The following is a 72,089-nucleotide window of genomic DNA, read 5'->3' on the forward strand; positions in this document are numbered from 1 at the left end:
AAATGATCATGTAACATATCATGTATGTGAATGTTAGTTATATACGTGTTGAATGATCGAATGTTGTTTAATGGTAAGAAATTGCTCCGACAATGGTTATAACATCTCGTAGCTCAGACTCGATGACTGGGTCGAGTATGGAGTGTTTCAGAAGGTCACTTTGTAACATTCCCTTCGACTTGACACATATATGTTTTGCCACCGAGTTACCTACGTCAAATGCCATGGTTGTTTGAATCAGTGGTCTAATCAATTCAATCTGTACCAAAAAATTGAAGAAGTACTGAATCGACACAAAATCAATTAAACCGAATAAAAAACCAGTTAAAAACATTTGAATCAAATTTAAATTAGTTTAAATATTTAATTTGATTTTTATAATTTATAAAATGAATGTTTATTTTCTATTATTATTCATTTTTATATTTTAATTTTCCTTATTTTCATGATTATTTTCTCAATTATTTTTATTATTTTTAGATTTTCTAATTTTGTAATAGTTGATCCGGAAATCAATGGTCCAACCAATTCAACCACCAGTTTGATTTTTAAAACATTACCGAATGCCACTAAGTAGAGGTGCTCATGGATCGGGCCGAATCGGGCCCATGCAAGGTGTATATAGACCAATTTTCTAAGCTCGAGCCCGATCCGAAAAATGGGCTTACTTTTTTACCCAAGCTTGACCCAATTTAAGGAAGGTAAACCCGAGCACGACCCGACCCTCTCATATTTGATTTTTTTAGATTAGTTTTTATTTAAAAGTAAAATTTTTAAAAAATATAATATACTAAATGCACTAAAATGTGCTAAAATAAAAATTTTCTAACACATTAAAAGTATTTATATTAAAAAAAACACTACCATAAAGATAATAAATGTTTTATTATATTAAAAACACAAATAAATATAATAAATATTTTATTATATTAAATATAAATTTTAAAATTTATATTTTGGGTTGGTTATTTAGTTGGGTAAGTTTTCTTTTAAGTTTTGATTAATGAGTTTAATTGTTATTAGGTTAGCGATTTAATATAAATATATATAATTATTATTTAACATATATAATTAATATAACATTTTTATAATATAATATATTCGGTCAGGATGAAAACATCTTGCTCAATGCCCGGCACATATAGAAAATGGATCTTAAATTTTTATTCAAGTCCATTTTTCGAATATTATATTTTGTCCAAATTCTCTCCATTTTAAATAGACCTTTACATCTGGACAGATAGTTTGACCTATGAACAGGCCTACCGTTAAGCCACCCACGCTAAAACACCACAACCATCTTACTTCGCCTAATATACCTCCTCCACCATTGGAACTATTTCACTAGATCATAGGAAATGAGCAAGCTATCTACTTCTGATTGTCAACAGATTATTTCGATAAAACATACATCAATTGTCGCTCACATATCTTATAGTCTAATCAACTCATGTTAAATTGTTAATCCAACAAGAAACAGTAGAAAGAACCACCCAACCTGTCAAGAAACGACGCATGGCAAGAGAAGACTAAAGCCCCTATAAATACTCCTCTTAACCCGAAGGAACTCTCGAACTCTTATAATACCTTCTTCCTCCAGTCCGTCCTCCCTCTCAGCCCCTCAGCTCCATTAAAAACTGTACGGTGCCTAAGTAGGATGAGCCGACACTAGTCTCCTCCTCGCTACCTTTGCTGTTTGTAACTTTGCAAAAGCAGAAGCCAATTTTCAACTTGAATTCATGATGACCGACTGATAAAAATACAGTTACAGTGCTCCTTTGTTGATCAATTCTTCCTCACCTTCATGTTGGGTTTTCAATTCTACTTCAAATATTCTAAACAAAACTCACACAAAACAGTTCTTAAAACAATGTATGATGTTCAAGCATGTTTTATTTCACCATAAGCTATAGTAAGTTACATTTCTTTTCATTGGTAATTAACATTTAATGATGTTTTACAAACAAAACACGTTTGCACACATATATATGAAACACCATTTGTTCATATAAAAAGTAAAACCTGCAACTACAGATCAATTACAATGTTCTTCTCTTTGACTTTCTATCCATCGTCACAAACTCAAAGCTATGCTAATGATGGCGACGCAACAGCAAATATTATAACCGAGCAATGACATGATTGAATGCAAAACCAGGACATTATCCTTAAAAAAACATGCTCACAACATATTAGGCATTGAATTCAGCGTCATCTTCCATTTCTCGAACAGCTTGAAGAGGACCACTACCAAACATGAAGCCTCGATCGGAGAGATTGTTCAAAGGACCATCTCCATATAAACATACCTGTGGTTCAATCCGATTCAAGCGGTTCCACTCATCATCTGACAGAGACCAGTTAAATATGTCAATGTTTTGCTTTATCCTGTCGGGTTTTAGGCTACATGGTAGAACACTGGTTCCTCTTTGAAACCCCCACCGTAGAATTACCTGCAAACAAGCAAAGTGGACAGACATGTCCAGAACATATTCAGACATGGATACGGAGATACAACCCTCCAAAAATCTTTCAAATACATGGAAAAACTGAGAAAAATTAACATACCCACATCGGACTTAGAGTCCAAGTAACATAGTTCTAATAAAAATGGCTGTTATGATCAACATTTGCTCTACCATAAATGATTGTGATCCTAAATGCTCCGAAAATGACAGACATGCTAAATAACCCACAAATGTGGATTCTTGTAGTTGCAAGTTATTTGATAAGAAAATCATGCACTATACACATGAAGCTTTAAATACATAAGATATCCTCTGCCAACCATCATGCTGATGTTAAAAGAAAAATCCTTGGGCTAATCCTGCTGCTCATCTCATCGCATTTCCAAACACATCTATTACAGCCCAGTCATGATAATACAAACATATATACTCATAAAAGCATAAGACTGTTCCTTGCACAGATAACTTTAATCAGTTGTAGGCTTCCCTTATTATATGGTGTTATTCTGTTGGGACGGAGTTCAATGCAACTCTTTTTCTCCAATGTTCAAGCTTTGTGTTAGTTCTGTGAGTCTTTTGTCCACTTTGCTCAATGCAAAGTTATAGCATCTGAAAGATCTAAATTCGGGTACTAGAAAGCAGTTGGGCATACAAGACTGACCTAGAGATTCAACAAATTTAACCATAAGCATACAGGGAAGAGTTGGGTAAGGAAGCCCCTCCCTCTTTACTTTTGATCTGAAATGGCAACTAGTCTTAAATTGTTTCATAAAGTCCGACACATTGATGCATATAAGTGAATCCTACAATATGGATTTTTGTGTTCTCCCACAAAAGATACTGATATTCCCAACTCTTCTCAGTTTTGTTTCTGCTAAAAGTATAGACTTTAGTTTTGATAGATGATAAACACAAGCTCTAACCGAGCTCTTGTGTCAGGTCAGCGAATAGCTCTATGTTCAAGTAGACCCTAAGCTGGATGCATCTAAATTTTGTATCCGTAAGCATTCATTATATACTCATGCACTTCAGACACCGGTAATAATCTAAAATAGTTCAATTGTGTTTATTATTGTACCTTCCACCTTATATCATTTTGACATTCAGAAATGATCCCATAAATCCAACAACAAAGTAAGGGATAAAATAATTTGTCAGTTACCAGGATCAATAGGTTGATATTTTACATCAATGAATGAGGTCAACATACTGTCAACAAATTTGAAGTCGTTCATTAGCCTACTTTAGGTCCGAAGAAACACAGAAAATGGAAGGTAGAATGATAAATAAAGTAAAACTAGAGATGATATTGTTAATAAAAGGTATACCTGCTCAGGTGTCTTTTTGTGCCTATCTGCTATCTCTCCAACAACTGATAATTTCAGCATCGGTCCATGTACTGATCTAGACCTCCGAAATGAAATCCGAGGAGTTCCGGGTTCATCTTCCCCACCCGATCCACTATCGGACACTCCAGGACTTGAAGTAGGTACTCCCAAAGGTGTATGAGCCGATACATGGATACCCTTCATTTGGCAGAACTTCACCAGCTCATCTTGCCTCCAAAAAGGATGCAACTCCACCTATAAAAAAAAATGAATTAGTTGTATAACTCGATGAATTTTGCCAGATATGGGATTCAGAAAACAGAAAGCAATCAACGACGAACAAATAAAGGTCAATATCTGGAAAAGTATTACGAGATCGAAGAGACAAACAAAACGATGTGCATCAACTACAACATAAACAAATATTCTAAGTCCATCAACTAGTAAAGTTTGCCTCAAATGTTGCGGACTCGCATTCGAACATTGTAGAAAGGACTGGAGCTCACCAACTCCGTGTTCTTAGCCAGGCTAATAGATTTGGATCAAAAAGAGAACTTAGAAATCATCTCAAATTAAATGAATGCAAGCAAAAGTTCATAGATTCATGCTAGCAAATCTCACGTTTGAGTCACCAACAATTATTCCAATAACTACACATCAATCAACGTATGGACAAATATGTAAGCATTCCTTTAATTTCACGGTAAAGTTCCCAACAAATCTACAAAAAGATAGAAGACTGTAACAAATGCAAAGTTAAAAAATGCGTGAAAATCTATCATACCTGATTAACAGCAGGTACGATTTTTGCAAATTTAAGCAATTCTTTGATCTGATGAACACCGAAATTGCTAACACCGATAGCTCGAACTAAACCGGAATCGACTAGGCCTTCCATGGCCTTCCATACCTTCTTGAGGCGATTCAGAAACTGCCTATGCTCACTCCCAGACTTCAAAGGCGGATCAGTTGCATCACCAAAACCAGAGCTCTCAGGCCAATGCATCAAATAAAGATCCAAATAGGAGACTCCAAGATTCTTAAGAGACACCCTAACATAATTCTCAATCTTATTCAAAGAGTTCATGGTACAATAAAGCTTAGAGGTTAAAAAAATATCCTCTCTTTTTAAAGAACCTTTGAAAGCTTCATTCAATGCTTCCCCAACTTCGATTTCATTACCATAAAGATGTGCACAATCTATGTGTCGGTAACCGACCGAAAATGCTGTTTTAACAGCATCAACACAAAGGTCTCCTCCACTCTGCCATGTTCCAAGCCCAATGGCGGGGATTTTAGCTCCAGTGTTCAATACATAGAAATTCCCTGGAATCCCAGATTTTCCTTTCATTTTCCTTGATTTTCTCACCCACCAAACAAGAAAAAGGGGCAAGTTTTTCAACTATATATTCACTTCTGTTTTGGTATTTGAATTACCGGAAACACTCTCCCAAACCCAAAAATCTCAGTATTGCACTAAAATATGCAAATTAAACCAAAAACCCAGTAATGGAATCTCAAAAACAAAACAACCCAAATCAGCAAAAAAAAAAAATCAGCAGTAAAAGAAACTAAAGAAACTGCCTTTTATCCACAAAAAAAAAAAAAAACAAAACAAAACAAAACTTAACTTCAAATGAGAAAGAACCCAGCTTGTTTTTATCCATTAATCTGAAAGAACACAACAATGGATCGTCCATCAAAAACACCACCCTACACAAACCTTAGAGACAAAGCAATCGAATAAACAAACCTTAAAAATTCAGACCACAACAACCAAAAAACTAAGGACTTGTTTTTTTTTTTTCTTTTCTTTCCTATATATCATACATATAATATTACAGCTAAACTTCAAAAGAGAGGGTCACGGTCAACAAAGGCAACACAACAAAAGGAAGAAAAATAAACTTGCAAACTAAAACTCTCCATCAAGAGATAAAACAAACCTCTTACCTGTAGGTTGGAGTATATGAATAGTTTTTATATATACCGTATCAAATTACCAATCTTTATATCTATTCTTTTATATATAAAGAAAAAGACAAAAGGTCAGAGATATAATAATTGTATTCATATTATTTTGTTGGGATTTTGAACACTATTGTGTATGTTTGTGGAATATTAAAAAGAAAAGGGCAAATTTAAGGGCTACCTGCCAAGCTATTATTATCAACTTCACATCCACGCTCACTGTACATTGTTCTTTAAGATACCTTAAATTCGAAAAAGAAATAGTAAATATTGAGATTCCAACAAAAAATTTTAACTTAACGAAGTAAAGTTTAATTGTTTATTATTATTTGAAGATATATTTGGTGGTGATTAAGCCGTACTTATAGATTTCAACGTGAGAATATTCTATGCTATGACTTGGTAACTTCCTACAAACAAACAAGGAAACTTGGGGATATTGTTGTAGAAACCTAAGTAAAGTTTCATCATACAAATCAAAGGCACCCCCAGTTTTGCTTGTGCCAATTTTATTTTATTTTTTATGTAAAATTGTTTCTTGGTTTTTGTTTATGAAAATTTTCTGTAGATGGTGAACGAAACTAGTTAAAATTCAATATACCCTATTTAATACTTGGTTCTTTTGATGAATTGAATAGTTTTTAGGTCTTTTTCAAGTTTATAATTATATACAAAGAAAAGAACATATATAAAATAAATAAATACTATAAATAAAGATGAGAACTTTTTTGCACGTTTCTATTCTGAGAAAGTGTCAGCAATGATGCAAGAGAAGACCAGAGGTCCAGACGTGGTGATCGAACTATTATTACAAAACCCATAAATAATTATAATGATAAGTGCTTAAACTTTTATTTAGTATTCATATTCTGAAGTATTGGATCGTCTAGATAACAAAAAGAATTGACTTGTTCAATTTTTTTAAAAAAAAAAAAGCAATCTTTTAGGTTATTTTATTAGGATCTAGACGAGTATGAGATACAGACTTATTCATTTTTTTCTAAAATATATAATTCTAATATATTAATATGTGTCTAACATAATATTAAACATAAATACTTTTCTTTTGATAAAGAGAAAAATTCCTATTATTTAGGAAGGAACAAAGGACGAGCTTCCTTTGTATGGATAAACTTAATCATCTCTGGTATATTATATAGTCATGAGTATTATAGAAAGTAAATATGGATTTACGCATATAATGGAAGTCTTAGAAGCTAAAGCAGAGTTGTTTTCTTTTTACTAAAAATAGAGCAACCCTTTTATTCCTAACTTCCAACTCTCTCAAACAATTTCCCTTTTTCGACTAAAACACACAAAGAGAAAATAAATATTAAACTCAAAAGAAGGCATTAGACATTCATGTATACATGCCCTTTATGCTCTCTTATGTGCTAAAGTCCCGTTGCTTCAGCTCCCACATCGCCAATTTAGCTTGGCTGGGAAGTACTGCAAATAATTGTTTAACCAATAAATTAACTATGGTACTCCGATTCTTCACTTTTTTTTGAACATATGCTCGAGTCAAAGTAACATTGTTATGTAGTTAATGTTAATTAAAGATTTTGAAATGGGTATTTTACCTTGTTGATGAAAGATAAATAGTAGGGCTTGACTTTCTCAACATGTATGTGAACTTTGCTTTTGCTGTAAAGATCATATTTACTGAAAATCCAAACAGAAAAAAAAGGGGGGGCCATAATGTTTGGATGAAAATGATCTTCCTGTTACATATAGAGTAAAATAAATAAGAGAAGGGGTTAAATTATTTACTTGAATATCTTCAGCCATTTCAGATTCTCAATATCTTCTTCATTCATTAAGTGCATATATGCACCACACCTATGTAAAGCTGCAAATGAATTGGTTCCAATAAGATATGTCAACTTTATCTTTATTATATTCATGTTATTTTAAGCTGATTAAAGTAAAAAAAAAATTTTTTTTTTTTAATATTTACCATAGAAAGAGTGATATCTTATGATAAAAAGTCCAAGTGAAGAAAAAGTACTTTTATCCTCGTTAACAACCTAAAATGTAATTAAATTTAACTCTTGTAAAAAAAATTAAATTCAGCTCAATCATTGTCAATCAAGATAAAGAGCGACCTGAATTTGAGAATACTAATATTTGACTTGTGAGCTTAATAAGGCTTTCCTTGTTTTTAATTAGGATTGAATTTTTTTTAATTTGGATTCAAATTCAAACATAAATGATCAAAATTGAAGTTAAGTGTAGGAATCAAGTTCTTTTTTTAATAGGTAAATGAACTTTAATTGAGGGGCCTAATTAACTAATTAGATTTTATCTCGAATTGAGCTTCACCTAAGCTTCAAGCCTTGAACTTCTTGTAGAGTGAGATTGGTTCAACTTGATTACAACCCAAACCATATGGTGTTGAATAAAATTCAATTTAAAACAAAAGAAAAAGGAGAAATGGGGTTGGAAGTGTAACAAGTACATGTAATCATCATGCCCCCATGACATCAAGACATTGTGTAAGCCAAAACCTTCAGAGTAAATCCCATATTTAGTGTTATAAGCAGGATTTTTGTTGTCAAGATTTTCCTGGAAATACTGTAAAATATGTCCAACAGAGTATAGCAACTAGAAGATTTAAGTAAGCTGATGAAAAGAATAATAAAATTGAGGAACAAGTATAGAAATGAGTAATGACCTTATGGTCAACGATTGATTCATCAAAGGCACATCCAACAGGAAACGTGTCTCCTGGAATGACAGCAATCATCATTAATTAATTAGTAGCTGCAATAATGGAATCTCTGTATATCTTAGAGTCTAAATACTATGTGTGAGTGCCCACTATATACATATATATATTTAATATGGAGGATCTTTGAAATTGAAAGATAATAATCCCATGCCATACCCAAAAATGTATTAAACATGCATTTCAAAAAAAGAATACTCAAAAGAAATTCAGAGCAATATAGATTTATATAGCAAAACAACAGAAAGAAGAAGGAAGTAGGAGGCACTCACCCACCATAGCCCATTGAGGAAGCTCACCAAAAGCAGGATGAAGAAGCACTTTTCCAAGATCTGCAACACATTGTGAAATAACAATAAGTCTAAAATAGCAGCATATCTAAATCAAATAAGCTAATTAAAAAGCTCTGTATGGTATTCAATCAATCAGGTTATGATATATAAAATGTACCATGGATAAGGGCAGTCAAGTGGAGCCAGTCCTCATCTGGATAGTCTTTTCTAATAGCTTCAGCAGTTTGCAGCAAGTGCTGAATTTGAGGTTCATCCAAGTCAGGATCACTCTCATCAACATATTCATTCAGAAGCTCACAGCATTCCCATAGGCTCATTTCCACCCTCTCCATTTTTCCACATTCCTCTCTCATTCTCCTCACCTGATCATTTTCATACATACATACATACATACATACATACATACATACATACATACATGCATGCATGCATGCAGACATAGTTTTTAGAATCATTTATTATTTAAGAATATGAAACAATTTGGTAAGAGAAATATCACTTACAAAGTCAACAGTCTGGTTAATATGATTTGTCCTGTAGAATTCCTCTAACTCCCTTTTGCCTTTCGCTTTCCACATGATAATCTCTGTTATGCATTTTCAGGAATAGGTTACCTCCTCATCAAATCAAATAATTTCAAGATGGCCTATGTTTTCAAGTGGGATCAAACCCTTTCCTTCAGCAGTTTTGGATCAAACTAGTAAAAAAAAACAGAAATTTTATATGAATTTTAATAACAAATGTAAAGAGAGCAAGACCTGAAATTGTGGCCAAAAGAGTTGATATGTGGAGCCACAAATCCCCCATCGGAAGTTTTTAATTCATTCTCATCAACAGCAACCTTATGCCTCTCCTCAATCCCAGCTTCTATATCATCAAAGAAAAAAAAAAGAATCATAATATAAACAACAAAAAGTGTCAAAAAAATGAACACCCAACACAAGGTCATTAATGGAAGAAACAAAAAGGAACTCACCAAAATCAGGCTGGTCAATGAGAATAGTCATCCTGAACCAATACTGAAGCTGAAAAAAAGGAAGAAGAAAGTAGCTATGGCTGCTTGTAATGTGTTAGGTTGAAAAGACGGGGAGAATCTATAAGAATGAGGGAAGTCCTTCCCTGAGAATTTTCTGAGTATCAAAGTCCTTCCAATATTTGCATGGCAAGGACAACCCATAAGTCCTTGCATGAAAAACTACGTACACTGACACGTCATAGGGACATAGAAGAAACGAGAATTTTAGAAACTAAAAAGAAAAATCATGTGGACTCTTTAATCATGCCTTCCTTATGTTTTATTTATATTTGGATTTTAGTGTTATATATTTTTAGCATGCCTGACATTTATGTATCACCATCCTTATCAAAACTATGTCTGTAACGTAATGAATACGTGTGGTAGGTTAATGGCAGGAAATAAAACCGAGAAACTTGAAAGGCTAAAACTAAAACTAAAAGCAGCGAAAAGAGCAGAGGCGGCGATGGTTTTGGGTCTAGGGTAGTCATCAAATTGTGGTTTTAGAGATAAATTTGGTGTCCTCTTCCAACAGTTAAAGAGAGTGATGACTCAGTTTGTAGTGTTTTAAAAGCTTTGATTGAGACCTACAAAACTTGCCATCTACTCAACTCTTCAAAACACGAATTCCTACTTCCTTCGTTTTGCTTTTCCAATTTAAATAGTTGTGTTATTTTGATATGCAATTACCACTTCAATGGACAATAGTATACAAATGCATGCAATAAACAAATTTCTTTTTACGTAAATGAAGTTGCCCTGATGCAAATACTGGAATTCAGGGTTTAAATGCATGGGATATTATTGTTTTAATTTATAAAGAGAACTACATGAATTAATTGGGTTCAAATTAAAGATGTAAACGAAACATTTATACTAATTAGTAACTTGAATTCAGCTCCAAAATTTTAATTGACAAAAATTAAATGAGTATTTTTACATTTGACTAAGTCTTAACTTTTTTTATTTTAATTTTCAAATTCAACTTTGAGCACAATAATTAAGTTCACAAAAATTAATCTCCTTTTTCTATTAGGTAATCAAGTTTAATGGAATGTATTCTAGTTAATTTAGAAAGTTTAATTTTTCTCTTGATTTATAATATCCCATAAACTCAAGTCATGAATTTTGAATCTAGCTAGAACTTCGATTGCGCCCTACTTCAGACGACTTTCTTCTCTTTTCTCATAATATATTTCAGCTACCATTCAAAAAAGAAAAGAACAGTAACTGAAGGCAAGTTGACACTCAGGTTTAGAATGGTAGGTTTTTCATGGATCTACAAGTCAACCTTCAGATAGGCTTTATATATTTGCCGCCTAATTGCTGATTCTGCTGTTCGCAATTGAAAATTGCCCATCTAATCTTCTCTCTCTCGTCCACATATTTTTGATTCAGCTATTAAGTAAGAAATGTATATCTTTTTGCCAAGGTACGTCTCAGATTTCTGTATGTTTTCATCTCTTCCTCAATATCAAATCTTTATTTCATAAACGCTGTTAGAAGTTATTTCATAAACACTGTTAGAATAGCATTCCATAAAATCAGAAAACCATCCTTGGTTTTGCTTACATGACTGTTTGGTGTACCAAAATAGTCGATATTCTCCACAATTTCTACTCCAAAAAAAAACCCTACAACACCTTCATTTGAACACAATGATATGTTTAGAATCCAAGAGATCAGCTTGTGCGTACAAAACAAACCACAAAACTATCAGTTTTAGCCTTCACTATTGCTAATTTTCTGTCTTTTTTTTTTTTTTGGCAGGGTACACAACAAGAGCCATGTTGTAAAATCATTACAAAAGCATCCGACATCGTTCAGCGTATGGGATGATACTGTGTAATACCTCGTTTTGGTGGCAACTTCCTCAAAATGAAAAGGACCAGAGATGAAGGTAATATCTCCACCAACTGCTCAGCAAAAGAAACCGAGTCACTTAAAATATAGTTCATTCTCTTATTTGTAATCAACACTAAGAAACAAATACACCTTTTAATTTCGAACACAACACGAAAATAACTAAAAGATCACACAAATCACAAGACAACCACCAAAAAAATTTTTAAATATAGCAATTCCTATCAATTTTGGTAGCAAAAAGTAGATAATCGCTAGGTAGCTCATACATGAATATAGTGGTGCACATGGATACTTCACTAAAAAAAGTAAAACCAGTTCTTCATTCAATTTCCCCTCTATTAAAGCCCCTTAGTCTAGCATTCTCAGGTTCCTCTTTTTTACCCGATTTACCATCATTGCTATCCACATATCTGATACCCAGCAAACAATTATTATTCACATGCCTAAAATTTAAAATTTTTATATAATGGGTCTTAGTAGTGTATAAAATAATGGTAGGGAGATTTTTGCACTCTAATTGTTTCATTCAGTTTTCTTGTAAACTTGAAACTGCTCATTGCTCGGTAGGTAGACACTGACTTAGCCTGTGATTATTGTCTATATTGAAGTAATAGATAAATAAAGCATTTGACTAATAGATAAATAGTATGACAAATTCCACTCAGAGCCAAATCACACGTAGTGCAAGACATATGTGTTGGTTATATTAAAAAATAAGTACACATTCAACAATAAAATCAGAATGATGGTTGCGATAATAAATCTATTTTATTAATTAAACAAAATGAAAAGAACAAATTTCTCAAATAATAAGAATACAGTTGTTCAATTTCATTAGTTAAAATTGAAAAACCTAAGATGTCTAGCAGACGCAAGTCTCAAATATCAGTGAAACTATGCAAGTAAAATTATTAAACCTAAACTGCAAGGGCTAGTTTGCAATGAGGATAAAAGTTGGGTGATGGAACTCTAGCCGACTTAATCGTTATGTGGTGTTAAAACAACCTCCTGCTCTTCAAAAAGTCATAAAAGTTTTATTAAAGCAGACCACAAAACATTCTTTGACATAACAATCTGATGTCAAAGACTTGTAAATTGGTTACTGAACTCTCAGTTTCCTGAAATATACATTCCTATTTAACTAAAAAAAAAGTATGAAGCAAAAAAATGAGGCAATTGCAGCAAAATTTTCAGTTTTCATATGGCAATAACATGAGTTGGCAACCTTCACACTGTTTCAGTAGGAATCTCTTAAACAGTATCAATAAGCAACATGACAGAACTATTTATCTAACTTACCAGGTAATATATGAGGTTTAGAACTGGATGGTTCAAAACATCAAGGTCAGCAGCTTTGTCAAATGCATTAAAGCACATCTAGACAAAAAATAACATTAGAGATCAAATTTTATAAACTTTGGACAAATAACCAATGATTGATCAATTAGATAGTGATCTAAATCTAAACCATATAGCAGCTAAAGGTTCAACTAGAATACATTCATTTTGTAGCAAAAGTCCTTATAACACTATATGTATCTAAAAGTTTCCAAGGTCTAAGAAAACATGCTTAAAGCATGTCAGTTTGAAACATGTAGATAGTAAAGCCAGAAAGTAAGGAAGAGATCTACCATAATGCATCTGACTAGGAAACATAAGAAGCAAATGGTGGTCACATAACCAACCTGCCCAAGCCAAAAAGAAATAACAATTAAATATTGTCAATAAAAGGAAAATTTACTGGAAAAAAAACCACAACTACAGAGTAAATATGTACTTCTTGCAGCTTCTTACGCCGCCCTTTGGACTCTACAGGAAAGCGCTGCAACATTAAGAAAAGCCTGCAAGGAAATATATGATTATATAGCTTTTCCATGCAATATGCATACAAATCATATGAAATGCATCACATTAATTGCAAAAAGCATACAGGTGAGTGGAATTCAATATTTTAAAAGAATAAAAAAATTCAAATACCAAGAAAGCATTTCATAATTTTAAAAAGATAATAAATGTATCGAAAATAAGGAAATGCTATTTCTGTTATCACAAGATCCCAAACCCCTTAAGCCACTTTAATATGCAGTATCTACATTATATATATTGAATTAGCTTGAGGACCAAGATGTCCTGGACATTATGCTAAACCTGTAGATCAGAAGAAAGACCTTTTAACAAAGAAGATGAAGAGCTACAAATAGAAGGCACAATTTCGAATTACATAGGAAAGACAATGATATGCCAGTTTCAGCATGCAGCCTAAAAGTAAAACCAATTACTCACACAAAACTTGACCTTATGCCATTAAAACAATTAGAAACAGAACAACAAATAGAACATAATTACCTTCCACCATATAGTAAAAACCCAAGGGCTGCAAACAATGATACACCTGCTCATACACATATGTCACGTTAAATAATTTCATTCATTACTGAAAATTTTTAACTACCATGAGATTAATGTCTACAAATCATCTAAAATTACTAAGGTTCCATTTGCTAAATGCTTCTCTTTTTTTCTTTTTCTTTTTCTTCTTTTTTTTTTCCAAAAAGTAAATGAATAGGAAAAGAAAAAATAGCAAAAAAAAAGTCTATTTGAAAGAATGTCTTGGAAAACGCTTGGAAACACTCTCAGCACAAATTACCATGTCTATTTCCATTGAGATTTTTAAGCAAGTCTTGACTGGTTGTTCTAATAGATTTGTGGTTCTTGAAACTGTAAATTTGGTGGAAGATCAAATTACAGATAGTCGAAACAGAGAGATCTGAACATATTGAGATTGGGAAAATTGCCCACGGGGAAGCTGAGTCTATAGATCTTGTTGATATGGGTGTTTCTCCTAAGAAACCTAGAGCTGCAATTGCTGGAGCAGCTGACTTAGTAAAAAGCTCGAAGAGTAAAAGAAATTTGCAAATTTCAAAGGGGAAATAAGATAATAGTAGCTGCCTATGGAAGTTTACCATCTAGCTCTAAAGCATGAATTGTTTTGTGTGGAATGTCAGAGGGCTTAATAAACCTCTGAAGCAACATGCAGTGTATAATAGAATTAAAGATAACAAGGCTAGGGTTGTTTGTTTGATTGAAACTAGAGTAAAGCATAATAAGAGGAGGGCCATTCTTGAAAAATGGTTCAATGGTTGGAAGTCTTTTCACAATTATGTCGAAGCTGATAATGGGAGGATCTGGGTTCTATGGAAAGACTATCTTCAATTGTCTTTGGTGTGTACTACTGATCAAAGCATCACAGCCAGCTTTAGTGCAGATAATTACCTTCTTTTCTTGACTGCCATTTATGGAAGGAATATGGGTAGTGAGAGGAAAAGGCTTTGGAAGCATTTGCAAGGATTGCATCAACTTGTGGCAGATCATTCATGGATCCTTGTTGGCGACTTTAATGTCATAGCAAGCTCTTTTGAAAGCTCTGATTTCAGGGTACCTCTAACCTGACTCTGGTTGTTTTGGTCCCAAAGAAGCAGAATGCTAGCAGCATTAAGGATTACAGACCAATTTCGTGTTGCATTGTTTTTTATAAATGCATCACTAAGGTATTGGGTATGAGGCTCACCAAATTTCTTCCTAGTAGCATTACTAGAAACCAAAGTGCTTTTGTTCTAGGGAGGAGCATTAGTGACAATATTCTACTGGCCCAACAGCTTGTTAGGGGTTATAATAGATGCACCTTGTCACCTAGATGTACTTTGAAAATTGATCTCCAAAAAGCCTTTTGACTCTCTTAATTGGCAGTTTATTCTTGCTGCTTTGGCTACTTTGGGATTCCCTAGTCAATTTGTTAGTTCAATAGAGAAGTGCATCACTAAGGCTCGATTTTCAATTTCAGTAAATGGGGGTTTGATTGGCAAAATTAGAGGTGCTAGGGGAGTAGGACAAAGGGATCCACTTTCCCCTTACCCTTTTGTGATTGCCATGCATGTTCTGTCAAAATTACTTGATGTTGCTGCATTTTCTGGGTTGTTTAGCTACCATTCAAAATGCCATAAGCTTAGGTTGACTCATTTAAGCTTTCCTGATGACTTATTAATTTTCTCTAAAGGAAATTTGGAGACAGTAGTGGGAATACAATGTGTTTTGCAGCAGTTTTATTTCTTCTCAGGCGTATAATTAAATCCTGCCAAGAGTGAGATTTTTTTCTTCAGGAATCTCAGAAGAGGATCTTCAACATATCTGCAGTCTTACTGGGTTTAAAAGAGGTCCTGGAAAATTGACAGTGGCCGATTGCTCTCCATTGATTGAGAAGATAAAGGATAGGATTAAAGGATGGACAACTAGACATCTTTCTTATGCTGCAAGAATTTCATTCAGTCTGTTTTATTCAACATGCAAAATTTTTGGTGTAGACATTTTATTTTCCCAAAAGGTGTTCTTCAAGCTATTAATCTTTGCCTCAAATTTTTCTGGAAAGGGCAAAATATGGATGCTAAAGGTGCAAGAGTGGGATGGTCTACAACTTGCAAACCTAAATCAGAGGGAGGGTTAGGTTTGAAGGAGCTTGATAGTCGGAATCAAGCTTGCATTATGCAAAACTTGTGGTCTATTTTGATTCAAGCAGGACCTCTTTGGGTTGCTTGGATCCAAGCTTATGTTCTTAGAGGTAGGGATTTGTTGCAGGTTTCTCCTTTTCAGACTAGTAGTTGGAGCTAGAGGAAACTTCTCAAATTGAGGTGTTGGATCGGGTTGATTAGAGATCCTCAAATGGGTGAACTCATTGTCCCAAGACAAAAATATTCTGTTAGTTAAGTATGGAATGGAAGTAGAGGTAAAGTAGCCAAGGTAAATAGGTGTAAGCTGCTGTGGTTCCCTTATCATATTCCAAAACATTCAATGATTGGTTGGATGGCAATGCTTAATCGACTACCTACGAAGGATAGGCTATTGGCTTGGGGATTGCAAGTTGATGGCTGTTGCTGTTTTTTTCATAGTGAGATGGAGACTAGAAACCATTTATTTTTTGAATGCAACTATTCTAAGACTGTTTGGAAAGAGGTGTTAAGTCTTTGCTCATTGCAAAGATCCCCTAGACAGTGGAATTTTGTGTTACAATGGCCAGTACTGAAATTAACAGGAAAAGCTTTGATTTCAATTGTATTGTGGTTGGCATGGGGAGCTTTCTTTTACTGGATCTGGAGAGAACGAAACTGCAGAATTTTTGGTAACACTCGTTTGTCTGAGAAAGTAATCTTGGAACAGATTAAAGATGCAGTTCTTATGAGTTTATCGGGTACTAGAATTAGATCTGATGAAATTGTAAATAATAGAATTTGTATAGCTTGGGGTATAGAGTGATTTTACTGTATAGCTTTTGTTTGCATTGGAATTTCCTATGTTGTTTTGTTGTAGCAGATTTTCTGCTTCTGGATAAATAATATTTACAGATTTATAAATAATAATAATAAGCAAAAATAAAATTTGAATAGAATACAAAAAGCAAAGCATTTTACAGAACAGAGCCTAAGTGATCATACATGATAAATCTAGAAAGCACCCAAAGTTAATCAACAGTTAACTATTATGAACCTATTAAGGATACAGCACATAATTACCTGCAAAGAACACCTTTGAGAGGACGACCAAAACTGGGATATATTTCCACCATAATATCAGCCACATTCCAATCTGAAATCAATTCCGCCAGGCTCGCATCAGAAAGAGGAACTTTACTAACACCTTCTAAAAGTAACAGTTCCAAAGTAAAACAAGTATGCAACAATACTTACAAGGTTCCTAGAATGTCTACCCTGCTTGGATGACATAATCGATACTGTGGTTTCGTATTTACTACTAAAATCTAGAACAAGTTCCATTAACATCCTTGTCACCGTTGTAGCCAAAGTAATATTGTACTCTAACCTATTCGCTTGATTTTATGATTACCCTTATCCAACCAACACTTATCTTATAAAAAACTGTAGCTTATAAGCATTGTTCCAGCAGAAGAAATCATGAAAAGCATGAAGGAAAAATAAGCTACTGCAAACAGTGTGCAGAAGTTCAGAGCACCATAGATAATAACATAGTTTTGATTTGAGCAGTGAAGTAGGAAAACATAAGGTATTTAGTACAATGTAAGAAGGAGAAGTTCCAAACTTCAAATCACTTCTTATCTATGTAGCCCTCTCGAAATTTATCTTCTCCCTAGAAGTTGACATGTGCCTTTTGCCTTGAATCCCAAAGCCCGAGCTTTATCTCATAGATGTAACAGAGTTCGTTGTTTTCAACTAATGACACCGCATATTGGACCTTTGATTATTTCCTAATTCAATCCTCATACAATTAGCACTATGTTTGGATTGCATTAAAACTAGGGAAAGTAAAGGAAATGAAAGGAAAGTAACATCCTTTCCTTTGTTTGGATAGTTTCGCCTATTTGAGCAAAGGAGTTGTTTATCCCTTGCTTTCCCTTGGTTTACTTAGTTTTTAATTACCCCAATTCAGGGGGGAAAGCTAGGGAAAGGAAAGTGAGGTTACTTTTAAGATGTGAAATTACATTTTATCCTATTAAATTTTACATGAGTTATTTTATAAAAGGACATAATTGAAAAAAAATCATTATAATCAATCATTTCCTTTACTTTCCATAGTTTAACCAAACAAAGATTGTAAATATAATTCTATCAATCCAAACAAAATAAACAGACATAATATCCTTTCTTTAACCCTCCTTTCTTTTCCTTTCCTTTATAATTATTTATCCAAACATAGGGTAAAAGAATTAAAACAGAAAACTAGCCTAACAAAAAACTTTTCATGTAGGACAGAAACTTCAGATACTCCCTCCAAGAAAAACAAAGATCATTTATGAACAATATGCTTATTGATGTCATTCCATTTACACTATTTACAAAGTCTAAAAGGGAATCAATCTCTGTCAAAATTCGGCACCCTTCTCCCAAGTAAACATTCATAATTTGCAAGAAATTGGCCAAATAAGTTAACTGGGGATACAATAAAATAGCAATGTGTTATAAAATATAACTAGCTTCCAAATAGAAAGAATCCAACTTCCAATTCTCTTTTTGGTCGCACTTATACCAAAATAATAAAACATAAATTTCACCTGGATAGTATAAACCACTGCATTAATAGTAAAGAAACTCGGCCTCAGTCCATCAGTCGAAACAGCACGTGCCTGTTTTAGGATAGGCTGAGTTAAGATGAAGTGAAGCAAAATAAGAAACACCAGGACAGGGAGACAAACTGGCAAAGCTCAAGTAACCTAACCTGGTAGTAGATCTCAGCCCAAAATAAGACCAAAAGAGCATATGTGGTGAAGAAAGCTAGACTTGGCATGTCAAGCAAGATGTGTTGAACAATCTAAGAAAAATGGAACACCGGGCAACAAACCATAAACAATTCATGTTCAACTATAAATCAAAAAGAAACGTCAAACATGTACAGTTTATTGCAAACCTCTGGATGTAAGTTCTGCACGTCCCGTCTGAAAACAAATACAAGCCCACGAACTGCAATATAATTGAAAGCAAAGTAAATACAGAAACCAAAACAAGGCCCACAAAAAATAGTTAAAAATAGAAATTCTCTTCTTTCAAAAAAAAAGAAGAAGAAGAAGAAATTCTCAGATACAAACCCCCATTCACCAGAAAATTCAGAAAATGGAAGACCTTCTGTGTGGTCCAACCATACTCAGGAACCCTCAATTGTATCCGAATCAATTGGACCTAAAAACATCAACAATTAAACGAGTTTATGAACAAAGCTAGTCATTAATAAGTATCATTCTTGACAACAACATCATATCAGGTTCTTAATTGCAGTTAGTTCTTTTAGTTTCTCTTATTGGAACCTTCCTTCTGACATTAAAAGGAAGAAGCATCAAATAAGGAAAACCTTTTTTGTTTCAAATTGAAAAAGCTAGTCATCAATTTTCCTAGACAAACAAGAAATCAAACGGAAAGCTAAACCCTAACCACTAACAAACAAATTAAAGAAAAACAGTAAAATCTAAAGTATTGATGAAAAAGGAAGGAGATGCATACGAGAGCAACGGCGGCGACGAGACCGTAAAGAGCGGCGAGGATGTGAAAAATCCGATCCTGCCAGAGTGTAGATTCGTTAATGTCATGCCACCAATTCGATGCATCTTTCAGCTTCAAAGCTATCACCGCCTCATCCACACCGTAACCCTCCATCTCTCTCTAATCTTCTTCGTCTGCTCTTTTCTCCTTCTTTTTTCAAATATTAATGTTATTAATTTGATTGATTTGATGTCTGTTCTTTTATGTGAAAAAAACAAGATTTGAGGATCAAAATCAAAATCCTAAAAGAAAAAAAAGAAAAAAAGAGTTTTAATCAACTTTGATTTTATGATTTCTGCAATTTTGTTTTTCTTTTTTCCTTAGAAATTATTATGGAGCAAAGCAAACAAGGCCGACCAAAGGGAGAGGCGTGGAAGAGGAACGAAGGGGATGATTTTTTATTAATTTCTTTTTTTGTGGAAGCTACCGGCAATTGCCGGTAATCAGTTCGAGAAATGACGGGATATGTATGGATGGGATGATCTTACGTGTCCTTAGGCAACCGTCAATGAATACTGTACTGCCAAATGCCGGAATGGTATTGGATAAGGCTTTAGGGTTACAGGTTTTAAGTAGACCCACTGTACGCGTGTCCTATTACTTGTTTTTACTGGTCACGTAAATATAATAATATAAAATCATTAAATATAAATATTATTAATTTTTACAATGATGATCCCATACCAAATTATTTTTGGAGATGTATTATTTTCCCGAGGAATTCTGTTATGTACTTATTTTAGTATTAGTATAGTGTGGGAAATTTTGGTATAACTATTGTAGTTCATGTACTTTGCAAAAGTTATTAATTTTGTCTTTGCATTTTAATTTAGTCATTTTTAGCTTATGTGCCTTATAAATATTAAAATTTCAGTCATTAACAGTTATTAAATTCATTAAGTTTAGTTATTTTTAAAATTTAATGTGACAAACATATTATCATATGTATAATATTATGGTATTTTTTTTACATATTACTTGCTAAAAATTCAGTTAATGAATTGGCAACGATCATTTAACGTCAAAATTGAAATTTGAAAACTTGAAAAGTATATGAACTTAAAATGAACCAACAGGAGAATATTGATTTAATCTACAAATGAAAATATAGTATAAGACTAATAATTGAATTTAATCAAGCAAATTTAACCATTACTTTTGGATTAGGATTAAATTTTAAAATTTTAAAAAGTATATGGATTAAAATTGACCAATTCAAAAATCATAAAGTATAAACATAAATAACAAAATTTAACCTACATTTCAACAATATCAGTTTGGGTTTAAGAAGATTAATCATTTATAATTGAATTTTGTTAACCATTATAATTGAATTTTGTTAACAAGTACCTATTTTTAGATAATTATACATGATAATATACTCATTTAAATGAGGTTAGATGGAGTAAGTTATAACTTTTTAGAAATGGAGTCTATTAGTCTAACTACATTCAATTACACATCATCTAAGAAACGGGCATTATGTTTTGGTTATTTTGGGATAAACAAGTAAATAAAGACATACTTTACAGATTTTGCCAATTCACGTCACGTGCATGCAAACTATATTACACGTCAGCTTTGTTTTCATTTGAAAAATTTTACATATGATTTTTATATGTATATTTTTTTTATTTTTTTTTAGGGTGGGATTAGATTTGAGCAATTGACCAAAAAAAACTCTTTTCTTAAAAAAATTATAGAAATGGGCTGATTTTTTTAAAAATAACAGGAATGATCCATTTTTATAAAAACACGCTAAGCTAGTGTCGTTTTTAGGAGAAAAGCAAAAAAATACGTCTAGCTTAGTGCTTTTTTCCCTAATTTAAGGTAAAACGTACTGATGTGAATGCGCTTTTCTAAAAAGTATCCACATCAAAACACTTTTGCCTGTGCTTCAACGGTCAATTCCAACAACTATTTGAACTAGTCGTTAGGCCCCTACCGGTCCAAAAAATAAAGAGTATAAAACCCTCAAACACATTTTTCACACACAATTCTCACAAATTCTCTCCTAATTTCTCAAGTTTCTCACAATTCTCAAAAAGCTCTCAAATTATTATCTTAAATTCTATTTTTATCTAAGTTATTTTTTTTTTTGTAATTCCAAGAAATAGTATTTTTTTATTAAAAATTTGTTCATGTTCAATCTAGCAATGGCTGGATCTTTAATTCGTCTTGATGACAAGCACATCTCCTTCAATCAATTGCAATTGGTAAGAATAAATTTTAATAAAATTTAAATTTTTTAAATTTTTTTATTTCATAGTTATAATTGAACTTAATATTTTTTATAACTTTTTATTTAAATAGGTGGAAGTGTGAATTTTGCAATGTCATATTTGTGATCTACCCGGTCTTCCATCACTATTGATCGAAACATAATTGAGGGAAGCTGGTTTTTTTCACATGGCTTATTCAGGCCAGGGGTGTAAGTTAGACCCGAAACTCATAAGTGCATTGGTGGAGAGGTGGAGATCAAAGACACATACATTTCATCTGTCATGCGGTAAGTGTACTATCACTCTAAAGGACGTGTAGTTACAGTCGGGGTTACCCATGGACGAATTGGTAGTCACCGGGTCTGTTCATTCTGCTAATTGGGGGACAGTCTGTTACGAACTCTTAGGTGTGGTCCGGAGATTATTACTGGAGGTCATATCGAAATGGCCTGGTTAAGAAATAATTTCGAGGAACTGGTGAAGGATTCTACTAAAGAGAGAAGAGTACGATATGCTCAGACATACATCCTTTAGATTATTGGAGGTATTCTGATGCCTGATAAGTCACAAAACCTTCTACATTTAAGGTGGCTGCTGAAACTCGTTGATTTTAGACATGCTGGCGAACTCAATTGGGGGTTCACAGTGTTGGCGACATTGTACCGGGAGATGTGTTGGGCGACGAAACCAGAAAAAATCAAAATTTGTGGTTACCTTTTACTACTACAATCATGGGCTCCGTACCGCCTTTCATTTTTACATCCTTTAATGGACTACCCATATACATTCTTACTCGTAACAAGGTAAAATTCAGTATTTATTACTATTATTAAATTGATTTAAAATAAAATTATTATGCTAATAAGTTATTTAATTAGGTGGAACCATACCCTGAGTCACATAGGATTACCTACTGAGTTTGAAGATATACGACTTCTATTGGACCAACGATCAGAAGCAGATATATGTATTTATTTAATTTTGAACTATATACAAATAACGTAGTCGATTCCGTATTTAATATTTAGTAGTATATATATAACTAATATTTTTATCACATTTATATATTTTGAATAGACATTGTAATGGCCTAAATTCAAGGTTATCGGAACTGTGGTTTCGTAACCACAAATCCGATTTAAAGAGAAATTTATTTTAATATTTTTGCATGAATATTGATATGATAGGAAAATCGTATAAAAATATCGATAGAAAAATTTTACCTATTTAGTGGTTAGTTAGAAAAAGACATTATAGAAGAAATTGGGTAAAAACAAGGTATCGAGACCTCGATCTCGTAAAACCGAGTTGGAAATATTTTTATAAATGTTTGGGCAGTCAATTAAATCAAAATGACTAAATTGGAAAATGTGTAAAAGTGGCTGGGATGATTAAATAGCTTAAGTGTCTAATGAGAAAGCACTTATAAGGGAATTAGACCCAAAATTTATTTGGACTGGACGGCAAGGGCATAAAATCAGCAAGAAAATGGATGATTTAAGGGCAAAATTGGAATATTGCATAATTAACTGAATAAAATTAAGACTAGTATGGAAATATCTAGATTTCTTGTGATTTCTCTTCATTCTCATCAGCCAAAACACCATATGAAGGGTTCTTTGAGCTGGTATTTCATAATTTTTGTACCAAGTGAGTTAATCCTTGCCTTTTTCTTTATAATTTTTGTGTTTTTAAGACTTTTACAACTACGTCCTACTATTAAATTCATTAGTTTTTCATTTCATGGATGAAATTGAAAGTCATCATGGTTGAGCGCTGTAAGTTTATGATGAAATAGCATGAAATTGAAGCTTTAATTTGTTTATGAGATGATTTTATTAGGTAATTTCAATAGAAATTGATTTTTAGGACTTAATTGTGAAAAAGTTTGGAATTAAAGTCTAGTGCTAAAATTCTTATTCCCAAACGTTATAAAGTAGTTTAAAGTGATAGAATAAAGTGTTAATTGATAAAAGAAACAGCTCAATTGAGATATTAATTGAGTAGGGACGAAATTATCATTTATTAAAAGCTTAGGGGAAAAATGGTAATAAACATCTTGCACTAAAACAGTTTTGGACAGCAATAGTAGGCTAACTTTGAAAAATCACCAAAAATTATGGAAATTGAATTAGAAGCTGAATAAAATATGAAATTAAATTTTATTGAGTCTAGTTTTTCATAGAAGAAACGGTGTAAGCAATGGAATTATAAATCATGAGATATAATAAATTTTGTGAGATAAGGTTAGAATGAATTTGGGTTCCCCTATTCTGACTTTGAAAAATCATCAAAAATTGAAGAAAAATAATTAAGGGCTTAAATTTATATTTTTAGAATCCTGAATGAGTCTATTTTCAAGAGAAACAAATTGAAACATCATTCGAATCTTGTATGAGGAGATAATTAATTTTTAGTAACAAAGGGTCGGAACTGTCAGACAGCATAATAGGGATGACTTTAAAGAATAAACTGTACTTATTGGTTAAACCAAAAATTCTAAAAATTTATGGTAAGAAGATACATGAGTCTAGTTTCAGGGAAAATTAGCAGATCTTAATTTGGAGTTCTGTAGCTTAAAATATAAATAACTTAGTGACTACGACTCAAGTAGACAGCTTTGAATGAACTATAAATAATAGTGGAATTGTAGAGAATGTTACATATAAAGATGAAATGTATTAAATTGATAATTAAATTTATTTATTTAGATCTAGAAAATTCAAATACAAAGCTAGATGTAATAGCCTAAATTTTCAGTGGTGTCGGAATAGTGATTCGAGATCACTAAATCCGACAAATGAGTAGAAAAATATTAATAATTTAGTGAATATAAGTTAAATGTAAAGTTAGGAAATTTTTTGAAACAGCGAATAGTGTACTAGAAATAAATATTTAAAAAAAATTAGAATAAAAAATGAGGTATCGAGAGTTTGAAAATTTTAAAACGAGCCATAAATATTTTTATAAATATTTATGGTGTGTTAATAAGTTAGTATTGAAGTTTCGTCAAGAAATTTTAAAGTTCCGATAGTTAATTGAATAAAAAGGACTAAATTGTAACAAATATAAAATTATGAGGAATGGTTAAATAGCTTAAGTGATAAAAGAAAGAGGGTTTAAAAGGCAAATAGACCCAAGGTCTATTTGGGCTGGACGGCAAGGGGCTTGAAATCAGCAGGAAAATTGATGAATTAAGGGCAAATTTGGAATATTGCAAAATTTACTTAATAAAGCTAGGACTAAAGTGGAATTATCTAGATTTCTCTTTATTTTTCTGCATTCTCATCAGCATAAACACCATAGAACGGTTTTCTTAAGCTGTTTTTTCATATTTTTACTGCAAGTAAGTTCAATTCTTGATTATTTCTTGAAATTTTTGTGTTTTTATGACTTTTACAACTAGGTCCACTTGTTGAATTCATTAGTTTTTGATTCTATGAAAGAATTTGGAAGTTTCTATGAATATGTGCTGGAAGTGTATGATGATTTAGCATGGAATTAGAGCTTTAAATTGTTTATATGCTGATTTTATTGAAAGAATTGAATGGAAAGTGAATGTTTGGGACCTAATGGTGAAAGAGTTGAAGTTAAGGTTTTATGTGGAAATTCTGAATTTTAATAGTTGTGAAATAACTTATAATGTCTAGGTAAAGTATTAATTGAGAAAAATCAGCTCAATTGAGAGGCTAATTGAGTAGGGATGAAATTGTTATTTATTAAAAGCTTAGGGGAAAAAATGGTAATAAATAGCTTGCACTAAAACAATTTTGGACAGCAGCAGTAGACTAACTTTGAAAAATCACCATAAATTGTAAAAATCGAATTAGAAGATGAAAAAAATATGAAATTAAAACTTATTGAGTCTAGTTTCTCATAGAAGAAACAGTATAGCAAAGGATTTGTAAATCATGAGATATAATGAATTTTATGAGATAAGGTCAGAATGAATTCGGGTTCCCCTATTCTAACTTTGAAAAATCATAAAAAATTTAATAAAAATAATTAGGGTCTTAAATTTATATGTTTAGAATTATGAATGAGTCTATTTTCAAGATAAATAAATGATAACATCATTCGAATTCCGTACAAGGAGATAATTAATTTTTAGTGAAGAAGGGTCAGAACTGTCAGACAGCAGAACAGGGGTGACTTTAAAGAATAAACTATACTTATTGGCTAAACCAAAAATTCTGAAAATTTTATGATAAGAATATATGTGAGTCTAATTTCAGGGAAAATTAGCGGATCCTAATTTAGAGTTCTGTAGCTTAAGATAAAAATAATTTAGTGACTATGACGCGGATTGACAGCATTGAATATACATAGGTAAATAGTGAAATTGCAGATAATGTTACTTATAAGCGGGTTATAAACATTAAGGATGTGAAATAGAATGAATGTGAAGTCAATACTGATAAATGAAAAATTTTATATTATAGATCAAGAGATCGAGGATAAACGAGGAAAAGAGAAAATTCCGGAATAGTTCCAGAAATCTCTACAACTACTGCAAATTGTTCCGGGTAACTTCGTACGGTTAAATTATTAAATTTCAATGTTATTTTATGAATGGTGATTAATATTTATGTATGTTAATTGTTGAAAATAATTAAATCATGTACAAAAGTTACGAAATTGAACTGAGTATTTCGGAGGGACAGAACGCAGGAAATGAGTACGATCGTTCGGTGAAAAAGATGAATTGACGGTAAATTACTCAAGTAAACCGAGATTTAGCATTTTTTGCGACCTCTCATGTTTGCTTTCTGTTTAGCTCTTACGAACTTCCGTTAACTCATATGAGTTTCAGTTAACCCTTTTGGGGTTTCAGTTCAGCTCTGGTGAGCTTTAGTTAGCCTTCGGGCTTCCGTTTAGCACTTATGTGCTTTAGTTAGATTTCGGGCTTCAGATCACGATATACTCAAATTTGTAACTCGTTCCTTAAATTGACAAGTTGGTAAGTCGTAATTGTAACGTGTGGAAAAAGAAATGTAAATAATGTTATCATTATTTTTTAGCACAATTAAGTAAATTATTTTTAAAATGAGATTATGACTTACAGAATGAAAGTAACTTACTTGAAATGTCCATATGGTTTGAATTTTGGAAACTAATATTGGTAAGGTTTATGGTTTAAGCCGATGAACTTACTAAGCTATAGTTAGCTTACTTGTAATGTTTATTGCTCTTTGTAGATTAACGGGAGGGTCAGAGGATCGGATCATCACGCTCAAGTCACACTATCTCGATTTTCCAGTAGATTTTGTTATAAATACTTTAAATGGTTTATATGGCATGTATAGGAGCTTATGTGACGATGTTTTGTATCAACTCATGAATATATTAGTTAAGTTAATATAAGTTGATATATGATATGAATGGAAATTAATTAAGATGTTTAAATACTACTTGAAAGTGTGAATGGATATAATTTTAGATAAAATAAGGATTAGTGATATTGTTATGAGACGAATGTGATTTGGATGAAGATTGTATTTGTTGAGTTGTTGTTGTGTTGAGTTAGTTGCAAATTTGAAATTGCAGGGAAGGTTAGATGTTTCTAAAGGGGTTATATTGAATTTTTTTTTAAAAAAATAATTATTATTATTATATTACGAAAAATTTTAGGAGTACTTGAATAAGTCCCTATTCATTTATAATACGTGATTTAGGCCTCGAGGGTTCATAAAAGAGACTTAATGATTTAATTTTAATATATTTGTTGTTTATTCATGAATTGTTTGTAAATTAACCACTATGTTCGGTAACGCCTCGTAACCCTATTCTGGCGACGGTTTGGGATTAGGGGGTGTTACACTAGATCGAGGAAAAGAAAAAGTTCAGGATTAGTATATTTTTGTATACGAACAAGTATCGAGGTAAGTTCGTATAACTTGAATTATATTATTAAATACTTGAAATGTATGTTATTGATGTGAATATGATTTGAATGTTCATTGTATGAAAATTGATGAAACATTGATATATTTTATAAAAAAGGGGAAGAAATCCCGGTTGAATGGAAGGAAAATTCAATGGATCTCTGAAAAGGAATTGACGGTAAAAAGGATCTAGCCTGGACGGGTGATCCTATCCTGATATAGCCCTCCCGAAGAATATGTGTAAAATGAATTTAGCCTGAACAGGTAATCCAAATTAGGGTCTGAATTTAGCCTGGACTGGTAATTCAGATCGAAGCTCATTAGAGTAATTGTCATTGCAGGGGATTTAGCCTAGACTGGTAATCCCGCTGTAAGGATGAGGTTCGCGGGAGTGTGCTCTCTGAAATGGAAATGTGTGCACAGGAATATGAATTGACGGACCTGGAATTGTACACTAAAAGTGTATCTCTGAAAATCCATCGAAATTTCGAAAAATTCAACGGGATAAAAATGGAAAAATAACAAGGGAATGAAAATCATGGTATTGATGAGCTCATCAATCATGGTATATATTATTGATACATGAAAATTATTAGACTAAATTGAATGTTGAGTTTGGGCATGTTAGGGTAATAATGCATTGAATGGATATTTGAATGTTTATTGCATTGTATTGAAAATATTAGGTAAATATAATTCTTGTTACATGAGCTTACTAAGCACAAAGTGCTTACCCTATTTCCTTTTCCCCTGTTTTATAGTGTTAAGAGCTTAGAGGTCGAATTCGGTCGGAGACACATCACACTATCAACCTAAAGATTTCAGTATATAAATAAACTTTATTTTAGAAATCAATGGCATGTATAAGCTAATAAAGTAAATGTTAATGTGAAATGATTGTAAAGTCAACCATTGGTATGGCTAACAAAACATGATTTTGGTATATGATAAGGTTATCTTATAAATATGCATGAATCTATCTTGAAAATATGTTGAATTGGATTGGTTGATATGGATTGGTCTTGGTTTAAAATTGCAAGGAAGGTTAGATATCTATAAAGGGGTTATATTGAGTTAAAAAAATTAAATTAATTCGTAAACTCCGATAATGCGTCGTACCTTATTTCGGCAACGAATACGGGTAGGGGGTGTTACAGACACCATACGAGGACCCGACAATTCGGGCAGTAATTCTTGAGGTATTCTTTGTGAATCCCAACGTTTGGCACATTAAGGTCCCATTGGTAGTATACGCTACCGTCGAGATGCACAAGGCGGATAAAGTGTTGCGACAGTTCGAATTCCGACAATCAATTCTCGTGGCACCTCAGGAGCTTGATGATCTGCATCGTGTCGACTTACGACGATCGGATACAAATTGGCTGGTATTCCACTTGCAATACATCGAGATGTGGAATAATCAGTATGATTTTTTACTTACTCATAACATAATTCTCATTTCAGAGTTAGCATGCGATCTGGATTACATGTCATGATTTAGGATCTATGTCAAGCCATATTTTTTGACAAAAGAGGATAGACATCGGCATCCCCATACGAGTTGGCCACAACAGGCCCCCTTAAATTCAATAGGTGGCGAGACAGACCCATCATCAGCGCCCACACAAGAACTGACCCCGACGGCATCAACACCACCACCCTCACCACATCCCCTTCATTGTGTACTGTCTTATTTTGGTCTGTATCCTAACTCTTTTATTTTCACACAAGTATAAAATATTGCACCGCATTTTTCTGTTTCTACTTTTATGACAGGTTGGATTGTTGGTCATCGATCACTGATTTGGTACACGCCTAGGTCATCCCATTTCTCAATGGCGGTGACGCATACGACTATGTATAAGCCATCTAAATATGAGGCACAGATAAGGAGTCCACTCATTATCCCATCGACTTATGGGATTCAACATAGTTATGCTCATTCGCCGTAGCTGACTCAAACACCTCCGCATTTTTGTTCTATCAAGGCGGGTCATCTTCCCAACCACTTAGGTATAGACTAAAGGTTATACGAATGCAAAGATCTACATTGACCGAAGGCGAACCCCAACAACCACAATGCTTTCGATCCTTGAAGAAATTCAATACGTAACCGCCAACCACCCCGATGTGGCACAGATTTCGACCGACATATGCACTGATGAATTGTAAATTGTATCATTTAAATTAATATAAGTTCTTTTGAATTTTTTTTTGTATATTATCTGATTTAGCTATCTATTAAACCCTAATCAAAATTCAAATTTACCTAGAATATTTTCACATAACATTACAATAAGATTTTATTTGAACAGAAATATCAAATGTTTTTGTTGAAAATTCACATGAATAAAAATTAAATTTATTTTTGATTAACAATGGCTAACAATTCTCATAAAGACATACTATAAAGTTTAACTTCGATGTGGACAGGACGACATTGTATGGCTCGGGTTCCTACACCATCCGCATAACATCTGTTGATTTGAGTACTTCCGAATATCCATGTTGTCACGAATTTGGGCTGAGCACGGTCGACCTTTTAGTTTACGACGTAGATCTTTATCAAGTAACAACTTAAATGGAGCAAGTGATATAGGCGACCACTTACATTCATCTGGAATTGGTGGGAATACGTGTCTCCACACGTTGTACGGATTTCTTAATTTGTACACTTCGTCAACAAAACCTATTGAATCCAAACGGAGATTTATACAACCTGCAATTGCATGAGTGCATGAATAACGAAGTGCATCAAATATCCCACAATCACAAGCCTTATTTCTTAGGTGTATCCGATACACCACCCGGTAATACCTTGATTTGGCCTGTTGAACTCCGTCACTTGAAACCATAAGTCGTCGCGCTAGTGACAAATTGTGTACATGTACTTTGCTCATGCTTTACCGTTATTAATTTCTTCCACTACCATCGGACACCATACATGGCCTCCCTGCAATTGCTCAGCATAACTCGCAGCTCACTTTGGGAATAGTTCAGCCAGATGGAAGTATATCTTTTTCACAACTCTGGTTATCAACAAATGACGTGTTCCCTTTAAAACGGAATTGATACATTCCTTTTAAAACGTGAATCTTGGATTTTTATCATCTTCATTTTTATCACCCTCTTCACGGTCTTCAGGTTTAGTTGGGATAGGCTCCGGTTCAAAAAATAATCCAACTTCTGAACTGTCGGCACCAAGTTTTCGAGGTGGATCCACATCGGATTCATTGTTATCTTCATTCTTTGACCCACTAACATCTACCATGTTAGAGGTCCCCTAGCCGATGGATGTCATAAGGAGTAAACCATCACTTCTCGTGTACATTTCGAAACATCCAAAATCACATGTCGATTGTCAATCACTAGAAGATGATGTCATTCTCCAGTAAGTATTCCCAACATCGAACATCGAACATCGACCCACCGAGGTGCATGTCCCATCTACTAACTGAATGTCATGCAAAGGTTGTGTATTCCGTTCTACCACCAAAACCCAATGGTTTTGTGTTTTGCCTCCCACAATTGAAATTTAATGCTGAGATGGATGAGTGTCTTCTCATTGATGATCCCGAGATATCATAATAGGAACTTTCTAACATAGTGGTTGTACTATTGACATTTTCAACCGTTCTCACCTCTTAGACAAGAAAAAATGTTGAAGTCGCAAGTCCTTCACCCAGTCTTGAAAATTTCATATATAACTCAAGAAACAGTGATCCACTTTCAAGGTGCGTTTGCACTATCACCTCTAGGCCCCGAGCACATTTGATATCAAATGAGGCATATTTCACAAAATCGACCAAAACACAAAATCGATACTTAATAGACGAAACTCTCATTGCAATATATTCGAAGATCTTTTGCCTAATTCTTTTACGAAATTCTGTCAACTTTATGTTCTGGTTAAAAGCCAGTCGCACTGTGTTCTCAGATAAAAAAGTCACGTTGTTCTCGGTGTCACAGACCTCACCGTTGTAATAAATAATAGCATTAATTCATCCACTCATTTTCAACCAATTTATCTATCGAGAAAAATTCAAAACACGAAAAATCAAAACATTATGCAATAAATATAATGCTTCAGATAAATATTAACACGAAAAATTAACTTAAACCTTCAACCCCAACTTCTATTATTCTGAACTTCTTCAATTTCTATTGCTCTAACTTATGTCATTAGAGGCTGAAATATAAGTTATTTATAGCCTAGGGGAATGCATCCCACTCCTTTTTGTAAAATGCCCTGGATAGTGAGGGTTGAAATTTGTAGAGGAAAAATGCTCCAAGTAGGATACACAAGCAGTATTGAAAAGGGCATCCAGCTAGAAGCGTTTTCAGTACTTTTACTGATTGTGCATCCTACTTGAAGCGTTTTTTATCTAAAAACCTCAACCCCTACTATTCGGGACATTTTTCACAAACCTCATCTCGGGAATCCCGTGATATTTTTTCAGAATCATCTCATCAAATTTATTTTCTCAGAAGCATCAGTACTGAAAATAGCGTCTGTAATATCCCGAAAATTTTTACAGTAAGATATTATCCTTGATATAGTAAAATAAGGAAATAAAGTGACAAAAAGGGAAATTTTATTATGTCAATATTGCTTGATATAGTAAAATAAGGAAATAAAGTGACAAAAAGGGAAATTTTATTATGTCAATATTGGGAAGTATATTATGATATATTACATTATTAATTCAAGAAAGGACTAAACTGTAAAAGTAAAAAAAGTTTTGTTGCCCAAGAATAAATACTCAAAATTTGAGGGGTTAAAGTGTAAATATGAAAAATTTGAAAGACCAATAGTGCAAATATTTTAGGGGTGGATTAATCTAGAAACTAAGAAAAATGGACGAATTAGCACCAAATTGAGTAGGTGAAGAATTATGAAGGACTAAATCATAATTTTTCCAAATTAAGTGATGACTCAATGATGGAATTTTAAAAGATTATGAAGGGCAAAATGGTCAATTAGTAAGAGAGAGAATTCTAGAATGTAATGATTATGTTGATGATATTTTAAATTAATTAATTAGATAAATAATATTTTATTAATTTTTTAATAAGATATTTATGATTATTTTATTATTTTGTTTAGTATATATATATGTGTGTGTGGAAAAAAAAAACACACGCACCCCATCCATCTTTTCTATGCAACCAAAGTTGGAAAAGAAGAAAAGAAAGAAAATTTTTATTTTTTTTTATAATTTGGTCCTTTCACCAAAAATTCACTATTTTCACTTTGAAATCAAAAGAATTTCCATAGCCATTAAGAGAGAAAGATGACAAGGAGATTATGGGGAGCTAGAATATCAAGTTAGATTCAGAAATAGAAGACAGAGAAGAGAGAAAAATCAAGTTGAAGATTGAAATCAATAGGACAAGGTAAGAATATGAAGATTTCAATATATTTTTAAGATTGTTGTTATTGAAAAATCATGGAAATGATGTTATAGTAGAGTTTTCTTATATATGGTCTTATGTTCTTGATATGTTAGTGAAGAGAAAATAAGAGAAAGTAAGGAGAAATAGTGTAGAGAAAGAAAATAAGGGTATTATAAACATGGTAAATAAACATCTTGCACTAAAACAGTTTTGGACAGCAGCAATAGGCTAACTTTGAAAAATCACCATAAATTGTGGAAATCGAATTAGAAGATTAAAAAAATATAGAATTAAATATTATTGAGTCTAGTTTCTTATAGAAGAAACAGTGTAAGCAATAGAATTGTGAATTATGAGATATAATAAATTTAGTGAGACAAGGTTAGAATGATTTTGGGTTCCCTTGTTCTGACTTTGGAAAATCATAAAAAATTGGATAAAAATAATTAGGGGATTAAATTTATATGTTTAGAATTCTGAACGAGTCTATTTTCAAGATAAAGAAATAGGAACATAATTAAAATATTGTATGAAGAGATAATTAATTTTTAGTGAAGAAGGGTCAGAACTGTCAGACAGCAGAACAAAGGTGACTTTAAAGAATAAACTATACTTATTGGCTAAACCAAAAATTCTTAAAATTTTATGGTAAGAATATATGTAAGTATAGTTTCAGGGAAAATTTAGAGGATCTTAATTTCGAGTTCTATATCTCAAGATATAAATAATTTAGTGACTATGACTCAAATGGACAGTTTTGAATATACATATAAGTAAATAGTGAAATTATTGATAATGTTATTTATAGCATGTTATATAAATTAAGGATGTGAAATGGAGAGGATGAGGAGGAAAATATATATGAATATTCAGCTAGTATGGTTAATTTGCATGTTTTAGGCTCAAGGACTAAATTGAATAAAAGTAAAACTTTAAGGGGCAATTTTGTAAAAATGTCAAAAATGACCAAATTGAAGGGAATGAATTGTTTAATTATCTAAATTAATAAATTGAATGAAATTATTAATTTAAGATCGGGTAAAAATTAGGAAAATGGTAAATTATCAAAATGCCCCTAAATCTTGGTATTTCTGCAATTTAGTCAGGTAGGTTCGTATAACTTGAATGATCATGTAAATATGACAATTTAAATATTGTGTCGTATTTTATATAATGTTTGAATTGAATATATGAAATGTATAGATGTTGAAATGAAAAAAATAATACATGTTCTGAAACTACTTGAAAGGGATAAAATCTGTTTGAATATTAGGTTCCGGATGGATATAGGTGATTTCCCAAATGAAAGAGTTCCTACATGTGTTGCAGAAATAGATAACCTGGACGGTTAATCTAAAAAAATCATTCTCGAGAATATAAAGTGGATAGGATTTATTCTTAATTCACTATAATACCTCAAAGTGGATAGGATTTGTTCCTGATTCACTACGGTAATTTAAAGTGAATAGGATTTATCCCTGATTCACTACGGTAACTTAAGGCGGATAAGATTTGACTTGAAAAGGTAATCCTGATTCGCTACAGTTACATGAGAAGTGACTCGAGAGAGTGCTTGATAATTAAACGTCCTAAAGGTTATTTCTGAATATGAATTGATGAAATATGGAAATGTACGCTTTGAGTGTATTGTTGAAAAATCCATCGGAACTCCAATGATTCAACGGATAGAATATTTGATATGATACGAGAATTAAAATATGAAAAGGATGTTACATGAAACATGAAAATGAATACTAAATGATATAAATTAATTGAAATTATTCTGAAAATCTCGGTAATGCCTTGTATCCTATCCCGGTCTCGAGTACGAGTATAGGGTGTTACAGCGTCCAGTTAGAAACGTTTTCAGTTCTTTTACTGATTGTGCATTCTACTTAAAGCGTTTTTTCTCTACAAAACTCAACCCATCTCATCAAAATTATGTCTTCAGAATCCATCCCCTCAAAACTATTTTTTCAGAATCCATCCTGTACAAATTATTTTTTTCATACCTCTAAGCCCTAAAATATAAAGGAAATCTTGAACCTAGACAATTAAAAAAATAAAAACCTAAACCCTAATTTTATAGACCATAAACCTTAAACCCTAACCTTAACCTTGAATAATTAAAAATTAAAAAAAAACCCTAACTAGCTCTAGGAAAACACGGGCAAAAGCGTGCCCACGTGGATGCTTTTTAGAATTGCGCTTCCACTTCCACATCAGCGCGTTTTACCTGACATTAGGGAAAAAGCGTTGAGCTGGATGCGTTTTTCTACGTTTCCCCTGAAAACGACGCCAGCTTAGAGTGTTTTTGTAAAAATGGACCATTCCCGTCATTTAAAAAAAAACAGCCTATTTCTGTAAATTTTTTAATAAAATGACTTTTTTTGGTCAATTGGTCATTAGATTCAGAAGTAATTGTTTATAATTATGTACCGAATATATTTGGATAATTATTTTGGTTAGTGAATTTACTTAATTTATTGTAATCAAATCATTTAATTATTTTTTAATTTTTAAAGAAGGCTGAGAGTTACAACCAATTACATTTAAATCTAATTATTTTATAACTTTTCAATTACACCGGTAAATGAATATACTAAGTTTTTTTATAGAATAACAATAGTATTTTATTTTTATGATATATATTTTATTTATAAAATATGATATGTTATTTTACTAATTACGATAGAATAATATGAAATTTTATTGCCAAAATTGTTCTAAATATTTAACTAAATTACATATTATTAATTATTTATATTTGTCCAGGTCAATCAACATGATTTTACTTATATCCCTTCAAAAAATATTTATATTTAGTCAAGGATCACCCGATGTTGACAAAAGTATATGTTTAATGTTAGAGAGGGAATAACTCAATAAGTATGAAATGTAGAGTAATTAGATAAAATTACATAGGATATTTATTTTTCTTGTTAGCTTTATTATTAATAATATTGTTGAATATTTTCTTGAACTATCATACTACATATGATGATTTCATTCTAGGGTTTGTTACTTGTTTAGGGTGAGTTTGGATAGGCGGCGTGTTTACTTGCGGTTAATGTAAAAACAACAGTGATGGTAAAATTAGATACTATAGCAATACTATAGCGTGAGACAACAAGTAAGCTAAATACACGCATCATACCCAATCGTCCGTCCAAACCCACCATTTGACAATTTTATTCTCAAGTATTATGGATAAATTTTTATAATAATTAAAATTCTATTTTAAAATTTCATATTATGTAGTTCGTAATTAAATTTTTATTACCTAACATTTTATCGAATTATAATGTAATTACATTATGTCAGCCTAACACATCTAGAGCATTATAATTCTTTGTAATTACAAGAGGGTGTAATTACACTTATTTCAATTATTTTATGATGTCCAAATATACCTTTAATAATCTATACTATATTTAAAACACTTAATTGAATTGGTGTCATGAGTCAACTAGATACCAACTTGGTTGGAAAATGAAGAAAAATCCTTGGTTGTTAGAAAATGATTGGATCGACCAATTGAATTGAAAACCGATGGTCCAACTAATATCATAAAACCAAAAGGGGATAGAATCAATGCGAAATTGATTGAATCAATAGAAAACTGGTTGAACTAGGCAAAAACCAGTTAAAAATCATTTGAACCAAATTTAAGCTAGTTTAAATATTTTATTTTGTTGTTATGATTTATAAAAAAATGTTTATATTTATATTATTATATATATATATTTTTTTCTATTTTTGAATTATTATGGATTTTTAGACTTTTTAAAATTTTATTTTGTGATGGTTGAACTAGTTGGAGATATGTCTTCAATGCTAGCTCAATCTAATCTTTGTAATCTAAGAGATCCAGTCCAATTCAATTTTCAAAATAAGTTGCTCCAAAAGAATTGATCTTCATAAATGAATTTGTATACATAGTAATTATATTTTGTCTGAGTCAAACTCAAATTCATGACTTCTAGTATTTAATTATATTTATTATAATTATATTTATTATTTATTAATATGATAAAAGAAAAATAGAGAGAACTATACATATATATATATGCACGGTTGAATAACTTTTATGTTAACATATACATATAAAGTACATCTATACACGTGGGCTAAGGTTATAATATTTATGTAAATACGTGGGCATTGGAAAAGTCATTCCCTTTAACCGAACCATTAATACATAGAAGAACAAGAAGATATGCTCATTTGCTGGTTTATTAGCTGCATATCTAGCCATATTGCAAGCCTATTGGTTGTGTGATACAACCATGTCGCAAGTCTGCTGCAACCTTTTTTGTCTCTATTCTCTATTCTGTTATAAAGTATTTACATTCACTATAATTGTAAATAACAGGTTTTTCAGCAATACAATGCTTTAGCAAATATTTTCTCTTAGCATGTTTAACATGGTATCTGAGCCTGGTTTTTCGATCCTCCATACCTGAACTTTATTCTGTTGAATTCTTATTTTTCTTTATATACTGTCTGACTTAGATGATAGTCCACCATCCCTCACCTCTGCCCTCACCTCAGACTCTCAATCGCTATCTTTTTTCTCCACCAAAAGCGTCAATGTCAGATTGGATGAGAAAAATTACCTCCTTTGGAAACAACAGATCCTATTTACTATTCAAGGTCATAGTCTGGAACATTTTCTTGACAATTCCACCACCCCACCCTCAAAATTTTCTGCCACTGCATCTGGTGAATCTATTCCAAATGCAACCTATACTCATTTTTTCAAACAAGATTGTGCCCTTGCCTCATGGCTTCTGTTCACTGTTAGCTCCAATATCCTCCTGGATGCTGAGTCTTATCTTCACGAACCTCTCTATCTTCCTCTATCCATCAATACTGCTCAAGTTATAGCACCTACACCTATAGATTTTGTTTTCATCCTGCGCCTTATGCCCAACACTTCTGGCCCATCAGCTTGCTCGATCCCTTTTCATGGTCAAACCCAATTCTTAGGACATTTCCTCACCTTTCATTTTATTCTTAGGCCACAGCCATCTTACAGCAATCGTGGCAGAAGTAGGCCTACATCGCGTCTACAGTGCCAACTATGGGGTTGGATGGGAAACTTAGTTGACCAATGTTTTTATTGTTTTGACCAATCTTTTTCAAGTATCCAAACCTACTCTCCACCTCAACCACCAGTTGTCAACCCTTCTGTCAACATCTACACCTATAACAACCCTTCCCAATACTATGACCTTGCATATCATATTCATACTTCTTTAGACGGGTACTGTCCATTTGTTCAACCTCCCTCAAATACTATAAACCTTAACACTATCATATCTTCTCCAACACCCCCCAACAAACACATATTCCCCACAAGTTACCAACATTACCATCGCTATGGTATCATCTCTCAGAATGCAAAACTAGGTTACCGATTCTGGCGCTTCTCATCATGTACCAACAACCTCGCCAATCTCTCAACACATAGTCCTTACACAGGATCTAGTAAGGTTACTATGGGTGATGGTTTTTCCCTCCAAATTAATTATATTGGCACTTCCACTATATCTTCTTCATCTCGATCGTTATTGTTGAATGAATTACTACATGTGTCTACTGTTTCTAACAATTTGCTATCAGTTTCCAAATTCGTAAAAGATAACTTTTTTACTTTAAGTTTCATCTTGGTTACTGTCTTGTCAATGATGAACATACAGACGAAGTTCTCCTATACGGTGTGGAACAGGATGGTCTGTATCGATTTCTCGCTACACCAACTCGACCTCAACTAATGCAAACTATTGTCATGGATACTGCTCGCTCTACTTTACCTTTCTTGCCTGTTGAATTCTAGTTATGGCACAGACGTCTTGGCCATCCCTCAGTTGAGTTGTTGAATAAAGTTATGAAGAAATACAATAAATCTCAGTTTGTACGACAACAAATTCCATTATGTAAGGCTTGCTGCATGGGGAAAAGCCATCGTCTACCTTTTGTTAACTCAACCACCACTTACACTAAAACTTTTGAGTTAGTCGAGCTTGACTTATAAGGACCAGCTCATGAACCTTTATCAGGTTATTAATATTATTTGTCTTGTATTGATGCTTTTTCAAGGAACTGTTGGTTGTATTTATTGAATTCAAAAGATGAAGCCATTGTTGTTTTTGATCTTTTTAAGAAACTTGTCTCTAATCAATTTTCCACTACTATTACTGCTATTCAAACTGATTGGGGAGGTGAATTTTGAAATTTCACTTCATATTTGGCTAACTTTGGTATCCAACATCGTGTTACTTGCCCTCATATATCTCAACAAAATGGGATTGTCGAGCAGAAACATAGACATATCGTTGAGACATGTATTACCTTATTAGCTCAAACAAATCTACCCTTCCAATTTTGGACAGATGCATTTTTTAGTGCTGTCTATCTCATAAATCGACTTTCAACTAATGTTCTTGGTGGAATATCACCGAATGAGAAACTTTATGGACGACTACCAAATTATAAGTTCTTACGTGTCTTTAGATTTCAATGCTTCCTTCACCTTCATTCATTTATGCCGCACAAGTTGAATTTTCGTTCCAAAGCTTGTGTTTTTCTAGGATGTAGTCCAATGCATCATAGATATAAGTGTCTTGACAAAGACTCTAGTAAGATCTACATCTCTAGACATATACTATTTAATGAACATGCTTTTCCTTTTGTAACTATTCAATCATCTTTGGTGACCAATGCTCTTATCAAATTTGAATCCTCTCCTCTCTCTGTGGTCTCCTCCCCTTAGTTGAGCCATTATATAGTTTGGGTCCTTATCACCATCTCTATTACCAATGATGCCTGCTTCCCTTTCTACAGCTATAAGTCACTCTAATGATCGAGAGGACTCTTCTGATGTTATCATTCAAAGTCCACATTCTCCACATAAGACACCCTTTGATTCACCTCTAGACAATGATGATACTCTTGAAGATACTAACACCACCAATAATTGTCCTCCCACCAATGTGCACCCCATGATTACACGCAGTAAAAACAACATTTATAAACCTAAGCTTTATTCTGCCATTCTTGAGAACCATGAACCAATGAACATTGAAAAAGCTTTGATGGATTCAAAATAGAGAGAAGTAGTCATGACAGAATACAACACTCTCATTGCAAACAACACATGGTCTTCAGTTGAATTGCCACATGATCGCAAACCTATAGGGTGAAAATGGCTTTTGAAGTTGAAGAAAAACCCAGACGGTACAGTAGCATGGTATTAGTCGAGACTTGTTGGTAAAGGCTTCTCTTAAGTCTCGGGGCATGATTTTCTTGAAACCTATAGCCCAGTAGTTAAATTTTCTATTGTTAACATGTTTCTTACTTTGGCAGTATATAATTATTGGAATCTAAGACACATTGATATCAACAACATATTCCTAAAGGGATATTTATCAGAGGATATCTATATGACTCAACCCCCTGGTTTTGAACAATATCATGACGACGATAAGGCTCTAGTTTTCAAACTTCATAAAACCATATATGGCTTGTGTCAAGCACCAAGAAACTGGTTTTACAAACAACAACAATTTCTGCTTACCATTGGTTTCACTCTTTCTAAAGCAGACCCCTCACTATTTATTCTTAAAGATAGGGGAAATATTACCTACATGATTATGTATGTTGACAATATACTCCTAACAAGAAGCTCACACAGGACAATTGAAAATATAGTTGATCAACTTTAAAAACAATTTTCTTTGAAGGATCTAGGTAGTATTGAGTATTTTTTAGAAATCAAAGTTCAACCTATTGGTAATGGTTTCTTCATCAATCAAAAGAAATACACCTTGGACTTGCTTGCTTAAATTGACATGATGAATTGTCAACCCACAACAACACCAATAGTAGTCGACAAGAAACTAGCTAAAGATGATGCTATAGCTTTTAATGATCCTCAACACTATAGAAGCTTAGTAGGGTTACTGCAATACCTCTGTCACACAAGGCTAGACATATAATATAGTGTCAACAAGGTTGCTCAATATGTGCAAAATCCTGGAGATTCTTATTGGGTTGCTGTTAAGCAAATTCTTCACTACTTAAGAGGTACTTTAGATTATGGATTGATGTTCACTTCTAGTAAAATGATGAACCTTATAGCATACATCGATGCCGACTGGGGAAGCGATGTTGATGATCGAAGATCAACATCGGGTCACTGTATTCTTCTAGGACCCAACATCATCTCATGGAATTCCAATAAACAAAGGTCTGTCTCTCGATCGACTGCAGAAGCAGAATATAGAAGCCTCGTTGATACGAACTAAGAAATTATATGGTTACAGTCCTTGTTGTTAGATTTCCAAATGAACTTAATTGAACCACCCAAAATTTGGTGTGACAATTCAAGCACTGTTGCCATAGTTGCCAACCTTGTACTACATTCGAAAAAAAAACATGTTGATTTAGATCTTCACTTTGTTTGCGAAAAGGTGCTCAACAATCAAATTCATGTTGGATATGTTCCAGCAAAACATCAAGTTGTTGATGCCTTTACTAAACCTCTCCTGACCAAGGCATTTCAAGAATCGCGAGAGAAGTTGTGTGTCATCTCCTACGATGATGCTACCACTCTGCTTAACAAAGAAAAAAGACAGAAAACATAGTAAATATTAGCTATATATCACAGCCACGTTGCAAGCCTATTAGCTGCGTGATACAGCCACGTCGCAAGTCTGCTACAACATTCTTTGTCTTTATTCTCCATTATGCTACAAAGGACAATTTTACAATATTATATATTTTCATTCACTGTAATTGTAAAGAATAGGTTTTTCAGCAATACAATGCTTTAGCAAGTATTTTCTTTTAGCATGTTTTATATGGTTGTATCGACTTTGAATGGCAAAGCAAGATGGCCTTGGACTTTCGAGTGTTGATGACGTGAGAGAGACGAACCATTTTGTCTGTGTAGCTTCGCTCTAGAAGGAGATCCGAAAGCAAATCAAGTGATCAGTTAGTTGGTAAAAGAATTCCTTGATTTGATCATTTACCTTTTATATTTTTAAAGTGATCATATGCATAGCTTAGTTGTTTAATATCTTGAGAAAGTTCAATGCTTGGTTGTTCCATGCTTGGTTGTTCCATGTGCCATAATTTCCTTACGCAATATGAGGATAAAATAAATTTTTGAGAAATTAATAAAAATTTTGAGGTATGTATTAATGTCACTTTTTTTAAGGTTTTATTCACCTTGCCTATGTTATGGTATGCAAAAGAATTGCTAGTAAATAAATGTTGAGGATACGATGAAGTCCAATGAATGTTTACGTTTTGCATTGATAAAAACAATCCACTGAGCACTAAGTTGAGCATAGCAAGAATATCAATTTTTATAAAGAATTACTTTAAAAAAAATTTTATAGAACAATCTAGGAATATAAATATGGTAGAAGAATAAAAAGAAACTTTGTTTTTATATTTTCAGGTGTGTCATGTAAATGGAATTTCATCCTATTTATAGAAGGACTCATGTCACTTCATAAGGGCATAAATATCCAAATGGATAGTCTTATTTTTAATAATAAATATAATTATTCATTAGATGTTTATTTGAATAATTTTTATTTGTAACTACTAAAGCACTATATATATTGAAAATATTTCAACACTGTCGTGGCTTGTTACTTATATAATATGTTTTTGATTTCATCGTCTTTTTATATATTGTGTTGCTAGTTTTCGACTTAACCTTGGAATTTAGTGTGTATATACATGTTTGTATAATTCATGCGTGCATAGCTATTAAAATCTAGTCTGATTTTACAATGTTGATTTAAACGTAGTTCAGCATGTGTGCATTTACCCTTGATTTCATTTGCTTTTTCATTAGAAAAATTAATGAGATTGTTATCAAAATTATTGGATACGCTGTCGTTTATTTTTCTAAATGTTAAAAATGCCCTTTTCAAACTCAAATGAAAATTAAAAAAAAAAAAAAACTAGTTTCTTTTTTGAGTTTCTAATCACTCAATTAATTTCTTTTTTGAGTTTTTAATACATGCCTACTCAATTTTAACGAGATCATATTAAACAACATGTATTTAATGAGATATTAATTTCTGAACGTTGTAAGAGTGTTAATACTTTCTGCATATGTAATCGACTCTTGAACTCGATTTCTTCATCTGGATCTTTAAAATTTAGACCAAATAATTACCTTTTAAAAAGTGTTGACAGCAAGTTAATTTTGTGTGTTTAATATATCTATTTTTGGTCAATTTTCTAATAGAATGCTATTAAACTTATTATTTCTTTCTTAAATTTTATCATGGACGCAATTGGAGTGCTGAAGTCCAAAAACAAGCAAAATCTGGTTAAATTGGAACAAAAAGCAAGATGCTGAGCTAAATTGAAAATTGCAAAATTATTTTTGAGTTGATAAAAAAATCAAATTTTTTACTTTGACAAAATCCTATATTTAGAAAAAAATCTGATTTTGTGGTTGGTTGCTAGGCATGATAAAGTGTCAAACATTCTGTCATTTCTTTCTTCTTTTTATATTTTGGTGTAATTGCCCTTTTAATTCTCTCTCTTCTTCACTTATTGCCTTTCATTAAAATCAATTCTCATAATCTAATCAAGTATGATTAATTTCATGCTCAACTAATCTCTATTTAGCTTGATTAATTTCATGCTCAACTAATCTCTATTTAGCTTTAGACCAGTCATCATTCCAATCTAATCAATTCCACGCTAAAACCTTACAACACAATATTTATTATCTTTCCAGAGTATGAGATAATTATAATCGCCCCTTAAAGTTAATTCAATTTCAACTCAAAAAGTGCATGTTGGGTTGGAGACTTGGAGTAGTTTGGCATACAGTTCGGAAAACGAGACGGTCGTCTGCTGCATTCGAGTTCCCGCAAAAAAATTGGCATGTCCAAGTGGGAGCATGGCAATTGAATTTTGCCAAGAGAGATAGTGATCAGATTTAAATGACCTACGAGGTTAAGGTCGTTAATTCGAGTTGGACTTTTCTAGATCGCAAGGCTACCAAGATCTTAAATTATAGACGCATGTTACGTGGTTAGATAGTCGGTAAGGGTTGGTTTGCAGGTTATACCGGAATCAACTACACAAAGAAGAGTTGGCAGTTGAGGCATCCTTAGTCGCTATAACTAGCTTATCGTTTGGAAGGAAAAATTCACTTTCAAGAATCGACTCGAGTCTGGAATATTCCGAGTCTAAGACTAAGAATTCACATATTTGATTTCCTAATTCAATTCAATTATTTAATTTTATTTTACAATTATAATTCAAATATTATTTCAATCTGTTCATTTTTATATTTTTTAACCTTAATCAACTAAAACCCGCTTTTGATTTATTTTCAGCTCAATACGTTACAAGTCGTGGGCACGACAGCTGTCACGATTTTAGAATCTAGTCACGCTAAAAATGATATTAGGAATCTTAGTCTTTATAGGGTTGACCCTACTTCTTTATGCTACTGTTTAATACAGTTAGAATGTAGGAAATTTATATTTAGGGTAAAAGAATTACCAAAATTATATATCAATGATATGGAAAAATTGTTAAAATGTCATTAAATAATTGGAAAAAGGCCATGGATGATGTGGTGGGAAGGGTCCATAAAATAATTTCTCATAAATATGACAGGTAATAGGGTTGGTGACAGCCATAGGGGCCACTACAGTTAACACTTCGACAGCTACTTCAAAAATTACCTAAACAAATACTTCTACTTTCAAAATGTTTAATTTGATACTTGAATTTTAGTTTTGTTTATCAATATGATATCTAGTCGTAACACTATTATAAATTTTGATGACATAACATACTAATTAATCAGCAGGTGGCAAATGGTACACCATTAACTTTTGACTAACTTCATCACCTCTTTAATGCTACCACTTGCCATCATCAACCCATAACTTCATCCAAGGGCGGAGCCGGAAAATTTTTTGAGGGGCGGCTGGAATAAAGTTGTATATTTTTACGATAGCAAAAGTGAAATTTCACAATTTTAATAGTCTATATCTTTATAACTTTTAAATAATTAAATCAATTTTTTCTCATTCTTTAAGGGGACAAAGTATAATTTTATCATATATTAATTTAAAATTTTTAAAATTATAAAAAGATTAAAGGTCAAAATTTTTATTTTTGAGGGAATTGGGGCCTTTGCCAACCCCTTGGCTCTGCCCTGACTTTATCATCACCACACTACCAACCAATAGCCACCCTCACAATAATCCATATTTCACACATTTAATTACTATAATATCTTAACCCATAATCTCATTCCAATCATGAGTCAATAATAATAACACATAAGAAAAGAAACTTTTCTCGACTCTGGAAAGGAAAAGAGAAACTTACAAAAAAAAATAAAATTCTCATGATTCAATTCCACACAATCTCATCCTAAGCACGAGATTCATGAAACCTAAACCGTATCATCTCCATTTTCTTTGTTTGATAAAGGTATAAGATTGCCTATTGTGTTTGAGAATGATTGAAATTGTGTAGGCGTCGAGTTTGGTGATGATTAAGGTGATGAAGATGATATTGATTGAAATCGAATGTTATCAATTTTAATATAAAAATGAAGGCACGCCTACACATAATTTTCTAAAGAGATGGTGAAGGACGAAGATTGATGATTCTAGAGTCCCCTGACGTTGATAATGTTTTTCTTTTCTATTTCCGATTTGAATTTTCATTGTTTTTTGGGTTAAAATGAGTTTGGTATAATCGTGTTTTGGTCCCTTAAATTATCTGAATATAAGAATGATGTGGCAGATTCATCCTCATGCCATTTGGTTACCGCATTGATAAACGGAATGAAACCTCTAATATTAAATTGAACATTTTAAAAATAAAAATACTAGATTAGAAGGAACTTACAGTGTAGGGGCCAATCATACGATTATGCCTTTTAGACATTATGACATTGGCACGTCAATGGCAAGTGCTACCGCGGGCCTCCGACCTTGACCCACTTTTCTTTTTTCCTTTACAAACAAATTAACACAAGTAAAACGTGATTCGAACCGGAAGTGCGGGTGAATGTGATACCTCATGAAATAAAAAGTCAAACTCATCGATTATATTGAAATTGATAAATTTGTCAATAATTTTATAAAATTAATTTTTTAAATAATATAAAATCGAATCTTAATTAGTCAAATATCAGTTCAATTGATAAAAAAACTATTTCAATTAATATATGTTTTAAGTAAAACATATTTTCAATTACATTAAATATTATTTTACATCAAATTAATATTTTAACGTTACTGTTTTCTTGGGTTCAATAATTAAACATTACTATTATAAATATAAAAAATTCTTAATTATATAAATTGAGTCTTAGTTCGATTGACACGACATTATTGTCAATATAAGAGGATGTAGGGCTATGGGTAGTTTTAAGTATTGTGTAAAAAAATAACAAATATGATTAGAATCTATAATGAGATTGTTTAAAAAAATTTAAGGGTAAACTAAACTTGTTGGCCTAACCTAAAGGCCCGCTTAAAAAGTGAGAGGGTTTGAGTAAAAATATACGCTCTAAAAATGAGTTTAGGTAAAAAAAAAAGATGCTCGTTTAGAAAATATGCTGGGCCTTGGGTAAGACTTTTTTGACACAAGCCCAACTTAGCCTGACCCGAATATGTAAAGAAAAAACTGTTTTTTTTACTTTTTTTGCTATTTTCTTGTTGTTCTTTTTTTTCACTATTTTACTACAATTTAACTATTATATTGCTACTATTTTATTGTTATTGTATAACTCTTATTTAATTGTTAATTTTGTTACTATTTTAGAATCATTTGCTTGTTTATCTAGGTTGGGCTTAGGCAAAATTTTAAGCTCATTTTTCGGGCCGAGCCTAACAAACGAGCCTAAAATTTTGGTTAGACCCAACTTGACCCATGAGCACATCTAGGATAAACTATAACTAAGGTCACTAAGCTATTGCTAAGTTTACAGTTTGATCACTTAACTTTAAAAAGTTACAAAATAGTAAATAAATTATTCAAAAATTTTCATTTAATTCATTAAACTATTCAAAACATTTTATTTAAATCAATGCAGTGTTAAGTTTTTTATTATTTAAAAATTGACTTGTGAACTTTAGATCGATAATTTGACAATTGATATGATAGGTCAATATATATAAATATTTTGTAATTTTTTAAAATTAAGTGACTAAAATATAAAATTAATAATAATTTGATGCTTTAAATTAAAAATTGGAAAATTGATATATATTTAGTCTCCGACCTTGGCCTAAAAAAGAAAGGAAAAATATTGAGACACAAACAAAACGTGAAGGCATGGTATTGCCACAAAAATAAATTTCTGCCCAACTTCCGCTACTTTTCCTATTCACTATTTGCTGTCCATCACACAACTTCAAAATCTCAACCATTTCCCTTTTCAAATATAATAAGATATAATTGAAGGTCGGTTAATCCCCCCAATCGAAAAGCATTAAAACCCCATATCTTGTTCATTCCCCTGCTTTCATTTCAATTCGCTTCTCCCACTTCCTTCATGTTTTTTATTACCATTAACAACTATGTTTTCTGTTGTTATCCCCACTTTTCTACTGGGGCTTTGTTGAATACGTTCCTCCCTTTACCTTTAATAAATGATCTTTCTAAAACCTTCTTCTTTTTCTTCCAGTTTCAGCTTCCCTCTCCTTCTTCCTCTTTGCCCTTGTAAAACCAACCTCTGTTTCGCAACTAGGAATAAGAATTACAAGACCCCGCTCATCAATCGCTTAATCGCACACCGGAAATATTGTCTTCTTGCTTGTGCAATTCGCAGTCCAAATCCCAACAGGCTTAATGTAAGGGTAGCTAGAAATCTTGTAGCCAATGGCTTTTCAAGTGAGTTTGTGGATGGGGAAAGGGAAAGGGAAAATGAAAGTCAAGAATCTTCAATCCAAATGGGTTCAAATTTCGCTAGTTTCGAACAAGACCCCATTGTTGGCAAATTACGGACTCAGCTAGGTGTTATCCACCCAATCCCGTCCCCTCCAATTAACCGTAACATTGTTGGATTATTTGTTTTTTTCTTTTTTGTTGGGGTTGCTTTTGATAAAATCTGGACTTCAAGGAGGAGGAGGGGCAAATTGGGGGCTTTAGATGGTGACCTTGTTAGAATGGGAGGAGGGGTTTGGCCCCAAGTCCCGACTAGTTTTTCATTGTTCTTGGAAAAGGATTTGCAGAGGAAAGAATCAGTTGAATGGGTTAATATGGTGTTGGGGAAGTTATGGAAAGTTTATAGAGGTGGGATTGAGAATTGGATCATTGGGTTACTGCAACCTGTTATTGATAATCTTAACAAACCTGATTATGTCCAGAGAGTGGAAATTAAGCAGTTTTCTTTAGGGGATGAGCCTTTGTCTGTTAGGAATGTTGAGCGTAGAACTTCGCGGCGAGTCAATGATTTGCAGTGAGTGTTTTGCCACTTCAAAACTACGAGCACTTTGTATTTTGTTGTTGGCATAGTTATTAGTGCACTTTTACTGTCAATTATTGCTGATTCCTATGTTTATTCATATACAAAGTTCTAATTATCAAGTTTGAAGTGTTCTTGATACATAAAGTAGCTTTCATATTGCTTGGAGCTTCAATAAAACTATGATGCTAAATTTGTCGCTTAATGTGCCATTTTTTTATTATTTGAGGATATTTAGAGGTTCTACTTATAAAGTTGAGAGTGCATTTGACTAACTTTCATTTACTTAATGTAGGTATCAAATAGGGCTTCGTTATACTGGTGGTGCTCGCATGTTGTTGATGTTAACATTAAAATTTGGCATTATCCCAATTGTTGTGCCAGTTGGTATTCGAGATTTTGACATTGATGGAGAACTTTGGGTTAAATTGCGATTGATACCGACAGAACCTTTTGTTGGAGCTGTGTCATGGGCTTTCGTCTCGCTTCCGAAGATCAAGTTTGAGTTATCTCCATTTCGCTTGTTTAACTTAATGGGTATGTAAATACAAGCTAACATCTTTCGGTAATATATTAGTCCTTTAATTCCTTCTAAGCACAGTCATTGAAAGTATGATGTCTCTTTCTGTCTCCACTAGTCATGCAGTTTAAAAATGAAAAAGTTGTATAAAGTTTCCCTCTCCCTTGCACTGTATGTTAAGATAATTCTTGTATTTAAGTAATTGGTTATCTGAGCATTGCTTAAATTACTTGGCTTTCTCCAATAACTTGAGTATGCTCATTACCTATGAAACTGTGAATTTAGTAGTTGGTTTAAAGGGTTAGAAGAAATTCTTACTGGATGGCAACAGAAGAAAACAATGCATACTACTCTCCTGTAGCGAAATTTAGTTAATGGGAGTTTGATTATATAACTATGAAATCAAGAGAAACATTCCTTTTATTTTATTTTCCTCATTGAAGTTGTCTTTCTTTGGAGATGACTGCGTTCGATTTCCTCATCTTCAAATAGAAAAAATTAATAGGAATTGTTCTTCAATTGGCATCAAAGATACTGATGGATATTTCTTTTTCTCTTCTTTTCTGCATGCGCCGGACTATACCAGCAATTCCAGTTCTTTCAATGTAAGTGCAAACTTTTTTACAGTTTCTGTAATTTATGCAAGCTTACTGATCTATGATTCTTTTTTTTTTTTTAAATTTTTTCCATACTAGTCCGAAGGACTACAGACTTTCTTACCTTACTAATGGTATTATTTTAGATTAACATAGTTGTCGGGAACATATTCTATAAGAACCTTTCTGGTTTGAACTATTGTCATAATCCCCTTCCCTTCACAGCATTGAAGACATTACTTTACAAAACATCTTACTGGTTCGCTACAATTTCCCAAGCTTTTGATGTAGGTTTCAAGAATATCTCTGAACTATATATAGTCAAATGGAAGAATTTATCTGAAACTAAAACCTACTAATTTGATTTTAGTTAAAATTAATATTTTATGTAAGCTTGATCCGGTTGTACAGCTCACTCTGTATCAATTTAAGTACATATTTAGGACTAATCGTTAGTAGATAAGTTGTATCTGGTAGTGTTTGCCATCTCCTCGTTGTTTTTCCCCTCCCACTTTTGACAAAAGCATTCAACTTAGCCCATGTATCGTCATACTAAACACCCATATTAGCTGAAAGCTTTATCATAATTCACCTTTTACTTTTTACACAAAGATGGCTTTGACAGCTTTCTGTGTATCTCGTTCTTCTAATATTTTATTCATATGGTGTTTGACTACATTTGTATTCAGGTTTTTGAGAAAACTGCTCACTGTGGATTTGCCTCGATTATTTGTCCGCCCAAAGAAGATTGTTCTGGATTTCCAAAATGGGAAAGCAGTTGGCCCTGTTGCAAATGGTTTGAAATCAGGAGAAATTCAAGAAGAGAAGAACAAGGATTTTGTTGGAGAACTATCCGTGACTCTTGTAGATGCCAGGAAACTGTTTTATGTTTTTTATGGTAAGAACCATTTTTCATTTAAGTTCTGAGAAGATTTATTTTTCTGATTTTGAAGGGGAAATGATTACTTTCTATATGTTTTTACTTTTGACTTCCTATGATGTATCTTTAATGTTCTATTTTCATTCTTAGTAGGCCTGGGTCAACATTTGGTTTAAGCTGCTGTAAGCAGTGGAAAAATGTCCGCTCTGTCACTGACTGCTTATCATGTGTTGAGAGCTTTTCTTTAATCTCTGTTTTGAAAATTGTTCAAAAGTGACTAGGCTGTTTAAGGTTATGAATTTTCCATTTAACCCTTGACTTAATGGAAAGTACAGATATCTGTGCATGTAAATCTTATGTTGCTCGAGCTCAGGCATGGGTGTTGTCTACGATAAGGATCTTAGTATCCGACTCTTCAAAATATTGGTAATTTGAGATGCTGAGATATGAGCCTGAAATAGGTTATGGGTACTAACACACAGTTGTCTAAAAATTAGGGATGTAGGCTGAGGGTTGTATACTTTCCAGTGTCCTTGAAGAGCTAAGTTTATAATAGTCGTGCAACACTTTACAGGTTGCTCAAAATGTGGATGGAAGCTTGTATAAATATGTGTGTGTGTGTATGGCTATACCTTTTTTAGTTTGCTTCTGCTTAGCCATGACTTGTGCTATAGAAATAATCAAGAAAAGCAAAGGGGTAAAAGACAAATTGTGACCATCTGTTTTTTGTGTATATGTGTGTGTATCCACTGCCATGCTGATCTTAGCTAGCCTGACCCTGAATTTTGTAGCAAGAATGGGAAGTTGGAGGATAGCACCAAAGAGCGAAGACTGCCATAAGGAACTTCAGCATGTCATTATTGTACTTAAGCTGGTCACTGCCTTTTAAGACTGTCAGTGTGCCCCACTGAAATCTTTTAGGATTTGTTTATTTACCTCTTTCTCTCTTCTCTTGCTTTGCAATGTCTTTCTCTTGAGACACAAGGTCCCTCTTTTTGAATCTTTCTTTTTACCTACATTTGGAACACAACCTGAATAATGTCCCAAACTTTCTCTCAAGGTTCAAATAATCCACCCTTTACTTGTGTTACTTAGCGACATTGGTAAGACAGAGTAAACTGATAAGTATGAACTACAGAGAGGTAAATTACTTGTCATTGTTGCCTAACATGCAATTTGAGATAGGGCATAACTCATGAGGATGAAATACATAGGTTTTCTGATACTTATATGAATATCTTAGTAGAATACTTTATGTGAATGTATATCTTCACTTTCATTCACTGTGTTCATTACCGCCCTTCTTTTGTCAGGCAAAACTGATCCATATGTTACTCTAAGCCTGGGGGATCAAGTTATACGCAGTAAAAGGAACAGTCAAACCACTATTATTGGGCCTCCTGGTGAGCCAATTTGGAATCAGGTATAGCCTCTTTTTATTGGGAATACTATCATCTATAATAAAACTTCCAAACTGGATGAACAAAATAAAGCCGTAAGATTTCTTTAATTGATAATTGTTTTGGCATTTTGGCAGGATTTTCATTTACTTGTGGCAAACCATAGAAAAGAAAAACTATGCATCCAAGTGAAGGACTCCCTTGGGTTCTTGGATTTGACAATTGGTACAGGAGAGGTGAGTTTTTATTCGTAAAAGCAACTTATGTAATTGTACAATATATGCTGAAAATCATCTTTTCATATGGGAATTGTTACCTAGCTTTGAGATTTGATGCTTAAATACAATAGTTGCCTATATAATTTTTAAAGATTAGATTGTACTCACACATATGTGTGTTCCTTTAGAAAAGGGCAAAGATTGGTCGAGATGAGAGACTCGCCGGCAGCTATGTGCAGTAACACAAGGCTAGCTAGTTGTTCAAGGCACTTATTGACCAATAGGCAAGACGATCTGTCTTTTACATGCTAGTTGCCACCTATTTGTTCTGATGAGCAGCAGTATTTTTTCTGTTTGAGACTGCTGTATTGCATAACATACAGACTATTCTAGGTAGAGCTTTAGATTGTATGAATATGAAGACCGCTGCCTTGCCTAGGAAGGTTGATGGTCAATAGGGTAGATATCCATGTCTTGCTGCTTCTGCTACCTGTTTGATTGAGTTCAAATATGGATGAATCCATGATAAAATTTTGCTTTATTTGAAGACTAATCGATGATAGACTGCAATGATTTTCAGTCAGTGGTTTCCCCTTTTCTATGAATATGTTCATCTGATGCATCAATACTTTTCAGGTTGATCTTGGGACTCTCAAGGACACTGTTCCATCGGATCAGATTGTTGTCTTGCAAGGAGCTTGGGGAGTGTTTGGAAAGAGATCTGCCGGAGAAATATTACTTCGGTTAACGTATAAAGCTTATGTTGAGGATGAAGAAGATGACACAACTGTGGTTGGATCTGTTGATACGGATGCTTCAGATGATGAATTATCTGATTCTGATGAACTAAATGTGACAAATGTGCAGGGTGTAAAGCAATTTACAGATGAAACAGACAAGGAGTCCTTTATGGATGTTCTAGCAGCTTTGATTGTTAGTGAGGAATTTCAAGGCATAGTATCGTCCGAACCTGGGAGCAAATCTTTTGATGACATATCAAGAACAGGATCTCTAAAAACAAGATTTAGTGGTGTTAATGGGGAATCTTTGCCATCGGATTCTGATAAGGGTTCTGAATCATCTGGAGGTGTGACACTTAAATCTCTGTATATAAGCTTAAGTTTCAATCGTGTATATTTGAATGCACTCAATAATTTATCTTCTGCAGGATCAATCTTATTATGGTTTGCTGTGATTACAAGTGTATCAGTGTTAATTGCACTCAGTATCAGTGGCTCGAGTTTCTTCAACCCTTGATATCACGTGATGGGCTAGCTAAGAGTTAGTCCTTCTGCTTGATCAAGTAATTATTCTCTTTCGAATGTGATTACAGTTGCCCGCAGTTGCCTTTTCATATATTTTTACATCTCATTTGAGTTGCCACTGGCTGCTAATTCATTAAACCGTATATTGGCAGGTTTAAAGCCAGCCATCATTTTGCAAATCCAATAATGGCTTGGAAGGAGACCTGGAGTTCTCATTCCTGTACTATACACTTACCAGCATGCATAATCGTGTTTGTTAGCAGAGTGTTCGATTGGCGGCAGGCAAAATTTTGGGTTTTATGATGTAGAAAGTACAAGCCATAACAGATAAGCTATGTATACATGTCATGATTTGGGTCATGAGATTAGAGAAGAGAGTGAAAATTTATGACCCTATTCATTTCGTAAGCAAGGAAGGATAGAGGGCAGTGAAACCTTGATCTGAGTCGAACTACTTGGGCTTAAGTTATTTTTTTGCCTCTAAAATGCAGAACCAGGCAGTGTCATGAAGGTTGATATTGTACCCGGTTCTTTTCAAGCATGCATCCGTATATATTGTGCATTAGTTTCTGACGATTTTTTTCAGTTGCATTTACATGGCAGTAATTAAATTTCTTTTGATGAAAATCATAACCGAATTATTTGTTGTGGAGTTTCGAGGGATGGCAGAGTTCGCAACATCAAAGCATTTGTTCACTACTACAATTGAACTTCCACTCTTTTTATATGTTAAAAGAAACAAAAAACACAGTATTATTTCATTCTTAAACTATAATTTCCGCCAGTTTTAATAAGAAAAAGGTACAAGGAAGATAGGTATTGGCATATGGCATTCCTGTGGTTGTATGAACAAAATATCATATACAAAATTTGTATATAATTTCTAACTATTATCTATACCGGATTTAACCCAACAAAATGAAGATGACGAGGCAGTATTTCCTTGGTTATGCCAAGAGATAGCCGTCCAAGAAGATGGCCATTGTTTGCTGCTAGACACCACCGTGGTTGTTGCGGCACCTATTTGTTTGATTTCGGGTGAATTCAGTAAGTCCCACATCACCTGTACGTCTTCATATCCACACATCTTTACATCATCTTGAAGCTTTAATAAACCATTTCCACTACAGGTTTCACCATCTTTCCCACCTACTCATTTTTATTTCATCAGTTCATTCAAAAACCAAGAATCAATTTCCAAGTAAAAAAGAAAAAAACAAAAAAGGGATTGAGATTGATGATCATGTAGTATGGAACTAAACTGACCTTTGACAGTGGGTTTATGGGGTTTAAGCCTGTCGGAGACAGACACCCAGACCCTCCTCACCTTCCGCCAAAAGTGCATGGTATTTTGAGCGCCAAATGAACTTTGGGTCAAGCTCCACTGGATTGGTTTCAAGTCTGAAATGCTGAAAATTTTGAATAAGTAGGCAAAATTGCGGCCGCCCAGCACCGAAATCCATTAACACGTTTCTTGATGGCCGAGCCAAACGTCTCATATTGCTTCAATCCACCAGTCTGATTTTCGTTTGTGCCGCTTCCCCTCAGTTACTCTATTTTTGGCTGTTTCTTCATTTCACATTAAAAGAAGATTGCTTTTCACAATTCTTTTTTCTTTTTATTTTTGGATATAAAATTTTGTTTTCGTAGTGACGATATGATTCATGGAACTGCTGACATTCATGCATTCATATTTTCGTTTTTCACGATGACGCCAACTGCTTTGTTTATCTGCCTACCGTTTCATATTGTAAGATTAAAGGGCCAAAGCATTTATTTATGTATTTATTAGAATTTAAGTTCTTCCTAAACTTAAAATTTATTCAATATTTTTAAAAATTTCTTCTCTTTTTCTTCACGTCTTTCCTTCTTCTCTTTTGCCAACGAACGGTATCAATCTTTGGTTGGTTACCATTCTCCCTCCTTCCTACCAACTTCTCTTTCTTTCTTCTTTTTGACTCTATAAGCTTTCTTTCTTTCCGGTCTATAAATCAACTGTGTCTGTCGTGGTTGAAACTCTACTAGTCACAGACAATTTAGAAAATGGATGGTTTTTTCGTTCTTGATTTGTTTTTATTTTGAGAAATTTTAGAATAATAAATGATAAACTAAAATTACTTATCTGATTAATTACAAAACTTTTTGATAAAGGTTTGTTGCAGCAGCAGGTCGTATGAACCAAAAACCTATTAATAGATAATAACACATTCCAACTAATTCTCAAAAAATATAAATTTGTATCAAATTTGAACTAGTAACTAATCTCAACATTGAAGTATCGAACAAATTCATATAACAAAAAATCTCAAATATCCTTCATCATGAGACACATAATTGTCACTATAAATAAGAATAAAAATTCCAATAGTAGTGGTTAATATTGACATAATAGAGGTATTTGAATCAATAAAGTAACCAAACTCGAAAGAAAAATCATTATTGATGGTCTAAGACCATACATATTGATAGATGGAACTTCCATTTATTTGTTGAATAGACAAATAGACTAAAAAATCATAACTATACTTAACAATAAAATATTGAGAAAAGCCCACATAAGAAGAAGGTTTTTTGTTGCCATCGGAAAAAGTAGGAGTCTCATTATTATTTGAGTGCTCTCTTATTTCGACTACCCTAGAGCCTACGGTAACACAGTCGAGACGACAAGGGGTTTTCTGTCATTGCGGGGATCGAGTGACAAAAGTTTTGAGAAATCAAGAGAAGGTCAGGGCGAGATGAGCCATTTATCATTACGATAGGTGTCAATTGGAAGTGCAGTGATGTATGTAGCTGAGACATCCTAACAGACCGGTAGACTTGAACCTTATTCCTACATGACCTGATCAATTCGATCAGGCACTCGCCATCTATTTTCATTGTTAAACTCTTTGACAACACGAAAAATCAAGTTTTTTATATATATTTTATTTGTTTTCTATTATTTAATAAGTCTTTACTTGAAGTTTTTGTTTGCTCTTGTAGCATGTTTTTTAATCTTGTTTATGCATGTTCCCTTGTTTTTGCAAGTTTTAAGGATGGTTTTGATGTCATCCTCTCCAATTCAATGAATGCTCAAATCTTTTAGCGATTTTTGCCTACCGCTTTGGACCACTCAGAGTTAATTTCCTTATCGTATTAGGTGATTGCAATTACTTCAAATATGACATGCTTGAACTGTGACAACCAATTGTCATTGTGTCATAATGTTTTACTAATGTTGAGGATGAAGTCTTTGTTGTGTTGGTGGAGCTTATCTTTCTCACCCTATTACAGGTGTTTGTTGTTTTTTTTTCTCGAATCGTATGATCCCATTCATAGAATGAATTAATGAATTTCAATTCTTTTAAAAAATAATTCAAAAATTTTGTTTTTTTGTTTTGTTTTTGTAATTAGGGCATCCACCCAAGCAACAGTGGCTAATCTCTTGCCATGAATACTCTTCGAAAAGGTAACTAACTAACCATGAAATCTTTTACATTTATAAAGTCTTTAATCTTATACCTTTCAATACTTTTTTCAAAGTGTAAATAAATATAAATATTAACAAAATGTCAAAAGCTAATTCTATATGAGACTATTTGATTGCTAAAATAAATCTTCCTCATTTTTTTTTATTTCAAAAAACAATGAAAAGTTGAAACTGATAATTTTTTGCTATCAAATACTAATCCATATTCACTATTTTTTGATAGAGAAATGAGACATTGCAAACAAGTGAATAAGGTGCATTAGAAGGTAGAAAGGAAGACTGAAACAAATTCGATAACACTAAACTCAACGATAGACAATGACTGTGAAGGTGAAGAAAGGTAAATGTGACTAACAATAAGGCTCAAGAAAGAAAAAACAAGTTGAGAATTTTAGTAAGAGGTTTAAGAGTCAGAATGTCAAAATGACAAAAAACCTTTCACTATTTGTGAGAAGCTTCTTTTTTATAGTATTTCAAAAATAGGAGTTTCAAAGCTAGCAATTGATGAGAACAATAACTAATATTTTTCAGTTACAAGGCATTAATGATTCTTTTTATTATGAAAGAATTTTGTAGGTGATGGTGAATAGTGAATAAGAATACACTATTGTCGAAACCATTTTTTTGAAAAACGGGGTCGACTTGATTTTGGAAACGAAAATGAAAAAAAACGGGAGTCGCCACCAATCCTTTTTGATGAGGTGTGATCGGGTCACTTCGTAAAAGTGGTTGTTTTTAATAAATGGTTCGATTTATTTAAACAACGATTTTGATCCACGGAATTCAGAAAAACGGGTTCGGGTTTGTCGAAAATTGAAAACTTGAAAGACTTTTAAAATATGATCCCTCTCTTGTAAAAAATACTCGAACGTTAAAGACCTTTTCGTCTCAAAGTAATAAAATGTCACATCCAGTAAGTTAGGACACGACATCTCGAACTTTTGAGAATGAGCTTGCCTTTTACTTAAAATTTGTGTATTTGAACCTTTTTTAAAAGGGTATTCAATTATTTAGAGTAAACGAGAAAAATCGAAACTCAGTAAGTTAGGGCACGATATCTCTAATTTCCAAATGCCAAATATTGCCTTTGTTAGCAAAAATCTTATCCCGAGGTAACAAGATGTCATATCCAGTAAGTTAGGTCATAACACCTCGCATATCTGAGAATAAGCATTTTATTCAAAATTCGTGTTGCGAGTTTAAAAGAATATTTTGTTATTTAGATTAAATGAGAAAAATCGAAACCCAGTAAGTTAGGGCACGATTTTCTTGAAATTCTAAATATGAAATATTGCCTTTATGGAAGAATTAATATTGGATTGGATAAAACCTAAATTCGTAATGAAACGAGATAATAAAGAATGCATAACAAATAAAAATTGATAGGCATAACCAGATAAACATAAACACCAATGTGAATGATAATTATAAAACAAAGATAAAATAAATGCATCAAACGAATAATAAGAAAGGGAAATAATATATAAGCTAAATGTTTGAAGATAAAAAAACTAGTCGTAAAATAATGAATATTATGAGAGTCTATTTAATAAGGTAGTAATAGTGATGATAATGATAGGAAAAATATAACGATAGTAAAATACGATATTAGTACCTAAATATTAATATAGACATAATGTGCTTTAATATTGTTAGAATTAAGTGACCCAAATTCTTATTTAAATAAAATATGATGGAAAATAAAATAAAAGTAAAATCCATATAGAACTAGACTTCTTTTATTTTATTTTAGAATAAGGTTTTAAACCTTATTAAACTCCATCTATTTTATATTGATTAGGATAAGGTGTTTCAATCCTACTAGAATATGGCTTTGCAAGCCTATAAATAGACATAGTCTATTCCTCTTGTATTCGAGTAAAAAAATTTTTCGACATAGTGAATTTTCTTCTCCTCTGCCCGTGGTTTTTTTCCCGAAAGGGTTTCCACGTAAAATTTATGTGTTCTTTATTTTTATTTATTTTATTCTATTTTATTTTTCACAAATTGGTATCGAGCTTCCGGTTATTCATCTCGATCACGGTAATGGCGTCTTTGAAGTATGAAATTCATTGTTGGATCGCAACACCGATTTGCGTTGTGGCAAATTAAGATGCAAGCGTTCTTGCAGATGGATCTAGAGGATGCCCCGCTAGGATAGATAAGATGCCTTCGACATTAACGATGAAGAGAAGAAGCGTAAGGATCGAAAGGCATTAACACAATTACATCTGCATTTGTCCAACGAAATTTTACAGGATGTGATGAAAGAGAAAATCGCATTGCATTATGGAAGAGGCTAGAACAAATATGTATGTCGAAAACTCTAACAAGCAAGTTGCATATGAAGCGGCGTCTTTATGCTCATCGTTTGGAGGAAGGTGCGTCAGACACGAACACTTAACGGTGTTTAAAGAAATTCTCTCAAACTTGGAGGCCATGGAGGTTCAAGATGATAAGGAAGATCTAGGGTTGATTCTACTTTGTTCGTTGCCCGCCTTATTCAACCTTTAGAGACACGATTTTATATAGCCGCGAGTCTCTCACAGCTTGATGAGGTTTATGATTCTTTAACCTCGTATGATAAGATGAAGCATCTTGTGGTTAAACCCAACTCTCGGGGAGAGGGTCTCATTGTTCGTGGGAGATAAGACCGAATGTTGATGATGATCGTGGTAGAACACAGGAACGGAATCCTCGTGGTAAATCTAAGGGTAGATCGAAATCTTCAAACAGAGGTAAAACTTGCAACTTCTGCAAGAAGAAAGGGCACATTAAATCTGAGTGCTATAAGCTACAAAATAAGATTAAAAGGAGGTGCGAATCAAAAGGAAAACAAATGAAAAATTCGGTGAAGGCGATGTTGTAGAAGACTACAACGATGGTGAACTTCTAGTTACTTCATCAATGATTCTAAAGTAAGCGAGGAGTGGATACTTGATTCAGTCTGCACCTTCCACATGAGTCCCAATCGGGATTGGTTTACAACTTATGAAACAGTGTCTGAAGGTGTTGTTTTGATGGGAAATAATGCTTCATGTAAAATCGCAGGTGTTGGAACAATTAAAGTTAAGATGTTTGATGGAGTTGTCAGAACACTTAGTGACGTGCGGCATGTTCCAGAATTGAAAAGAAATTTAATTTCGTTGAGTACTCTTGATTCAAAAGGGTACAGATACACAATGAAAGTGGGGTTTTAAAGATTTCCAAAGGGTCCCTTGTTGTGATGAAAGGGCAAAGAAAGATTGCCAAGTTATATGTTTCTGAGGTTCTCTCATATCGGTGATGCAATTGCCGCTTCCTCTTCCTTGTCGATGATGATATTACTAAACTTTGGCATATGCGCCTAGGGCATATGAGTGAGAATGGCATGGCGAAATTAAGCAAAGAGGACTTCTTAATGGGCAAGGAATTTGCAAACCGAATTTCTGAGAGCACTGTGTTTTGGGAAGCAAAAGAGAGTTTGATTCACTAGAGGAATCCATAACACGAAGGAAACGTTGGAGTATATCCATTCGATCCGTGGGGCCGTCCGAGTGCCTTCGAGAGGTGGAGCTAATTATATGCTAACCTTTATTGATGATTTTTCCGAAAAGTTTGGGCGTTCTTCCGAAGCGAAAAGTGATGTGTTTTCCACATTTAAGTCTTGGAAAATTATGATTGAAAAAGCAGACGGAAAACAGATAAAATACCTCCGCATGCACAATGGCTTAGAGTTACGCTCGATGAGTTTAATAGATTGTGCAAGTCGGAAGGATCATGAGACACTTGACGATTCGTCATACTCCACAAAGAAAAGCGGCGTTGCGAATGAATGAACGAACGATCATGGAGAAGGTTCGATGTATGTTGTCAAATGCCAACTTACCAAGTCATTTTGGGCGAATGACCTCTCGTGCATGTTTTTGATCAACCGATCTCCATCCGTTGCCATTGAGAAAAGACTCCACAAGAGGTATGGTCCGGTAATCCCGCTAATTATTACGATTTAAAGATTTTTGGGAGTCTGCGTATGCTCATGTTGATAATGGAAAATTGGAACCGAGATCCATTAAATGCGTTTTCTTGGTTATAAAGCTGGTGTAAAAGGCTATAAGTTATGGTGTCCGAAAATAGAAAAGTTGTGATTAGCGAGAGATGTTGTTTTTGATGAAACTGCTATGCTACCTAACTTATCTCTTAAAGACTCTTCCAATAAAGAAAACCAAAAGCGGTGGAGCATCGATTAATACGAATCAACTCCTCAAGCCAAGACAAAAATTGAGAATAGAGTTGCTTCTTCACCGCAATACTCTATCGCCAAAAACAGGACAAGAAGAGAAATTAAACCTCCAAAGAAGTATGCCGAGGTTGATCTAGTTGCTTATGCTTTAAATGTGGTGAAGATATAGATGCGAATCAAGAGCCATTTAATTATTCTCGAGGCGATTAGTGTGAAGACTCGAAAAGTGGATGTTTGCTATGCAAGAGGAGATGGAATCACTCCACAAAAAAGAACATGGGATCTTGTAAAACTTCCTAAAGGTAAAAAGGTCATTCGTTGTAAATGGGTGTTTAAAAGAAAGAAGGACTCAGGGAGTTGAAGAACCCGGATATAAAGCAAGGCTTGTTGCAAAGGGTTACAATAAATTCGTGAGTGGACTTCACAGATGTGTTCTCTCCGGTTGTTAAGCATAGTTTGATTCGAGCTTTGCTTGGTATTGTGGCCATGCATGATTTGGAGCTTGAGCGTTAGATGTAAAACTACATTTTGCATGGAGAACTTGAGGAAGATATTTACATGCAACAACCGAGAGGGTTTTATAGTCTCGTAAAAAGAGGACTATGTTTGCTTGCTGAAAAAGTCCCTTTACGGTTTGAAACAATCACCAAGACAAGGGTACAAGAGGTTTGATTCCTTTATGACTTCTCATGATTTCAAAAGAAGTAGTTTTGACAGTTGTGTCTACTTTAAGAAAAAGCAGTGATGGTTCTTTTGTGTATCTACTTCTTTATGTTGATGACATGTTGATAGCGACAAAAGATAAAAGAGAGATAAGAAAGGTTAAAGCCCAACTAAGTGAAGAATTTGAGATGAAAGATTTAGGACCAGCAAAGAAGATACTTGGTATGGAGATTCTCGAGATAGAAAAGCAAGTAAATTGTACCTAAGTCGGAAGGGTACATTGAGAAAGTTCTTTGCGTGTTCAATATGCAGAGTGCTAAGCTCGTTAGTACTCCTTTAGCGACCATTTCAGACTTTCATCGGCCTTATCTCCTCAATCGATAATGAGATTGAGTACATGTCACATGTTCCATACTCTAGTGCGAGAGGATCTCTCATGTATGCTATGGTTTGTTCACGCCCGATTTATCATATGCAACAAGGTCGCTTAGCGATACATGGCGAATCTCGGTAAAGAACACCGGAAAGTAGTTCGATGGATTTTAAGATACTTACGAGGCACTACTAATGTTTGCTTACAGTTTGGAAGAACTAAAGATGGAGTTATAGGGTATGTTGATGCTGATTTTGCTGGAGACCTTGATAGAAGAAGATCTCTCACAGTTACGTCTTTACAATCGGAGGTTGTGCAATTAGTTGGAAAGCCACTTTGCAAACTACGCCGCTTTGTCTACCAATTGGTGAGTACATGGCGATTCTCGAGGCTTGTAAAGAAGCTATTTGGTTGAAGGACTATTTAGTGAACTCAATGAAGACCTTCAAATCAAGACAATATTTTGTGACAATCAGTGCCATCTTTCTTACAAAAGATCAAATGTTTCATGAGAGAACAAAACACATTGATATTTGGTATCATTTTGTTCGTGATATTATTGCTCGTGGTGATATTGTTGTGAGCAAAATTAGCACTCATGAAAATCCTGCAGATATGATGACTAAGTCATTTCCTATAACCAAGTTTGAGCATTGCTTAGACTTGGTTGGTGTTCATTGTTGAAGTTAAACCCTTAAGGGGTTTTTGGAAGAGGTGAAGAACTTGTTTATTGAAAGTTCGCGATGAAGAACTTGTTCATTGAGAATTTGTGTCAAGGTGGAGATTGTTAGAATTAAGTGACCCAAATTCTTGTTTAAATAAAATATGATGGAAAATAAAATAAAAGTAAAATCCATATAGAACTAGACTTCTTTTATTTTATTTTAGAATAAGGTTTTTAAACCTTATTAAACTCCATCTATTTTATATTGATTAGGATAAGGTGTTTCAATCCTACTAGAATATGGCTTTGCAAGCCTATAAATAGACATAGTCTATTCCTCTTGTATTCGAGTAAAAAAATTTTTCGACATAGTGAATTTTCTTCTCCTCTGCCCGTGGTTTTTTTCCCGAAAGGGTTTCCACGTAAAATTTATGTGTTCTTTATTTTTATTTATTTTATTCTATTTTATTTTTCACAAATATTAATATAGACATAATGCCTAAAGCATAATAATAGTGAAAATATGAATGAATAAGAAATATAAATAACTAAGTAATGAGAAAATAAATAAGATGAAAAAATATAATAACAATACAATGATAGTAAGAAAGAAAATTTAGTAATAACAATAATATGTCAAATAGAAAAAATAATAGTAACAACAATAATACAAATAATAAATAATCTAAAGTTTGAAGTTATTTAAAAATTATAAATAAAATAAATGATGAAATAATAATAATAAGAGTAATGATATATAAATAAAATAAGTGTGCTAAAAATATATATATATATATTAAATTGGTTAATATATAAAAATAATACCGTATAACTAAATACAAAAAAGAAAATATAATAATAATAATAATAATACAATAGTAATAATAATAAAAAGGTATAATAATATATTAGATAGTAAAAAAAACAGAAATAAAATGGTAATAGTGATATTAGTAATAATAATAATAGGAAATAATAGTACATTAATAATAATAATATATGTTAATAACAATAATAACATATAAAAATAGGAAATAATAATATGGTAAAAACAATAATAATAACAAAAAAGAGTAATAATAGTAGTAAAAATATAAAATAATAATAATAGTACAAAAATGACAATAAAATAAGATGATAATAATGATAATAAAAAATAAAAATAGTAATAATGGCAATAATAATACCATAATAAAAGAAAAGAAATAATAACATGTAAATAACAATAAAAATAATAACAATAATATATTTAATAAAAATAATAGTAAAAATAATAAAAAAGGATTAAATTGAATTCAAAACAGAAAGTTTGGGGAAATCTAGAAATATATAAAAGAGAAAAGGACTAAATTGCGTGCGCAAATACCCAGGAGAGACTCAAATGGACTATAAATTGCATGCGCAAATACCCAGGAGGGACTAAAATGGACAATAACCCATCCCTTCAAAACGCGCAGCATAAGAGAGGACCAAAATGAAAACCAAAATAAATTATAGGGTAAAATTAGAAATAATGAAAAATTAAATTTTAAAACAATAAAAAAGCGGAAGGGCTAAAAGTGCAATTAGCCCTTCCGTTGAAAACACGCAGATCCTCTGAGGAGGGTTGGGTCGGCACGCGAGTCGTCTGAAAACAACGCCGTTTTGGGGTTTAAGGACCTAGGCCAAAACGACGTCGTTTTGGCCCTCTATTTAAGTAAATTTCCCCCCCCAAAAAAATTCATTTCAACACTCCTTTAAAAAAAAAACTTCTCCCTCTCCCCTTTTCTCTGAAGCCTCTCCCCTCTGGTGGAGTCTCGGTCGCCGAACCACCGTCGTCCGCTGTCATCGCCGCCGTCACATGGTGGCCGAAATTTAAAAAAGGTATTTTTTTTGTTTTGTTTTTTATATTTTTATATATAAATATATATATACTACTTTTGAAAGAAAAAAATTTAGAGAAAATACGTTTGTATGTGTAGCCGAAAAATGAAAATAAAAAGGAAGAAAAAAATGGGACCTTGGCACTTTTGAATCTTTTTTTTTTTGCTTCAATCCTTGCTGTTTTTTTTTTGTATTCAGATATGTGTTTGAAAATAACGATTTTACATTCACAATCTTCTGATTTTTTATTTAAAAAAAACCCCTTTTGTGTTACATTTTCTCCGGCTTTATAGCTGATTTGAATACATATTATATTGTTTCTTTGCTGCTCTTTTTCTTGCGTGTTTTTCTCTTCTTTTACAGGTAGGAGCAGTTGGAGTGGTTGATGCTAGGGGCGGTGGCTGACGGCTAGGGTCAGGGTTAGGTTTTTTTTTATTACTAAAATTGGTTTAGGTTGTAGGCCATTTGGGCCCTTAGGTTTTTTTTTTTTAATTTTGGGCTTGTAATTTTGGGTCTAATTTTGTAATTGGGTTTAGTTGTTGGGTTTGTTTTATGGGCCCGGGAAAAAATGGGCTAGTACAGCTGCCCTTTTTTGTTTGCTTTCATGTAACGAGAACAGAGCAAAGACTTTTAAGGAAGACCAATTTTGCCCGGTCTTGCCGAGTCTTGACTTCTTTGGTGCTCCTCTTCTTTCAAGTAACTTCATTCTAATCCACCGCATCATCAGGAACTGTTGCTTAGATCTACTCCACTGCGACTACTTGTAGCTTTAACCTGTTCTATTGCAACTTCAATGAGATGGGGTTTGTTTTGATCTGCTCTACTGCAACTTCAGAGTGATAAGATCTGTTTATTCATAGCTTCAATCTGTTCCACTACAACTTCAGGGAAATAAGATTTGCTATCTTCAATCTGCTTCACTGCAACTTCAGGGAGACAAGACTTGTGAATTCAATCTACTCCGCTGAAACTTCAAGGAGATCTGCTGTGGCTTCTAGCTGCTTCAATGCCATTTTAGGGAGAAGAGATTTGTAATTCCCAGCCTGTTACCCTGCTGTTTAGGGGGTTAAGGCTTACCGTCTTCGATTTGCTCCCCTACTGCTTAAGGGGTTAAGATATATTACCTTCGATCTGTTTTCCTACTACTTAGGGGGTTAAAATCCATCACCTTCGATCTGTTTCCTTACTGCTTAGGGGTTAAGATCTGTAAATTCAGCCTGTTACCTTACTACTTAGGGGTTTAAGGCCCATTACCTTCGATCTGTTTCCCTACTGTTTAGGGGGTTAAGATTTGTAAATTCAGCCTGTTACCCTACTGCTTAGGGGTTTAAGGCCCATCACCTTCGATCTGTTTTCCTACTGCTTAGGGGGTTAAGATTTGTAAATTCAGCCTATTACCCTACTGCTTAGGGGTTTAAGGCCCATCAAATTCGATCTGTTTCCCTACTGCTTAGGGGGTTAAGATCTGTCACATTCGATCTGTTTCCCTACTGCTTAGGGGGTTAAGATCTATCACCTTCGATCTATTTCCCTACTGCTTAGGGGTTAAGATCTGTAAATTCAGCCTGTTACCCTACTGCTTTAGGGTTTAAGGCCTGTGGATTCACTGATTCCACTGCACTATCCTCTGAGGAACATGATTTGTAAAATCAGTTTCATGTATATATGCTTATGCGAAATAATTAGGATGCAATGATTGAAATGAATCAAATGCTCCTAACTAAATGTGATGCTTATGTCAAATAATTAGGAAGCTATGATCGAAATGAATCAAATGCTCCTAACTAAATGTGTTATTATTGAATGTAGAAATGTCATGAGCTTTTTTTTAAAAAGGCTTAAGGTATTATCGCTCGTTGTTCATCAGGACATTATCACTGACGTATTATGCTGCCATCTTGTTCGGCTGGTATTCTTAAAAGAAAAGTCAAAGAAACAATCACATTTTGCTCAGTAAGTTTGCCCCGCTGTAATTTCAAAGTCCTTTCCACTGTACCTTCTAGGACATAAAGTTTGTGCCTCCCACTGCAATTTCAGAGGAATAACATTTGGTTTCTTCCATCCATTCTGCTGCAACTCAAAGGTATAGGATTTGTACCATCTTCAATCATTTTGATCTGTTACACTATTCCCTGGGTGTAATGACCAGATGTATATGCCTGATATTTGCATAAATGCAAAGTATCATTTTTCTTTTCTCGAGAATAATCCTATTTCTCGTTCTTTACAGGGATTATAACACCAATATAATTTCTTTTTGCTCAACCAATATCTTTGACAGAAAACCCAAGGAGATAATTTCAATTTGGGCTTAAATATTTCCAACCCTTGGGCTTGGCGAGTTCTGAATAATAGTCTTGTTTCAGGCTTCTGTATTATTTAGAAGCTTCCAAAGTAATATGCAGAACTTCTTTTGTAAAAGTATTATTGGTCCATTAATCGTTATTTCAATGCAAAATGCTCGAAAAAGATCAAAACAATGGACAAGAAGGAAATTGATTGGGAGCATAGCTCGAAATGATTAAATTAATCAAAGATTGCAAATGTAACAAGAGGGAAATTTATTGGGACGTATCTTGAAAACAATAAGTTAATCAAATATAACAAATTCAAAATGGGTAAAACGGAAGTTAGGTGCCCCAGATATCGCAGCTTAAGCTTCTCTGTACCAACTTCTTGAGGACCCTTCTAAGCTCAATATGTGTTCAGGGGATCCGGAGTACTTTGTCGATGCCCCAAGACGTAGCATACCTCTTTATTGTTAATTCAGGCATAGCAAGACTGCTGTATGCCCCACTTTGATCGAAATTTGAGCCGCTCTTTTTGGGTTTTCAACTCGAATCCTTTTTAGTCTCAATGTGCCATTTGTGGGGTTTCGCCTTGGCCTCTTCTTTTTCTGCTTCTTTTTTTTTAGGATTTTTTTTTCAAGGCTCCCTTTGCTAGTTTTCACATTGGCTTCTCCCTTTTTAGGTAGAATACTCCTTGACTGGATTTGAATTCACTGATTTGGTTTGCCATCCATTTCGATCAATATCAATGCTCCTCCAGAACAGGCCTTCTTTACTGCATAAGGTCTTTCTCAGTTCGACATTCACTTTTCTCTGAAGTCCTTTTGTATAGGAATGATCTTCTTCAATATCAAATTCCCCTCGTGGAATTCTCTAGGATAAACTTCTTTATCGTAAGCTCGCATCTGTCATTTTCGGTGCATTGGACCTTGACAGATAGCTTTCGATCCTCTCTCTTCAAATTCAATTGATCCTATCAGGATTGGATCCATTCTGTCTTATCCAACTTTAGCTCTGACAAGACTCAGAGAAAAGGAATCTCATCTTCAAAACTGATTCTATCCCATAAACCAATAAGCAATGTGTTGCCCCAACTAAGGTCCTGGCCGACGTTCGATAAGGTTAAAGGGTAAAAATGTTACTTCCTTACGCCAATCTTTACAAGTCTCAGTTATCTTCCACGATTTTTTTGCTACCTTTACTGCACTGTGATGTGACGTCTGATCTTCAAACAAACTACAAACTTTTGACATTGTGCAGTTAGATATAATCATTTTGGCATCTTTTATTTTTTTTGTTTTTTTCCTTTTGTTTTTTTGAATTTGATGACCGTGGACTTAGTAATATTGGCTATATGAACTGACTTTCACCCTTTTCACGAAATAATCGACGACCCCAAAGATAAATCAGTATCAGTTAAAAGCTTTTGATAAGATCAGCCCCATAATATCCATGCCCCACATATAGAAAATCTGTGAAGAAATGGATGAGGCACATAAGTCTTGTCTTCCTCCATCTGGCATTTATGGCATAACTGATACAATTCCTTTCTATGGTGGGCAAGCAGAACTCAAATCTCATGATTAGCCTGGCCATCATAAAACCATTAGCATATGCTGTTCAAACACCTTGCAACATCCTCACGTCTTAATAACCCAGACATATCTTGATGCGATCATGCGAAAACATCTTTGAATTGGGAATAACTCAATGATGTCTCACTTTGTCTTTGTGGTGAGCTAGGATTTGATCTTTACCTTTTTCTTCTCTTAGGTTCGCGATGTCCATTTGCCCTTTTGTCAGGTAGGATCTATTTCTTATCTTGTTCTACCATTCTTGACAAATCAAGATATAGGCTACAATCTCTATCATCTTCAATGTCCTGAGATCCCTCTAGACACATATCTTGCTCAAAAAGAGACTCGGAGTCAGTGACAGTTTCGCTCCCGTCATTGATATCTGGAGACCTGTTGTAGGTATGAAGGCAGATTCCAAAGAATAAATGATTCTAAGGATGATTATTTGTATGGTATGATAATGAATGAAGAATAAATGAATATTTGAAAGAAAGTCCAAAGAACAAAAAAATCTATGAACAATTATTTGTATAGTATGAAATAAAAGAATATTTACTCAAAAAAAGATGCATTTTATTGAAATAAAGACTTAGGACACAAGCCTATTTCATAAAAGGATCTTTATTGCTTCTAGGCTTAAAGCAACAAGCGTGTTTTGAATATTACTCTAGATTAACTCTAAAAATAAAGGGATCTCTTCCACAGTCCCATTGTTCAAAACACTCCCAATTATGCAAAAGTTTGGAGACTTTTATTCCTCAGTTCCCTCTTTAGATATAACATCCAGATTCCTCGATATTCCTTTCAGGCTTTTGACTTGTTCAAGGCATTGCAACTCTTTTGGCCCCACTTTCAAATCGCATTTACTGTATTGTCGGAACGATTTAGTTCTGAGGAATTGTCAAACTTCACAACTCCCATCTCAATGAACTTTTCGATTAACTTTTTAAATGTAGTGCAGTTTTCGATTGAGTGTCCCGTTGTTCCTGCGTGGTACTCGTAATGAGCATTCTCATTATACCATTTTGGGAACGGAGGTTGCACGGGTTCCGAGTAGAACAGAGACACCACATGTGCATCAAAGAGATTCTGATACAACTCCTTATATGACATTGAGATAGGTGTAAACCGGAGCCTTTCTGTATTCGGCCTCGAGTTAGATTCCTGCCTTGAAGAGCCTTGATAGCTAGTGGTTACAGTCCTCGACTGGCCTACGTTGACCAATTTGGAATACCCTTTGCTCATATTATTCACTTCATTTTCATTTCTCTTTGGGGTTGACCTCTTCGCGCTTTCTTCTACATCTATCTTCCCGCTCCTGATTGCATTTTCAATCATCTCACCGGACATTACTATGTCTGAGAAGCTCAGGGTAGCACTTCCCAACATATGGGTAATGAACGGGGCTTTTAGAGTGTTAACAAAAAGCATCGTAGTTTTTTTTTCTAGAAGAGGTGGCTGGACTTGTGTCGCTACCTCTCTCCATCTTTACGCATATTGTCTAAAGCTCTCATTTTGCTTCTTTTCCATATTCTGTAGTGTAATTCTGTCGGGCGCCATGTCAGTCACGTGGCCATAATGCTTCATGAAAGCCCGTGCTAAGTCTTTCCATGAATTGATTTTAGCACGACTTAATTTATTGTACCATTTAGCTGCTGACCCGATCAGACTGTCTTGGAAGCAATGAATTAATAATTGGTCGTTATTAACATATCTTGTCATCCTTCGACAGAACATTGTGATGTGAGCTTCAGGACAACTAGTCCCATTGTACTTTTCAAACTCTGGAGTCTTAAATTTTGGTGAGAGTACTAGATCAGGGACCAAACTCAGATCCTTGGCATCAACCCACAGTAGTAGTCAACATTCTCCATTGCTTTAAATTTTTCTTCCAACCATCTATACCGATCCTCGAGTTGCTTTGGCAATTCCCTCTTTGCTTTTTCTATTTCATCCAGATTAGGAACTACAGGATTGGTTGGATTGCCCCCCGTATTAGAGCCTAAGCCTATCAGGTAATCCACCGGTGCCGAGGTGCCGGTTTGATATTGTTGGGTTCTGATAATAGGTACACCTTGCGGATCTGTTGGAGCATTTTTCGGGGTGAAACCCGGAGGGTAGAGAGGCTTCTCATTGTCCTCCTCAGCATTGATCATGGAGCTTTTTCCTTTTTCTAGCCCCTTAGTCAGCAATTGGGACAACTGATTCATCATATCCCTTTGGGACTCTAGCATTTGGTCCCTTATATCTTATTGGATCTTCGCTAGTTGCTCTTGCATTTGCATTTGTAGCAGGTCTTACGTCTCTCTTTGAAGTTGTTCAAGTCTTTCCAATCTTTGATCCATATCTTTTATCCTTTTTCGTGTACCGTAAAGATGCCTAGTAGTTTGACTTTTGTCGGTTCCCAGGTTAACTGAAACAATTTTACCTAATTAGGGTCCTTTTTGTAAAAATCTAATGCATGTGATGAAATGCAATGCAAATGCATGGGATGAATGCAAAAAGAAAGAGAGGCGCTGATTCTGAATTCAATTCCATTAGAACAACTTTTCTAGAAAACAAATTTCTTTATACAAAACGGATTACATATGCGGCATTGCCCTCATATTCCAAGTGAAGGCACTGATCTTTTTCTTCATATCTGGATGTTATGGTCAAGTCTTGTAAATTTTCTAAAAGATGTCTCCATTAACTCCTTTTTGCTTGATCCAGGTTGCGACTCGTTGCTCACTTATCCCTACGATACTCGTTAGCTTCTTTAAGACATGACGGCTCTCGAATAATCTTTGTTGGCTTGAATTCTTAGGCAATGAAGCAAAGTCGTGTATTCTTTCATGAACTATCAGCATTCTCTTGTTGTTTACTCGGACCATATTCAGACAATCGTATTATAATCCACTTTATCAAAAAATCCATTTTCTCATGACAAGCTCTTCTATTTAGCAATTGAATATGAATCAACACCTCTTTTCTATGATGATGTAATGCAATGCAATAATAGACAAACAAAACAAAATACGTTACTACAGAACAAATAAACAACAAAATAGAACACTTATCTGGATGACCACTAGGGTTTGGCGTGGCTCTACCTAAGGTGGGCTCCTAAGTCTCTCTATATGTGGTCCGGTTCTACAGCAAAAGGTACCCGAACTTACAGATTCCTCGATCCTCACCCATCATAGGCTTATATAGACCGAGTTCAGTTCAGGGGGATACATTTCCCTATGGCTGCACGGAGATGAAAATCTCACGAAGACATAGGTACAGATGCATCCCGAAAGCGGTCTACTAGCCTATGCGAAGGTGAAAACCTCACGAAGGCATAGCTTCTCACTCCACTCCACCTAAAAGGGTAAGATCGACTGATCATG

General features: G+C 33.6%; 4 protein-coding genes, 1 long non-coding RNA gene and 1 pseudogene across 9 annotated transcripts; 2 read left to right on the plus strand and 4 right to left on the minus strand.

The window, feature by feature from the left end:
* Positions 1–1,859: 1,859 nt before the first annotated feature.
* On the minus strand, positions 1,860–5,949 carry LOC108480021 (aldo-keto reductase family 4 member C10-like). The gene is made up of 4 exons (XM_017782918.2): positions 5,750–5,949; positions 4,581–5,467; positions 3,797–4,051; positions 1,860–2,453 (listed from the first exon to the last, which is right to left on the minus strand). The coding sequence occupies exons 2-4, from the start codon at positions 5,145–5,147 to the stop codon at positions 2,193–2,195; spliced, it is 1,083 nt and encodes a 360-aa protein (XP_017638407.1). The 5' UTR covers positions 5,148–5,467; positions 5,750–5,949; the 3' UTR covers positions 1,860–2,192.
* Positions 5,950–7,177: 1,228 nt separating this feature from the next.
* LOC108477776 (inositol oxygenase 1-like) lies at positions 7,178–9,798 on the minus strand (annotated as a pseudogene).
* A 1,147-nt stretch (positions 9,799–10,945) lies between these two features.
* LOC108479310 (uncharacterized) lies at positions 10,946–20,500 on the plus strand. 4 transcript variants are annotated; one of them, XR_008276149.1, is made up of 4 exons: positions 11,102–11,238; positions 11,577–11,706; positions 19,673–19,828; positions 20,051–20,500. It is a non-coding gene; the product is annotated as an uncharacterized LOC108479310 (long non-coding RNA). The 4 variants fall into 4 exon arrangements; XR_001870445.2 differs by lacking the exon at positions 19,673–19,828; XR_008276150.1 differs by lacking the exons at positions 19,673–19,828; positions 20,051–20,500 and adding an exon at positions 14,421–17,300.
* On the minus strand, positions 11,313–20,167 carry LOC108479309 (tobamovirus multiplication protein 3-like). Its single transcript, XM_017781831.2, has 11 exons — positions 19,688–20,167; positions 19,279–19,369; positions 19,101–19,153; positions 18,912–19,004; positions 18,748–18,819; positions 17,234–17,306; positions 14,019–14,064; positions 13,450–13,513; positions 13,304–13,357; positions 12,972–13,049; positions 11,313–11,722 (listed from the first exon to the last, which is right to left on the minus strand). The coding sequence occupies exons 1-11, from the start codon at positions 19,838–19,840 to the stop codon at positions 11,630–11,632; spliced, it is 870 nt and encodes a 289-aa protein (XP_017637320.1). The 5' UTR covers positions 19,841–20,167; the 3' UTR covers positions 11,313–11,629.
* A 27,066-nt stretch (positions 20,501–47,566) lies between the features above and the next one.
* Positions 47,567–54,223, plus strand: LOC108479620 (tricalbin-3-like). 2 transcript variants are annotated; one of them, XM_017782333.2, is made up of 10 exons: positions 47,567–48,711; positions 49,013–49,254; positions 49,824–49,842; positions 50,523–50,731; positions 52,027–52,136; positions 52,251–52,349; positions 52,968–53,123; positions 53,199–53,418; positions 53,500–53,634; positions 53,749–54,223. In XM_017782333.2, exons 1-9 carry the CDS (start codon positions 47,903–47,905, stop codon positions 53,586–53,588), a joined length of 1,953 nt encoding a protein of 650 aa, XP_017637822.1. In that variant the 5' UTR covers positions 47,567–47,902; the 3' UTR covers positions 53,589–53,634; positions 53,749–54,223. The 2 variants fall into 2 exon arrangements, with proteins under 2 accessions (XP_017637822.1, XP_017637821.1); XM_017782332.2 differs by having other exon boundaries at positions 52,968–53,418.
* Positions 54,224–54,315: 92 nt separating this feature from the next.
* Positions 54,316–55,578, minus strand: LOC108479621 (uncharacterized). The gene is made up of 2 exons (XM_017782335.2): positions 54,863–55,578; positions 54,316–54,745 (listed from the first exon to the last, which is right to left on the minus strand). The coding sequence occupies exons 1-2, from the start codon at positions 54,939–54,941 to the stop codon at positions 54,480–54,482; spliced, it is 345 nt and encodes a 114-aa protein (XP_017637824.1). The 5' UTR covers positions 54,942–55,578; the 3' UTR covers positions 54,316–54,479.
* Positions 55,579–72,089: the final 16,511 nt, after the last annotated feature.

Source organism: Gossypium arboreum, chromosome 12 (genome assembly GCF_025698485.1).
Source record: "Gossypium arboreum isolate Shixiya-1 chromosome 12, ASM2569848v2, whole genome shotgun sequence".
NCBI classification, from domain to species: domain Eukaryota; kingdom Viridiplantae; phylum Streptophyta; class Magnoliopsida; order Malvales; family Malvaceae; genus Gossypium; species Gossypium arboreum.

Bases quoted from the DNA above. Each gene is read 5' to 3' on its own strand.
- LOC108479621 (XM_017782335.2), bottom strand. From the start codon at position 54,941: ATGCACTTTTGGCGGAAGGTGAGGAGGGTCTGGGTGTCTGTCTCCGAC. The intron at 54,746-54,862 runs GTCAGTTTAGTT...AAAAATGAGTAG, and splicing joins CCATAAACCCACTGTCAAAG to GTGGGAAAGATGGTGAAACC.
- LOC108480021 (XM_017782918.2), bottom strand. From the start codon at position 5,147: ATGAAAGGAAAATCTGGGATTCCAGGGAATTTCTATGTATTGAACACT. The intron at 4,052-4,580 runs GTATGATAGATT...TTTTTTTTATAG, and splicing joins TCGTACCTGCTGTTAATCAG to GTGGAGTTGCATCCTTTTTG. The intron at 2,454-3,796 runs GTATACCTTTTA...GCTTGTTTGCAG, and splicing joins ACAAAAAGACACCTGAGCAG to GTAATTCTACGGTGGGGGTT.
- LOC108479620 (XM_017782332.2), top strand. From the start codon at position 47,903: ATGATCTTTCTAAAACCTTCTTCTTTTTCTTCCAGTTTCAGCTTCCCT. The intron at 48,712-49,012 runs GTGAGTGTTTTG...TACTTAATGTAG, and splicing joins CGGCGAGTCAATGATTTGCA to GTATCAAATAGGGCTTCGTT. The intron at 52,350-52,967 runs GTGAGTTTTTAT...AATACTTTTCAG, and splicing joins TGACAATTGGTACAGGAGAG to GTTGATCTTGGGACTCTCAA.
- LOC108479309 (XM_017781831.2), bottom strand. From the start codon at position 19,840: ATGGAGGGTTACGGTGTGGATGAGGCGGTGATAGCTTTGAAGCTGAAA. The intron at 19,370-19,687 runs GTATGCATCTCC...TGATGTTTTTAG, and splicing joins TCGTCGCCGCCGTTGCTCTC to GTCCAATTGATTCGGATACA. The intron at 13,514-14,018 runs GTAATTATGTTC...ATTTCCTTGCAG, and splicing joins TTTTTACTATATGGTGGAAG to GCTTTTCTTAATGTTGCAGC.